The sequence below is a fragment of the Nerophis ophidion genome, linkage group LG26, assembly GCF_033978795.1.
Source record: "Nerophis ophidion isolate RoL-2023_Sa linkage group LG26, RoL_Noph_v1.0, whole genome shotgun sequence".
Taxonomy (NCBI): Eukaryota; Metazoa; Chordata; class Actinopteri; order Syngnathiformes; family Syngnathidae; genus Nerophis; species Nerophis ophidion.
In genome coordinates this window covers 19227586-19299674 of record NC_084636.1, presented here as the reverse complement: position 1 = coordinate 19299674, position 72089 = coordinate 19227586, and the positions used below count along the sequence as shown (strand labels likewise).

Here is a 72089-nt window from a genome sequence, read left to right as displayed (position 1 = left end):
TGTGGAAAACTGTGTGTGTTTTCCATGTATGTGTGTGCGCACGGCCACACACGTGTGTCTGAGACTGACTGCTTGATATTATCTCTCAAATATATCAAATTGATAGATGCTGCATTTCATACAGTACAAGCCAAAAGTTTGGACGCACCTTCTCATTTCAATGTGTTTTCTTTATTTTCATGACTATTTACATTGTAGAGTGTCACTGAAGGCATCAAAACTATGACACCTGTGAAGTGAAAACCATTTCAACTAGCTCTTGAAGCTCATCGAGAGAATGCCAAGAGTGTGCAAAGCAGTAATCAGAGCAAAGGGTGACTATTTTCAAGAAACTAGAATATAAAACATGTCTTCAGTTAGTTCACCTTTCTTTATAAACGTACATAACTCCACATGTGTTTATTCATAGTTTTGAGCCTTCAAGGACAATCTACAAATAGTCATGAACATTTAAAAATGCATTTAATGCGAAGGTGTCTCTAAACTTTTGGCCTGTACTGTATGTATTTTCTATTCAATAGTCAAATACTGCAACTATCACAGTCCAGTATAAATCGTTGTAGTTCATCTCTCGTTTATCACTGTTCATTGGTTCCAGACATGGCCGCAAAAATTAATTTGTTATTAATTTTTAATTGTATATTTTCATAGCTCAAACATAAAACTGTTTGACAACCTACATACATTTTTCAACATTATGACAGCCCGCAAGACATGAAGTAACAGCCTTTAGTCATTTGTTATTCCAATATATGATACTGCCTGAGGCGGAGCCACATCAGTGGCTACAATACAGAACAGTACGCTCTGATTGGTTTGATATCCACTAATGGCAAATACTACTCTAGTATTGATATATTTTACCTTATTTAGTCATTTTTATACTTTAAAATGCTTAATTTTGGACCGGCAATATTTGACGCAAGATTGTATGCATTTAACGTCCAAACAGCCAATAAATGTAGTCTCCTTTTGTTAAACTATGATGTGCATGTTGACAAGTTAAACCATGGCATTATGTTCCTTTCATCCTCATTTTCAGGTGCCTCAATTGAAGAGTTCATAATAGATTCGATGGCTCTCTGGAAGGTTCTTATCATTTTACTACGTGTGATGTACACTAATCATTGGCTACCAAAATAATCGTGAGTTGCAGACGTAGACAAATGTCGTCTGTGGGGAAAGCTGACGATCCACGAGATTGTGGCACACCAGTTACAAAGATCAAAACTGCTGAATGCCTTTTAAATGTTTGTGTGTGGCGCCTGTAACAGATAAAATTTCTCCAGATTTGGACAATCTTTGTGTGTACGCCACACCACTAGTACGTCGTCTGCTGCATACATTTTGTGTGATCTCTTTGTAAAAATCCCTAAATGTTTGAGGAAGTTAGAAAACAGCTCTTACCTGCCACAAGTCCAGTCCGATCACACCAATGCTGTCATATTTGTAGATCTCAGAATCAGCGGTGTACTCCGGGTTGTCTATCTCAGGATGGACCCACTTTCCCTTGTAAGCAGGGTTGCTGATCTCTTTGGGCTTCCAATCACCCTATTTGAAAAGCACAGAAAGCCACAATGTCTATTTTGTATACAACAAAAAATGTCCCTCAATTATTGAGCCACATGTGGCAAAATAGCCATTAAACCCCAACATTTAAGTGTTTACCTTGTATTCTGGGTTAGTAATCATGGGAGGCTCCCACTCTCCATCCATTTCATCGTCCCAGTCATCTGGTTTCTTGGCATCGGGATCTGGAATGTTTTCAGGCTTGTCCCAGCCCTGTCATAACAATCACTGAGGTAATCATTTTCATTCCGATTCAATGAAGTGTGGTCCCTATTCACCTCTGGTTTGGTATCGTCAGGGTCGGGAATTTTCTCTCGGTCGTCCCAATCTTCTGGCTTCTTGGCTTCAGGGTCCTTAACCTTTTTGGGAGGCAGGAAGTCCCAATCCTCTTCCAGGCTGCCAGACTCAACCTTTTTGTTGTCTATCTTCACCTCGTACGTGTTGTCAGGGTTGACGATAAGCGTGTACAAGTGAGAGAATTCATCATCCTGCCAAGCAGAAATGACTCCACGTGTTACCACGTCTTATTGTTTTTAATGTTAGCCAGAACCTTTACATACAATTAAATATCTATAAAACACTGAAGCAAAAACTTTACAAACCTGCTGTGCCAGAATTCCCACATTCTAATCCCACTCATCAAGTTAGAGGCCTAATTTGTGGGGTGACTATGAGGAAAACATCCAAACTTGCACAAATTAATTCAACACTACAGTGTAAAATAGTGTTATGCCACCTTTAGATGTGTAGTTTTAGCAATGCTACAGTGACCATATATAACTTCATTGTCGCTCTATTCAGTCGTATTAATCAACAAACATTTTAAAGCACGTGCAGAGGAAGAAGTCGTTTTACCGCTCGTTTGTGCAGTTTAAAAGAAACAACAATTAGTTGCTTTTTGATAATACCAATGTTCTTGTTTTTCTACCCAGCAGTATTCTAAGGCCCTAATATAAGGTGCCAAAATATTTGTGCATGAAAAAACACTTTGCCAGTGTGTGCAATATGTCTTTCTCCACAGGGTGGCGTTCCACCCTTTTGGAACATATGGGGCTGCACCCTTTTGGAACATATGGGTGGGCATAAAGGCTGCATCCCAATGTTAACCCTCACTCACTACATCCTCCAAACAAAGTAAAAAAGTTTTGTAATCTTCCTTAAGAATTGGGACACCACTTGCTATGTCAATGCACAGTTTACGTTTGGAAGAGACAATGTCGTTACCGTTTGCACATAATATTTTGGTACCAGTACCAAAATGTATATTGATATGTATTTCAATATTTAAAAAAATAAAAGACCACAGAAAATCTTAAGGGACAGTAAACATAAGTTTCTTATTGCACTCAAAGGACAATTTTATAAGATAGGAATTAAACTCAAAAAAGGCATTCAACACGCTGTGCTTTTCTTACTGCACTCAAACAACTATTTACAATTTAAAAAATTACATATAGCCTGCCACAATCTCGAATTAGGTTACAAAAGGATGCTTTTCTGACATTGTATTAAATGTTTTATCATCATTTATGGTTGCCAATCAAATACAAGCATTAGTAAATACTAAAAAAATACTATTGCTAAATGTACATATAAGACATGTAGCAGGTAAAACACACACTGTAAAGATAAAACAAATGAAATAGTAGGAATTTGTTACGGAAATTCAAGTCAATTCACTTGCATTAGGTCACGCAATGTGGGCAGATTTGACTGCACTAATATATGGCAATAGGCCGACCGGCTGTGTGCGCATCTTTGTATCTACTGTATATGTGCTTGGAGAGAGCTACTTAACTACAATACCTGTCACTCTTCAAACTCCTTGTGCAGATCTGAATGCTTGTTATTTAAATATTTACCTAAGTTTGAAGCTAAGGTGGCAATACAGTAAAAGCGGTGTTTTGAAGCACCGCTTGCAGCGTGGCGCCTTTGTTTAAAGAGTCAACTTTATTGGTAGTTTTGAAGCTCTGACACCGATACTGCACTTCACGCATCCACTTTAATAACAAGTATAATTGCCGTTTTTTGCCATTTCTCCCTTCCACCCTGTTTCTGCTTGTATGCGCTCTGTGTGTGCACGTTGAAACACATGCGCCAGCAGCTCAGCAACGTCACCGCCGCACGGCGGCTTTTGTGGATGGAAAAAAAAAAAGTGCCAGTATTTTTCAAAGGCAGTAGTACTTTTTTTAATTCATTAGTACCCCAGTACTTAATTAGTAGCTGTGTACTGTACACCTCTAGTCCCACTATTACACAACAAACCAGGCAGCAATACAGCGAACGGTTGAGATCATTTTTTTACCATTCATCATGCTTTGTTTGATGAATAGACAAATACACGGAGAAAACGCTGCCATCAATGACTATTGTTTCTTGCAAAATTTTTTAACGTTAGGTAGAAAATGGATGGATGGATGGATTTTGGCTTGAAGAAAGAGGAAAGTGTGCACTTGTGTGACACAACCACTTAATGACTCACCTTGCATCGGATATCTTTGTTAACCAAATGGTTCTTTCCTTTGTAGTTGAAGATTACATGAACTTTCTTTGTGCCAGGGCCACAAATATCAGGACCTGTATATACAAAAGGTGAGAGGTTCAATGTGACATCACAGACTTAACATGTGCAAACATACCAAACATGACATTGTAGACTGAGTCCCCATGCATCTCCTCCTGTTTGAGGCCTGAGGGGAAGACTTTGACGTATCCACCACCGCAGTCGATGTTCTGCTCGTGCTTCACGGTGAACTGGATGACAAGAGGCTGACCTTGGTTGCTGAAGTCATCGAAGCGTGTAGACAGAGCATAGAACCGGGCGTCCTGGCTTGTCTGCAAACCTACCATAGTGACCAAGGGAAATTATCACACTGTTTTTCTCCTTATCCCAAAAAAACTCATGTTTGGCGAACTGGATACTTTGTCCATAGGTTTGAGCAAGTGTGACTTTACTGTATTATGTACCTGATTAGGATTGGTGACCAGTCCAAGTTTTACCCCATCTCTCATCTTAAGTTAGCTTCAACTGGTTAAACTGTGGAGTCCCAATATTGCTACATTGTGGTTAAGAAGAGCTGAATGAAAACTTAAAAGAAGTTGCTCAGTCTAAGAGTTAAACCAGATGGCCTTTTCTTTGCAACCTCTGTACCATTTCTAATATGTTAACTGATAGTTACTATTATATTCCTAATATAAGGAATATTTCATTTAAAAATGTAAATAATGTATAATTAAATTTAACCCCAAAAAAAATACTAAGGATTGTCATTCCCTTGATTCTTCAGCAAGAAATTAAGAGTTAACCGTTTAGATAGTTATTAGTAATGTGTAATATTTGTTAAATATATACAGTACAGGCCAAAAGTTTGGACACCTTTTCATTCACAACACAACTGATGGTCCCAACCCCATTGATAAAGCAAGAAATTCCACTAATCAACCCTGATAAGGCACACCTGTGAAGTGAAAACCATTTCTGTTGACTACCTCTTGAAGCTCATTGAGAGAATGCCAAGAGTGTGCAAAGCAGCAATCAGAGCAAAGAGTGACTATTTTGAAAAAACTAGAATATAAAACATGTTTTAAGGTATTACACCTTTTTTTTTTTTTTTTAGGTACATAACTCCACATGTTTTTTTTCATGCTTTTTAACCTTTCAGTGACAATCTACAATGTAAATACAAATCCCGTTTCCATATGAGTTGGAAAATTGTGTTAGATGTAAATGTAAACGGAATACAATGATTTGCAAATCCTTTTCAACCAATATTCAATTGAATGCACTACAAAGACAAGATATTTGATGTTCAAACTCAAACTTAATTTTTTTTTTGCAAATAATAAGAAACTTTGAATTTCATGGCTGCAACACATGCTAAAGTAGTTGGGAAAGGGCATGTTCACCACTGTGTTTCATCACCATTTCTTTTAACAACACTCTAACCTTTGGGAAGTAAGGAGACACATTTTTGAAGCTTTTCAGGTGGAATTCTTTCCCATTCTTGTTTTATGTACAGCTTAAGTTGTTCAACAGTCCGGGGTCTCGGTTGTGGTATTTTAGGCTTCATAATGCGCCACACATTTTCAATGGGAGACTGGTCTGGACTACAGGCAAGCCAGTCTAGTACCCGCACTCTTTTACTTTGAAGCCACGCTGTTGTAACGTGTGGCTTGGCATTGTCTTGCTGAAATAAGCAAGGGTATCCATGATAACGTTGCTTGGATGGCAACATATGTAGCTCCAAAACCTGTATGTACCTTTCAGCATTAATGGTGCCCTCACAGATGTGTAAGGTACCCATGCCTTGGGCACAAATACACTCCCATACCATCACAGATACTGGCTTTTCAAGTTTGCACCTAGAACAGTCCTGATGGTTCTTTTACTGTTTGGTCCGGAGGAGTTCAACGTTTCCAAAAAACAATTTGAAATGTGGAATCGTCAGACCACAGAACACTTTTCCATTTTGCATCAGTCGGTCTTAGCTGAGCTCGGACCCAGTGAAGCCGGCGGCATTTCGGGGTGTCTTGATAAATGGCTTTGGCTTTGCATAGTAGAGTTTTAACTTGCACTTACAGATGTAGCGATAAACTGTAGTTACTGACAGTGGTTTTCTGAAGTGTTCCTGAGCCCATGTGGTGATATCCTTTACACACTGATGTCACTTTTTGATGCAATACCGCCTGAGGGAACGAGGGTCCGTTATATCATCGCTTACGTGCAGTGATTTCTCCAGATTCTCTGAACCTTTTGATGGTATTACGGACCGTAGATGTTGAAATCCCTAAATTTCTTGCAATAGCCCGTTGAGAAATGTTGTTCATAAACTGACAATTTGCTCACTCATTTGTTTACAAAGTGGTGACCGTTTCCCAATCCTTGTTTGTGAATGACTGAGCATTTCGCGGAAGCTGCTTTTATACCCAATCATGGCACCGACCTGTTCCCAATTAGCCTGCACACCTGTAGGATGTTCCAAATAAGTGTTTGATGAGAATTCCTCAACTTTATCAGTATTTATTACCACCTTTCCCAACTTTTTTGTCACGTGTTGCTGGCATCAAATTATAAAGTTTAGGATTATTTGCAAAAAAAAAGTGTTTATCAGTTTGAACATCAAATATGTTGTCTTTGTAGCATATTCAACTGAATATGGGTTGAAAATGATTTGCAAATCATTGTATTCCGTTTATATTTACATCTAACACAATTTCCCAACTCATATGGAAACGGGGTTTGTAGTAGGGATGTAACGGTACGTGTATTTGTATTGAACCATTTCTGTACGGCGGTTCGGTTCGGAGGGGTACCAAACGAGTACACATGCTAGCAGCGACCGGGCTAGGACCACATGTAAAAGCCAGAGCTGGAAGACCCTTCTGCCTCGTTAAGATCTCCCGTTTGGGAACACTTTGGCTGCGCGATACAACAATGGAGGATGGAGGTTTGCCGACATTGTTCAGCAGCTGTTTCTGACAACACGTCAAACATGTGTTTCACCTTTCCTGCTTCCGGCTCCCAGAGTATCTCCTCGAGCGCAGTGGAGACACTCCTCCAGGGCTGATGTATTCTCAGGGGCAAAACCCTTCACTCTACCCGGCAGTGGGTCTCCACAGCTCTGGACTCCAGGGTAAATGAAGAGTCCGGCGATTAGTTGCAAATCGTGGCTTTATTGAAGACTTGCACACAGCCAATCCAACAAAACACAAGCCACTCCCCGCACTCACTTCGCTCGCCCACACACTCACTTCAATGCTGTCCCATATTAAAAGGGCCACACACACATACGCTTCTCTCATAACACTTGCTAACCCTTTTGAAGCCTCACCACCGCATTCAAGAAGCTACTCCTCGGCGAGTCATGCAGGGCTAAAGCAATAACAAATGTTTTTATAGCAGCCGAAAGTCCATATTGCATTAAAAACTAGATTTTGACCCACTTCTGTGGTGGAATAACAATATATACATGTATCCTCTTACTGCCTAGTTAGCCAGGCTGGGGGGGAAAGAAAAGTTAATCTGAGGCTGAGTTGATTTAAAAAACTGTTTAATGTTGCAATAATAATACAAACCCCGTTTCCATATGAGTTGGGAAATTGAGTTCGATGTAAATATAAATCGAATACAATGATTTGCAAATCCTTTTCAACCCATACTCAGTTGAATGCACTACAAAGACATGATATTTGATGTGCAAAACTCAAACTTTTTTTTTTTTCAAATAATAAATAATTTAGAATTTCATGGCTGCAACATGTGCCAAAGTAGTTGGGAAAGGGCATGTTCACCACTGTGTTACATCACCTTTTCTTTTAACAACACTCAATAAACGTTTGGGAACTGAGGAAACTTATTGTTGAAGCTTTGAAAGTGGAATTCTTTCTCATTCTTGTTTTATGTAGAGCTTTAGTCGTTCAACAGTCCGGGGTCTCCGCTGTTGTATCTTACGCTTCATAATGCTCCACACATTTTCAATGGGAGACAGGTCTGGACTGCAGACGGGCCAGGAAAGTACCCGGACTCTTTTACTACGAAACCACGAGGTTGTAACACGTGGCTTGGCATTGTCTTGCTGAAATAAGCAGGGGCATCCATTATAACGCTGCTTGGATGACAACATATGTTGCTCCAAAACCTGTATGGACCATTCAGCATTTTTTTATATGTGTAAGTTACGCATGCCTTGGGCACTAATACACCCCATACCATCACAGATGCTGGCTTTTGAACTTTGCGCCTATAACAATCCGGATGGTTATTTTCCTCTTTGTTCCAGAGGACACTACGTCCACAGTTTCCAAATATAATTTGAATTGTTATCTCGTCAGACCACACAACACTTTTCCACTTTGCATCAGTCCATTTTAGATGAGCTCGGGCCCAGCGAAGCCAGCGGCGTTCCTTGGTGTTGTAAATAAATGAGTTTTGCTTTGCATAGCAGAGTTTTAACTTGCACTTATAGATGTAGCAACCAACTGTAGTTACTGACAGTGGTTTTATGAAGTGTTCCTGAGCCCATGTGGTGATATTCTTTACACACTGATGTCGGTTTTTGATGCAGTACCGCCTGAAGGATCAAAGGTCCGTAATATCATCGCTTACGTGCAGTGATTTCTCCAGATTCTCTGAACCTTTTGATGATTTTACGGAACGTAGATGGTAAAATCCCTAAATTCCTTGCAAACAGCCTGTTGAGATATGTTGTTCTAAAACTGTTTGACGATTTGCCTGCACACCAATTAGCCTGCACACCTGTGGGATAATCCAAATAAATGTTTGATGAGCATTTCTCAACTTTATCAGTATTTATTGCCACCTTTCCCAACTTCTTTGTCACGTGTTGCTGGCATCAAATTCTAAAGTTAATGATTGTTTGCAAAAAAAAAAATGTTTATCAGTTTGAACATCAGATATGTTGTCTTTGTAGCATATTTAACTGAATATGGGTTGAAAATGATTTGCAAATCATAGTATTCCGTTTATATTTACATCTAACACAATTTCCCAACTCATATGGGAATGGGGTTTGTATGTAAAAGAAAGGTTTTGTCATTTTATTTAATCCGAGCAACAACTTGAGGCAGTTTAATGTTGATTAACATGGACCCTGACTTAAACAAGTTGAAAAACCTATTGGGGTGTTACCATTTAGTGGTCATTTGTACGGAATATGTACTGTACTGTGCAATCTACTAATAAAAGTCTCAATCAATCAAAAAAAGCACTTTATATAGAAAGGTTGTTAAGAAACCATTTTGAGCCTTATCTTATTTAGTTTTCATTTTATATATGTTGGCCACATTAACCCTGGCACTGGACCCGGTGTGTATATGTATGTTATGCCATTGTTTACAAATTTGGTAAATAATTAACCCAAAAATTTATATGTAGTTTTCATACTGTGCCGAAAATGAACCAAAACCGTGACCTCTAAACCGAGGTACGCACCGAACTGAAATGTTTGTGTACTGTTACACCACTTGTAAATAGTCATTTAAATAAAAAAAACATATTGAATGAGGTGTGTCCAAACGTTTGGCCTGTACTAGGGATACGCGGTTTGTGGTCTCATCCGCGGAGTCCGCAAATAAACCGCGGGTCGGGCGGGTGACATGAAGAAAAAATTGATTTTAATTAGATTCGGGCGGGTGGCGGTTGAACCATTCGGAAATATTTGATACACATGGTTCTGGGATCGGTATCCTTTATCTTTCAAAGAGCCATTTAGGACCCGTGTCACAAAGCGTAGAAGACAATAGGAGACGCAAACATTCTCTAGAACGACTGCCAGCAGTCACCCAATTATTAATAAGTATTACAGCGTGCTATGAAGCCAGTGGCTTTGTCGCCTTCTACAGCATGTACGATCTGCTTGTCAGTCCAGCAACATGTTTGTGGCTTCTGCAGATACACGCACACGACTGCAAGGCATACAGGGTGACAGAGTACACTAATGGTTGTGATATAAACAATTTTAACACTTTTAGTAATATGTGCCACGCTGTGAAGCCACACCAAACAAGAATGACAATAATTTCAGGAGAACATCCTCCCAGTAACAAAACATAAACGCAACACAACAAATACCCGGAATCCTTTGCATCCATGACTCTTCCTGACTATTTTATACACCCCGCTAGCATGTGCAGAACTTCACACATGAGTCAATCAGCACAGAGAGCATGTGCAGAACTTCACACATGATTCACTCAGCACAGAGCGCATGTGTAAAACATTGCACATGATTGGCGACTGCAAAAGTCTCACAGTCAACCACCACAAGGCGCATGCGAAGAGATTCGCACATATTTTAACAAATACCAGCATTTAATAACACCTGCAAAAGGTTAATGCTGCACACCTTTAGAGGGAACAATATTGATTTTAAAACTGTGGCAACAATTTAAGATAATTTTGCTACATCTTGATGAACTGTAGCCTTTATTCAGTTATTATATCCACAACAACAGTTACTGGCACTGTAGTTTTTACCAACCACTTCTCTCTCTCGGTCTGTGGGATCCTTATGCAACTACAAATAATACTAATGCAACATTTGCAAATTGAATGAGATTGCTACATTGCCATAGTGGTATACATTAAAGTGTATATTAAATCTGTATGTTGACAGCAGAAGTTGTGCAACAGCGCCTGTTGTTGGTGAAAAGGTGGCATATATAAAAGGAAATGCTCACAACTGAATTCTCCGAAGAAAACAAAAACTAAATGCAAAAAACTAACCAAAAAATAGTGCAACTTTATGAGATTTAACGGTCCAATATTAAATAAAATACCCATTGGTCAGTTCATAGTTGGTTCAGTCAGAATCTTTGATTCAGTGAGTCTTTGTCAAGCACCCACAGCAGCACACGCCGTACTGTGAGACAGCAGTGATTCAAAGTGGGCAGGAAGTGGAAAAGAGAACTGATTTGTAGCAAGGAACATACTTGTTGCTGTTTCTATGGGGCTTATACATTTATAAAAAGTAAAAGGAGCTAAAATAATTACATATTACAGGGTGTACCCCGCCTTCCGCCCGATTGTAGCTGAGATAGGCGCCAGCGCCCCCCGCCACCCCAAAAGGGAATAAGCGGTAGAAAATGGAAAAATGGATGGTTTATTCATTATTATTTGTTTAGCTTGGCAAGAACAAGTCACTGACCGGCTTAATGGCGACAACACGAGAGTGCTGATTCAGTAATGAACTCTGAACGATTCGTTCATGACTCGCACATCACGAGTTACTACAGTGATGCAGAAACTACGGAGATTTTCCCCAAGATATTCAGAGCGAAAATTCAAAATGACCGACTGAATTTGTGGCATTTTGTGATGTTTAGTCGGTATATTTACATACTTTGTGGGTTGTAAATACCAAATGGATATGGTTTAATGGATACGATTAAACAATTTGGCATATAAATTCAACTTGTTTTTCCACTCTACTGGTACTTTAAGGTGAAAAACAGTGAGCAGTGGTGGCTGCACCCGGGAATCATTTTTGGTGATTTAACCCCCAATTACAAAATCACTAATTATTTTATTAACTTAGTTGTACTGATCGTACCTGGCTACCAGACACCCTCTCCACTGATAAATAGCATTCTTGTTAAGTTGGTAATTAGTTTAATGTATTTATTGGCAGGCTTAAATAAATCATAATAAATTGATAGGTCCCGCTCGTCGGGACCCAGGATGGACCGCTCGCCTGTATCGGTTGGGGACATCTCTACGCTGCTGATCCGCTTCAGATGGTTTCCTGTGGACGGGACTCTCGCTGCTGTCTTGGAGCCACTATGGATTGAACTTTCACAGTATCATGTTGGACCCGCTCGACATCCATTGCTTTCGGTCCCCTAGAGGGGGGGGGTTGCCCACATCTGAGGTCCTCTCCAAGGTTTCTCATAGTCAGCATTGTCGCTGGCGTCCCACTGAATGTGAATTCTCCCTGCCCACTGGGTGTGAGTTTTCCTTGCCCTTTTGTGGGTTCTTCCGAGGATGTTGTAGTCGTAATGATTTGTGCAGTCCTTTGAGACATTTGTGATTTGGGGCTATATAAATAAACATTGATTGATTGATTGATTGATAAGTATTAATTATCGATAATGATTAGGGATACAACTGTTTAAAAATATCGCAGTATTTTGGTTTCAAAGTCTTCTCAATAACACTGTGACATGTGCTGGTATCAAACAAAAACCTGGGTGAGTGTAGTTTTTCTGCCGTTTTAGAATTGGTCGTGTCTGTAAATAAACTACATCTCCCCGAATCCTCTGCGCACTGCCAAGGTAAAGTAGTTATTTGTAATCGATGAGAGGAATTGTTTTTTGGACATTAAATCTGTCTATAACTGGGCGTATGTATAAAAAAAAAAATTTAAAAGTCTATATTCTGCAAAGCAAGCCACTTTTGCTTCGACTCGAGCGTTTCCAAAGCGACAGAGCCTGCAGGACTTGAAATACAGGTGAACTAAAAAGCTACTTGATACATCCTCAATTCATCCATTTTTCTACCATTTGCCTCTCTTGATGTTGCAGAGGGGCTGGAGCCTATTCCAGCTGCGCTCAGCAAAAAGTAGGAGACACCTTAGACAAGTCGCCATCTCATAAACCATCACACTGAGAAGATATTTAAAGCCAGCGTATCCGAACATCAGTTTGTGAAGTGTTTGCATTATTAAAAATTATATTGTTAGTTTACGTTTTAAAGAAACAACATTTTCCAGATTGATCTAAAAATTACCACGGTAGAGGACACTGCTTCCCATAATGTAAAAGTTGAAAGACACTGAAGTGTACATTGATGTTTTATAACTGTTTCACTAGATGTTTACATTGTTACTTTAAAGACGTCAAATGTAAGTTATTCTTAAAAAAAAATTCTTGAAAGTTGATGTTCCCACACAATTAGCACTTAGAAATACTTTTTTGTAGTGATAAATATGACTAGAACATTTTAACATTATTATTGTATTATATTATTGTGTTTATCCTAACATTCCTGCCACTTCATTTTACACACTAAGGCATTTTTATCAAGCTTTTTTTTTAGCCATATACCGCAATAATAATTGTACCGTGGCTTTATTAATATTGATAATATTGTACCATGGGATTTGATACCGTTATAACCCTAATATCCATCAATATAAAAATGTATATCATGATGTAGTTTTCAGCCATATCGCCCAGCCCTAGTTTCAACTGAATAAAATTGCCGTGAAACAATGTCTGCATAATATCGTTGTCATGTCAGTCAGGTTCTGCTCACAGGGATCAAACCCGCCCTGCCCTAAACTCAGAACACGGGCTGTGCTTAAAACTTTGTGATTCGTGAGGGGGCCTATTTAGCATGAGGAAGCCCAGGTCAAAAGTAAATTATTGAATGACAAGGCGCTTCATAAAAAGTTTTACCCCAAATGTATTCGCAGTCCCTTATAAGAACATAGAGACCATTTTCCTTGTTGGCCTTGCAGTGGCTCACAACATCAAAGCAGAATGTCTTGGGTTGAAATCTGTCGGCGTTAAAACTGTAGCAAAGTTTTTAAATTTATTTTTCAATAGTGTTAAAAGTGTTTAACACGTTACACTTCAGCATTTTAATAAAAAAAAGTGGACCGTTACAAAAAAAATTATGCTTATTGTGAAATATGTTATACAACACATGATAGTTCTACCTTAATTAAAGCTGTTATTTTGGAAATTATGTTGCTATAGGTAATATTTCTATGGTGCTGTGATACCAATGACTTCAACGTTTCAAAGTTCCTCTCGGGCAGGCCTGGGCAACTATTTTGCCTCAGGGGGCCCAATTTCAAGAAAAACATGTCTGGGGGCGGTATATCTATTTTTAGGAACACTAATACAAAACCTCACAATGTCTGAATGCTAAAAACGTTATGACAGACCGCCTTAAAAAACGGAATGGAATTTTAATTTTTTTACTGAATGAGACACCCAGGACATACATGAAAATAAAGAATGCAAGATTTACAATATTAACTATGAACGATAAAACACTGAATATTGACAACATATGAACGTCACACTTCGACATATTTTACAATGAAGCAAAATGCAACAAAAATGCAACAAACACAGCGAAATATGAATGTGAAGGGAAAAAAAAAAACACCTACAAAGTGATATATCACTAAGTTTTAGAACTTTGTTGTAAAAATCTCCTTCCGTGTCTGTCCCCGACACCCGTATTTCAGGCTGACACTCTGTGGAAACGCTCCCCACTCCCACTGCTTGGTGCCTCGTCTGAGCTGCTGGGACTTAGGCCATATCCACACGGACACAGTTACTTAACAAACGCATACTTATCTCTGCGTTTAGGCCTCTTGTCCACACGAAGACACATACTGTTGTCTTTAAAAACACAGACTTCTGCAAACGCTGGCCAAAGTGCTTAGCATATGATGCAAGATTTACAATATTAACTATGAACGATAAAACACTGAATATTGACAACATATGAACGTCACACTTCGACATATTTTACAATGAAGCAAAATGCAACAAAAATGCAACAAACACAGCGAAATATGAATGTGAAGGGAAAAAAAAAACACCTACAAAGTGATATATCACTAAGTTTTAGAACTTTGTTGTAAAAATCTCCTTCCGTGTCTGTCCCCGACACCCGTATTTCAGGCTGACACTCTGTGGAAACGCTCCCCACTCCCACTGCTTGGTGCCTCGTCTGAGCTGCTGGGACTTAGGCCATATCCACACGGACACAGTTACTTAACAAACGCATACTTATCTCTGCGTTTAGGCCTCTTGTCCACACGAAGACACATACTGTTGTCTTTAAAAACACAGACTTCTGCAAACGCTGGCCAAAGTGCTTAGCATATGCTGTACATCGCACAAACGGAGACTTGTGATGACGTTACGGTTGTGCGCTGTCATTTCAAAGCTCAACACTGCCTTGCTAGATTTAAACACATAAGATGGTATGTTTGAACATAAACATGCAGCTCTTTTCACTCATCAATAAAAAAGACATCAAAATGGGCTTTGCGACACTCCCGCCGGCACAAATGACAGTCAGCTGTTTTGGATTCAATTACTGTGGATCCTCCACCTGATGGGACAACTTTGATAAGCAATACTTTTTGCTCTGTGTCATAAGAAAGGTGCTACATTATCTTATGTTTTTAGTCCTTGTTTAACGAGAAATCATGAAGTTAGCTTACATGTCTTGCTTCTATTCTTGTAGATGGAGCTGGGCGCGACCGTTCTTGCGCATAAAAAGCAACAAAAAAAAAAGATATAAGTGTCCTCCTTGTAGTGTGTACTGTTGTTAAAGACAATATACAATTCATTACACATGTACCGTATCATTATATCGATGATTAAATGCTTTATAATTCCTTTAAACATGCTAAATGGTTTCCTTGGCTCGTTCGTGCATGCTAATTTTAGAAATAATGTACACTTCAAACGTTGCTGCACATGTTATAATTCTGTGAGTGTTGGGTTTCAGCAGCACAGGCGTGCATTCGCTCTTTAATAATGTTCCAAGGGCTCTGTGTACGTGCATGCAGGTTTTAAAGATTATGTACATGTACATTGTACATCTAGTATATGAAAAAAGACACAATAGGAGGTGTAATGCTGCACCAAATTTTACTGCTTTTTTCAGGCTTCTGATTGGACAAAATGAGCATGACAGCAGGTGAACGCGTTTGTGTGTAGACATAGATAGTTTTGACACTATACTTGGGGGATGGAGATTGTTTTAACCCAAAATATGTGCTTTTGAAACGCTTTGTGTTCGTGTTGACATGGCCTCAGATTACCATAGTAACGAGTATATCATGCAAAAGCGCTGATTCCAACCATTGAAATACTTTGTATTTTTCAAGACTTACAGTCATTTGAAGACATCACTGCACATCATAATGGCAGCTACAGATTTCATCTTAAAAATATAAAAACAATTATTTGTGGATGCCCGGTGGGCCAGATTGAAAAGCTTAACCCTGAATTGACCCAGGGCTGCTCTCGGGGCACCAATTTTTGACCTTGGTATTTGTCATATCCTAGTTACTGCCCTGGTGTTACCATGTACAAGTTAGGACTGTGAATGAATTATCAGTGACAGCCTTAAAGAAGATCTGCTCCTTCCTACTTTTTTCAGACACGTTGAATTTTGCCCATTTCTTTTAAATGTAACTTGTAAAGGAATGTTTAAAACAAACTACACCATGATTGTTTTTGGCCCTATTCAATCACTCTATTTACCTTTGTCCTTCTCCGCATCGCCGTAGAACTTCCCCGCAGTCAGGACAAATTGGCCATAATCCGTCTTGTGCTTGGATTCCACCCAGCGACTCTTCCAGGCATCTGAAAAATTGTTAAAAATTGTAATGATGCATGATTAGTAGTATGGCTTTGCTATGTTGTCGACCTGCTTGGACTTGGTGTATGACAGGGGTGTCAAACGTAAGGCCAGAGGGCCGGATCAGGCCCGCCATCAGGTTTTATCCGTCCCCGCGAGATGAGTTTGTCAATTCTTTTACGAATAAAACAGCTGTTCTAAATGTGTCCACTTGGTGTCACAATTTGGGCTGGGCGATATGGCCTTTTATTTAATATCTCGCTATTTTTAAGCCATGTCAGATACATGAAATATATCTTGATATTTTTGGCTTAGCCTTGAATTAACACCTGATGCATATAATCACAGCAGTATGATGATTAAGTGTCTAAATTAAAACATTCTTGTTCATACTGCATTAATATATGCTAATTTTAAACTTTCATGCAGAGAGGGAAACCTCAATTAAGTCAATTTACCAATACTGTATTTATTAAACAGTTATTAAGCAGTGGCACAAACATTCGTGTAATTTCAAAACAGAAAGTGCAAGATTGTCAGAGACATTTTAAAACAAGCTATTAGTGCACTTTTGTGCATGATCTCACTAAGATAACATAACAAAACACTAAATCAATGTGCACTTTTTGTACAGAACGCAACTACAATAGTTTAAAACAAATTAAGTGCACTTTTGTGCATGATGTCACACAAGATATTTCAATAACTGTCAAATAAAAATGAGCTGCATAATATGAAATCAAATGATTTATGACCTCCGCTATGTGGTAGGTTCCTGCGGAAGTTATCTCCTTCTGTTGTTGACTAATTTTTCCAAATGGTGTTGATCTGGAAATGGTTGCTTTGGCGTTTTGTGGGTATGGCACCCAACGGAGATGTTGACATGCGGAGTTTCAAGCACTCCTTATTCTCTAGTGGGTGACATTTCAAATGATGATACAAATTAGCAGTAGGTGCTACTTTTTTTGGCAACGCTTTTGCCGCATACTTGTTCGACATCTTCCCGCTTGAAACCGAACCACCGCCGGACGATGGACCCTGTGCGTTTTTTCTTAGGAATTCATTCTTAATTTTTTACCAGATTCGCATCTTCTTTATCTCGTATTACCACTCCGCTGCCATCACAGCTACCCATGCTGTTACCTCTCTGCTCGGCGAGGGCGTATGACGCGACATTATGTGACGTATGTAAGAAAGTGCGCTTGTTTTGTGTCTCTGTGAGGAGGGACAAGAAAGAGTGAGAAGAGCATGTAGTGTAATGCCCGCAGCTAAAAGCAACTGCGCAAGAACCTATACTCAAATATCACAATATAGTCATTTTCTATATCAAACAAAGACAAACCGCGATATTTTGAGTATATTGATATATATTGCCCAGCCCTAGTCGCAATAGTAATTCTTTATATCTTTGTAGACGATGCTACATATGTACAAAATAAACTACATGTTAGTGCATCAGTCGACCAAAATGATCAAACTACATAAACAACATCCTGTAATTTCATTTTGATATATATTTTTTTTAATACCAATGAATTGACTGATCTGATCATCATCTGCTTTTTGCAGTTGATGATCAGATCCTGATGGCTTCATCCGGCCAGGATCTTCAGCTCTCACTGGATCGGTTCGCAGTAGAGTGTGAAGCGACTGGGATGACAATCAGCACCTTCAAGTCCGAGTCCATGGTTCTCGCCCGGAAAAGGGTGGAGTGCCATCTACGGGATTAGGGAGATGACCCTGCCCCAAGTAGAGGAGTTCAAGTACCTAGGAGTCATGTTCACGAGTGAGGGAAGAGTGGATCATGAAATCGACAGGCGGATCGGTGCGGCGTCTTCAGTAATGCGGACGGTGTATCGATCCATTGTGGTGAAGAAGGAGCTGTGCCGGAAGGCAAAGCTCTCAATTTACCGGTCGATCTACATTACCATTCTCACCTATAGTCATGAGCTTTGGGTTATGACAAGCAGCCGAAATGAGTTTCCTCCGCCGGGAGGCGGGGCTCTCCCTCAGAGATAGGGTGAGAAGCTCTGCCATCCGGGGAGAGCTCAAAGTAAAGCCCCTGCTCCTCCACATCAAGGGGAGCCAGATGAGGTGGTTCAGGCATCTGGTCAGGATGCCACCCGAACGCCTCGCCCTTTGGGCACGTCCAACCGGTAAGAGGCCATGGGGAAGACCCAGGACACGTTGGGAAGACTGTCTCCCGGCTGGCCTGGGAACGCCTCAGGTTCCCCCGGGAAGAGCTGGACTAAGTGGCTGGAGAGAGGAAAGTCTGGGCTTCCCTGCTCAGGCTGCTGCCCCTGCGACCCGACCTCGGATAAGTGGAAGAAGATGGATGGATGGATGGATGAGTTGACTGATAAACATTATCAGATTATTTGTTCAGAAATTATAAATAACAAATACATTATTTGTTTTTAAACTTTTTCAAAAAAATTCGGAATGTGCTTGTATTATTTTTAAACAAAGAAAACAAGCTGAAATTGTCTTTGTTTTTAAGTTATCATGCCGTGATTTTACCAGTCCGGCCCACTTGGGAGTAGATTTTTCTCCATGTTGCTCCCTATCTAAAAATGAGTTTGACACCCCTGGCGTATGAGGAGGATGTGGGCAGTTCCAGTCAATGACCAGGGGGGGATGTACAGAAGGGGGAGGGGGGGACACGGGGGTTTGACAATAAATGGGGGAGGGACGGTTGTCAAATTAAATGGGGGCGGACGTACAGAAAATTATAGGCAGTGTAGAATTTAAGACAAACTGGACAAGCTAAAGTGCTAATATGTGTAGTAATGTGCTAGCTAGTTTCATAAATGCCCAAGCACTGACACAATCACTTCAAAACACGGCTTCCATTCATAGTGATATAATACACAGTAGCAGTATTAACGTAATTCATAATGGATATTAAATATAGTATAATTAATGGAAAAAGACCTCACCCCCGTCTTCAAATTGCTCTCGGAAATACACATTAGACTCAGCCAGGACAGCAGCAGCCGACACGGTCAAAAAGAGTAGAGACAAGGCGGTCATGGCGACAAGCACACCTTGTCAAAGGGTTGCTACAAAACCTAACAAAAATAAAGTACAATTAAGTATCCTATATGGCAATGCGCCTTGTAAAACTGCTGAGTCTCCTTTGGAACCGTTTCACTGAAATCATGCAACCTCTCTCGCCTCTCGCCTCCGCACAGATGTCCCAATTTGATTGGTTGTTAGCGCCGGAACTCAGCCAGGAAGTGAAACGATTTTAAGCCAATGGGGTGAAAGAGTTGAGTTGACGAATTGCGGCTGTGGCCAATCAGTGCAGACCACGCGTTTGCTTGATGCGAACACCCAAAACAAAGTGATGCATTAAAGATGTCAAAGTACGTTTGTATTAGTTTAAAGCAGGGGTCACCAACATTTTTGAAACCAAGAGCTACTTCTTGGGTACTGATTAATGCGAAGGGCTACCAGTTTGATACACACTTAAATTGTCAGAAATAGCCAATTTGCTCAATTTACCTTTAATAAATAAATCTATATATAGAAAAATGGGTATTTCTGTCTGTCATTCCGTCGTACATTTTTTTTCCTTTTATGGAAGGTTTTTTTGTAGAGAATAAACGATGAAAAAACACTTAATTGAACGGTTTAAAAGAGGAGAAAACAGGAAAAATATTAAAAATAAAAATTTGAAACATAGTTTATCTTCAATTTCGACTCTTTAAAATTCAACCGAAAAACAGAGAAAAACTAGCTAATTCGAATCTTTTTGAAAATATTTGAAAAATAATTTATGGAACATCATCAGTAACTTTTCCTAATAAAGATTAATTTTAGAATTTTGATTACGTGTTCTAAATAGATTAAAATCCAATCTGCGCTTTGTCAGAATATAAAACAATTTAGACCAAGCTATATTTCTAACAAAGACAAATTATTTCTTCTAGATTTTCCAGAACAACATTTTTTTTTTAAATTCAAAATACTTTGAAATAAGATTTAAATTTGATTTTACAGATTTTCTAGATTTTCCGGAACATATATTTTTTTAATTTTAATCATAAGTGTGAAGAAATATTTCACAAATATTCTTCGTCGAAAAACAGAAGCTAAAATGAAGAATTAAATTAAAATTTTTATTATTCTTTACAATAAAAAAAAAATTACTTGAACATTGATTTGAATTGTCAGGTAAGAAAAGGAAGGAATTTAAAAGGTAAAAAGTTATCTGTTTAAAAATAGTAAAATCATTTTTAAGGTTGTATTTTTTTCTCTAAAATTGTCTTTCTGAAAGTTGGAAGCAAAGTAAAAAATAAATGAATTTATTTAAACAAGTGAAGACCAAGTCTTTAAAATATTTTCTTGGATTTTCAAATCCTATTTGAGTTTTGTCTCTTAGAATTAAAAATGTCGAGCACAGCGAGACCAGCTTGCTACTGAATAAATACAATTTATAAAATAGAGGCAGCTCACTTGTAAGTGCTGCTATTTGAGCTATTTTTAAAACAGGCCACTGGGCTACTCATCTGGTCCTTACGGGCTACCTGGTGCCCGTGGGCACCACATTGGTGACCCCTGGTTTGAAGTATCTACTGTTCGTAATAATTTGTGACAAGGAAAATGCTATAATAAAATACCGAAAAGTGTCATCCAGCAGCTAAATGTCTCATAGTGAGTGTCGTTGTTACTGTAACTATCTTTCTATAGGACACAATTACTTAGATTTTGGTTCAATGATTTACAAAATGTTTGAAAAATGTAAAAATTAAAAAAATAAAATGTTTGAGATAAGCTAATTTTATGCATTCATTCATATTTTTTAAAATACATTTTTTATCATTCCATTGTATTTTTCTCGGGCTTCACGGTGGCAGAGGGGTTAGTGCGTCTGCCTCACAATACAAAAGTCCTGCAGTCCTGGGTTCAAATCCAGGCTCGGGATCTTTCTGTGTGGAGTTTGCATGTTCTCCCCGTGAATGCGTGGGTTCCCTCCGGGTTCTCCGGCTTCCTCCCACTTCCAAAGACATGCACCTGGGGATAGGTTGATTGGCAACACTAAATTGGCCCTAGTGTGTGACTGTGAGTGTGAGTGTTGTCTGTCTATCTGTGTTGGCCCTGCGATGAGGTGGCGACTTGTCCAGGGTGTACCCCGCCTTCCGCCCGATTGTAGCTGAGATAGGCGCCAGCGCCCCCCGTGACCCCGAAAGGGAATAAGCGGTAGAAAATGGATGGATGGATGTATTTTTCTCTTGCTTTACTTTAACATTTTTTGTTTATGGTTTAAAAAATCTTTGAAAATTGTTAAAATTACAAAAAAAACTCTTGTGTTTGACATAAGCCCATTTTATACATTCATATATATATTTTTTTTTTATTTTTTTATCATCCCATTGTATTGTCTCTTTACTTTAACATTTTTTTGTTCATGGTTTAAAATGATGGATATAGTATACATTAAAGAGCCTGAATTTACCTGTATATTTTCAATATTTACTGTTTTTGAGTGCAATTGTTACAGGATGCAATTATCCATTTGTATGTCTTTTGTAGTGCAACAAAGAAACAAAACAGTTTGCTTTTCCTTTGATGTTTAATGTTTTTAAGATCCAATATTGTAGAACAACGCAGAAACGAATGAGTATAACAATAGCAGGGGTTAAAATATGGAACTGTTTAAAGGATGAAATAAAACACAGCACCAACATAAACAAGTTTAAAAAGCTTTTTAAATCATTTATCATTAGTAAATATAAGAAAGAAGAGCAAACATTGTTTTAGAAAGACAATAATATATATGTATATAAATACAATTTATGATTTCATAATTATACATATAGGTTATATTAAAATGTGTATGTTACCACTTTATATGGAATTTAAATAAATTGTGTATATATAATAAGTGTACAATATAAGTGTACAAATGTATATGTTTGATTTAAATGTTAAACTGTGTATATGAGACGTGTGCTACATATATGTTGCTACTATATTGTTTAAAAAAAAAGTATTATAAGTGAAGCATGTTTTAGATTTTATATATTTTGAACCTTGTTCTTGTTGTGATGGGGTAGGTTTATATAAGCGTTGCTTCGACCTACACCCTTTCGGCTCAATCATTGCTCAAATGAGTGTTTTTTTTTATTTTCTTGTTGTTGTTCTTTGTTTTATGTGAAGATTGCCGAAATAAAATACATTGATTGATTGATTGAATGTCAATGTTCACATGCTTTAAACAGATCAATGTGGCACAAGGACAACGTGTGGCCTAAATGATGCATCTAACATTTAAAATAACAATTCAAACTATTTACAATGGTAAGGGAGGTAAAATCAATTTATTTGGACAACATTGAAAACAACGGATGATAGTGTAGTAGGGTTGAAAAATGTTTTTCTTAATTTTTCTCACACTTAAAAACACAGTGACCTCATAAATAAAGATTAAAAAAACATGTCCCTTTAGGTGCATTGCAACAACAATCCAGTGTTTTTTTTATAGTTTTAAAAAAAAGCAAAATATAATTTAACATTGAGTACAACTTCAAAAAGCACACGTGTACATTTCTAAATAGTAACTAGTAGGTAGTGACAAAGAAATGTCACTACCTACTATAAATACACACCTCACTAAATTTGGGTGAGGTGTGTATATGAGCAAACGTTTGATCCCACCATTAGGTTTATGTTCTACTTTGTCAAGATGACAACTTTGACTGGACTTTTGCACAGTGTATAGTGAATATATACAATATATATATTGTATATATTGAATATATATACAGCTGACTCTTCTCACCCTGGACACAAAATATTCTCCCCTCTTCCCTCAGGCAGGAGACTACGGTCCATCCAGACCCACACCTCCCGCCATCAAACAGTTTTTTCCCCCCGGCCGTCAGACACGTGAACAATAACAGGATCTGAGAGCTCAGTTACAGCTCATGTTATATGTCTTTTATGTTGCACGATTGTGCCAAGTAAAATTCTTAGTTTGTGAACCCGTTCTCAAACAATGGCAATAAAAACTTTTCTGATTCTGATTCGGAAACGTGTCAATGTTTTCTTCATCTTAAAAAGGGCAGGGTGTCCTGTTTTTGACACCCTGCAACAAATGGCGCTCTGCTCTCCCCACATAGAATGTCCTCTTGTCTGATCTCTTCTTTGTGACCTGGACAGACACGGACGGCACCTGTAAAGAGCGTAAACCGTCACACCTCCCCAGGTCTCTCTTCTAGGGCAGAAAGAAGTTGATTCGCTGAGGTATGGACTTGCATCCCTGGGCAGAGAACAGTCTCTCCTCTTTTGGAATATACAGCATGGCCTTGGCCACTTCGTCCAGGGTGGCGTCGTCCGTCTCAAGGCCTCGAGCCGTGAAAGCGTCCTTGGCGCACAGCTTGACGTGACGGTACTCCAGAGGTAGGAAGGGCACGAAGAAGTCAATGAGATGGCCCGACATTAGCTCACTCTGTGCAAACCCACCTGTAAGTAAACCAAAACAAATACTGTATTTTTCGGACAATGGAGCGCACCAGTATTTAGGCTGCACCCACCAAATTTTTAGAATAAATAAATATTTTTACATATATTAGTCACCCCAGACCTTATATATAAGCAACAGTACAAAATATTTTGTAAATGCTTATTTAGATACCTTATTTGTTTTCAAAAGGTGCCTGTCACACAGCAGTAAAACGACTGATCAAACAAAACAGACCCACTAACTGCGAGCTTTCCAAAATGTGAAAAAGACTCACAGATTTACAAAACTGAAACAATACAAACATAATGCCATTGTAAGTTAATAATACTAACATAGAGGCTCGTAAAAGTGTTGGCATATTCACTAATGCTAACAACGCTAGTTTGTTTTGATTACATTACGAAAGCACATACAAATATGTATGAAAACACTCCTAAAGACATCACACAGGGGACATTATAGTAAATTCTAATTGTTTTGGTTGAATTGTAAAACTTACAAACGTTTCTTGGAGTGAAGAATAAAGAATCATTTTGATCAGAAACGCTATGGACGTAGGGATGGGCGATATATCGATATACGAGATACATCGTGGGTTAGTCTCTGTGCGATATAGAAAATGACTATATCGCGCTATTAACGCAGTTGCTTTTAGCTGCGGGCGTTACACTACATGAGTTTCCCACTCTCTTGTCTCTCCTCACATAGACTTAAACAAGCACCTTCTTACATACGTCACGTGTGCAAAAACACGCTCCCGTGGAGTAGACAGGTAGCAACATAGTAACGTTAGCTGTGATGCTAACGGTGCGGGTAGTAATACGAGAGAGAGAAAGTGCGAATCTGGTAACAAATGAACGAATAATACCCAAGAAAAAACAGCACGGGGTCCATCGTCTGGCTGTGGTTTGGCTTCAAGCGGGAAGATGTTGAACAATTATGCGGCAAAATAGCATAATTTGAAGTCACCCGCTAGAGAATAAGGAGTGCTTGAAACTCCGCATGTCAACATCTCCGTTCGGTGCCACACCCACAAAATGCCGAAGCAACTATTTCCAGATCAACACCGTATGAAAAAAAATAGTCAACAGAAGGAGATAACGTTCACAGGACCCTACCACATAGCGATGGACATATACTATTTGATTTCCTATTATGCAGCTAATTTTATTTGGCAGTTATTGAAATATCTTGTGTGACATCATGCACAAAAGTGCATTTTATTTGTTTTAAACTATTGTAGTGGCGTTCTGTACAAAAAGTGCACTTTGATTTAGTGTTCTTTTGATATGACATCATAGTGACATCATGCACAAACGTGCACTAATAGCTTGTTTTAAAATATCTCTGACAATCTTGCACTTTCTCTTTTGGAATTTACATGAATGTTTGTGCCACTGATAATAACTGTTTAATAAATACAGTTTGGGTAAATTGACTTAGTTGTGATTTCCCTCTCTGCATGAATGTTTAAAATGAGCATATATTAATGAAGTATGAACAAGAATCTTTTAATGTAGACACATAAAATCATCAAACTGCTGTGATTATATGCATCAAATGTTCAAGGCTAAGGCAAAATATCGAGATATATATCGTGTATCGTGAAATGGCCTAAAAATATTAAGATATTAATAAAAAGGCCATATCGCCCAGCCCCATATGGATGCCACAAAACACAAGGCACATTGTCAACCCGCAACACCAACAGCAGGGGTCGGTAACCCGCGGCATGCGGCTCTTTAGCGCCGCCCAAGTGGCTCTATGGAGCTTTTTCAAAAATGTATTAAAAAATGGAAAAAAAATGAAGGAAAAAAATAATTTGTTTGTTTTAATATGGTTTCTGCAGGAGGACAAACATAGCACAAACCTCCCTAATTGTTATAAAGCACACTGTTTACATTAAACATGATTCACTGATTTGAGTATTTGGCGAGCGCCGTTTTGGTGGTCCTTGAACGCACCGTGGTTTGTTTACATGTACAACTTTCTCCGACTTTCGAGGACGTGTTTTATGCCACTTCTTTTTCTGTCTCATTTTGTTCACCAAACTTTAACGTTGTGCGTGAATGCACAAAGGTGAGTTTTGTTGATGTTACTGTCTTGTGTGGAGTGCTAATAAGACATTTGGTCTCAGCGTGACTGAAAGCTAATCGATGCTAGCATGCCATTTAGGCTAGCTATATGTACACACTACGCCTCATTTGTAGCTATATTTGAGCTCATTTAGTTTCCTTTAAGTCCTCTTAATTAAATTTATATCTCATGACATACTATCTGTATGTAATATGGCTTTTAATTTTTTGCGGCTCCAGACAGATTTGTTTTTGTATTTTTGGTCCAATATGGCTCTTTCAACATTTTGGGTTTCCGACCCCTGACCTACAGTGAACAGCCTAAAAGATGGCGCCATAGCACAATCAACAACACAATTTTTTTATTGTCTATGGTGTAATATGAAAACAATTTGTTGATTAGAAAACATGGCTGTTGGCGAAGAAAAATCTATGAATAAGCCGAACCTTTTAATAATAAGCTGCAGGGTTTAAAGCGCTGGAAAAAAGTAGCGGCTTATAGTCCGTAAAATACGGTAACTAAAACTTCTGATGACTTAAAAAAATAAAAAAATACCTTGGGACTCCATGGTTTCAGCACGGAGACGATGTTCCAGATCTTCCATCCCGATGTCCTCTCGGTTCTGACCTGAGTGCCAAAAGTCCAAGGCAACATCGTTGATCGTCGCGCCTCCAATATTACTGCAGAGGCAACCGGCACGGACAAAATATGTATAAATGAAAATGTACTTTACAAAACACGCCTCTAAAGCTGCAAGAAAATACAAACAATTTGAAACAAATAAACAAACGTCCTTTTATCTGTATATTTTTGTGATGTCGCAACACTGATGGCAAAGACAAGTGTGATAACCATAAAACAAGAAATGGATCCCATGGTGAGTTAGGGAAAAAAATTGCTGCACACGCCACTGCATTGGCTGCTCAGTACAATAATTTTGCTCAGTTGACAAAATAAAGTATGTCGGAATAACAGGATATATATTTGCAAATTTAACATGTTAAGTTTTCCTGAGCAGACTTACCTTCAATGATCCTCGTTTTTGACATATTACAGCTCTGCAAATATTATAAATTAAAGGGGAACTTCACATTTTTGGGGAATTTTTGCCTATTGTTCCCAATCATTATGAAAAACATAACAGATGTATATTTTTAAAAAGGATTCCAAATAGTAAATGTGATCAAAAGTCCGCTTACAATGTAGCCGCACTATTCTGCCCTAAAAAACACCTCCATTAAGATTTTGTATACAAAACCCAAAACTAGTGAAGTTGGCACGTTGTATAAATTGTTAACAAAAACAGAATACAATATATATTCCATTGAATAGACTGCAAAGACAATATATTCGACGTTCAAACTGGAAAACCTTGTTATTTTTTGCAAATATTAGCTCATTTGGAATTTAATGCCTGCAACATGTTCCAAAAGAGCTGGCACAAGTGGCAAAAAAGACCGAGAAAGTTGAGGAATGCTCATCAAAATGTATTTAGGAAATCCCACAGGCGAACGGACCAGGAACAGGTGGGTGCCATTTGGGTATAAAAGCAGCTTCAATGAAATGCTCAATCATTTCCAAACAAGAATGGGGCATGGGTCACCCTTTTGTGAACAAATGCCTGAGCAAACTGTTTAAGAACCACATTTCTCAACCAGCTATTGCAAGAAATGTAGGGATTTCACCATCTATGGTCCGTAATATCATCAAAGGTTCAGAGAATCTAAAGAAATCAATGTACGTAAGCAGCAAGGCTGAAAAACAACATTGAATGCCCGTGATCGTTGATCCCTCAGGCGGCACTGCATCAAAAACCGACATCAGTGTGTAAAGGATATCACTACATGGGCTCAGGAACACTTCAGAAAACCACTGTCAGTAACTATAGTCAGTCGCTACATCTGTAAGTGCAAGTTAAAACTCTACTATGCAAAGCGACAACCATTTATCAACAACACCCAGAAACGCCGCCACACATCGCTGGGCACAAGCTCATCTAAGATGGACTGATGCAAAGTGGAAAATTGTTTTGTGTTCTGATGACTCCACATTTCAAATTGTTTTTAGAAACTGTGGATGTCGTGTCCTCCGGACCAAAGAGGAAAATAACCATCCTGATTGTTATAGGCGCAAAGTTTAAAAGCCAGCATCTGTGATGGTACGGGGGTGTATTAGTGCCCAAGGCATGGGTAACTTACACATCTGTGAAGGCACCATTAACGCTAAAAAGTACTTACAGGTTTTGGAGCAACATATGTTGCCATCCAAGCAATGTCTTTCATGAACGCCCCTGCTTTTTCCAGCAAGACAATGCCAAGCCACGTGTTACAACAGTGTGGGTTCATCGTAAAAGAGTGCGGGTACTAGACTGGTTTGTGTCAGGCTTGCCACTGACAGTTTGTGTTTTAGTTTTTCCTCTGTCTGTGTTTAGTATTTCCTGTTTTTAGTTCCTGTCAGCGTTGTTATTTTGTCTGTTTCCTGTTTTTTTTCCCTGTGCGCTGTTTCTCCTCAGCTGCCGCTGATTGGCACCTGGCCACACCTGGTGTCAATCAGCCCGCTCCTACTTGTACCTGCTTTGTCTTCCAGTCAGGGCTGGATTATTTTCACGTACTGCATGTTGCTTCTGTATTGTATTGTCGCTCCCATTCGTTGCAGCGTAGCGGTAAGCTATAATTCGTTAGATGTATGTAGCTTACTGTTTTTTGTTCCCTGCTTCCTATTTTGTCTTTGTACAACACGTAACGACTTTTGTTCCCTGTTCTGTTTATGCTAGCCTCAATGCTAAGCCTTTTGTTTTTGCTAGCTTCCATGCTAAGCTCCTTTTGTTTGTTACCCGCCTCGTGCGTGCTTTTTGTTGTACCCCTTTTGTTTCTTCTTGTTTAGTTTTGATTAAATCATGTTTTCTTATTCAATGCCTGCCTCCATCTCTGCATCTTGGGGTTCGTCACAAACTAACTCTGACAGCTTTCCTGTAGTCCAGACCTGTCCCGCATTAAAAATGTGTGGCACATTATGAAGCATAAAATACAACAATGGAGACCATGGACAGTTGAACAACTTAAGCTGTACATCAAACAAGAATGGGAAAGAATTCCACCTAAGAAAGCTTAAAAAAATGGTCTCCTCAGTTCCCAAATGTTTGCTGAGTGACATTATAAGGAAAGGCCATGTAACAATGGTAAAACCGCTCATGTGCCAACTTTTTTGCAATGTGTCGCTGCCATTAAATTCTAAGTTAATGATTTGCGAAAAAAAAAAGATTGAATATAAGTTGAAAAAGATTCACAAATCATTGTAATCTGTTTTTATTTACGAATTACACAGCGTGCCAACTTCACAGGTTTTGGGTTTTGTACAATATAAGGCCCATTGCAGGTGGAACCAACCTGAGGTAGAGGAATATGCCCTTCCGGTAGTTGACGCCGTCTACATTGTCATAGTGGTCCATGTAAGGCTTGATTGCGTCGATGAGGCCTGGGTGAAGCTTCTCAGCCTCATCAAAGATAAACAGTGTCTGGGAACATCGGAGAACCATGTCCCGAATTGCTTCTCTCAGCTGACTCTAGATTACAGAAAGAAAAAACTAATTAGAGCATCGACTCAGTCCACACGCATTTTGCTAAACCAGAACACACAAAAAAGAAAAGTGATGATGACATCTCTCTGACATATACAGTACAGGCCAAAAGTTTGGACACCTTCTCCTCATTCAATGAGATTTCTTTCTTGCCATGAATGGACACGTGGAGTTGTGTACTTAACACAAAAAGGTGAAATAACTGAAAACATGTTTTGTATTGTAGTTTCTTCAAAATAGCCACCCTTTGCTCAGATTATCGGTTTGCACACTCTTGGCATTCTTTTTTGTTAAGTACATAACTCCACATGTTCATTCATAGTTTTGAGGCCTACAATGTAAATAGTCATGAAAAAGTTTGGACACACTTTCTCATTAAATGCATTTTTTAATTTTCATGACTACATTGTAGATCGTCACTGAAGGCATCAGCACTATGAAAGAACACATGTGGAGTTATGTACCTTATAAAGAAAAGTGAACTAATTGAAGACATGTTTTGTATTCTAGTTTCTTCAAAATAGCCACCCTTTGCTCTGATTACTGCTTTGCACACTCTTGGCATTCTCTCGATGAGCTTCAAGAGGTAGTTACCTGAAATGGTTTTCACTTCACAGGTGTCATAGTTTTGATGCCTTCAGTGACAATGTACAGTCATGAAAATAAATAGTCATGAAAATAAAGAAAACACATTGAATGGGAAGGTGCGTCCAAACTTTTGGCCTCTACAGTATGCTAGTCCCATATATTGTATACATAAGTTCAAAAGCCAGCATCTGTGATGGTATGGGGGTGCATTAGTGCCCAAGGCATGGGTAACTTACACATCTGTGGAGGCACCATTAATGCTGAAAGGTGCATACAGGTTTTAAAACAACATCCAAGCGCCAGCTTTTTTATGGACGCCCCTGCTTATTTCAGCAAGACAATGCCAAGCCACATTCAGCATGTGTTACAACAGCGTGGCTTCGTAAAAAAAAGAGTGCTGGTACTTTCCTGGCCCGCCTGCATTTCAGACCCGTCACCCATCCAAAATGTGTGGCGCATTATGAAGCGTAAAATAAGACAGCGGAGACCCCAGACTGTTGAACGACTAAAGCTCTACATAAAACAAGAATGGGAAAGAATTCCACTTTCAAAGCTTCAACAATTAGTTTCTTAAGTTCCCAAACGTTTATTGAGTGTTGAATGGGTAAATGTGGAAGTAGTGTCAAAGCGCTTTGAGTACCTTGAAGGTAGAAAAGCGCTATACATGTACAACCCATTTATTTATTTATTATTTAAAAGAAAGGGTGATGTAACACAGTGGTGATCATGCCCTTTCCCAACTACTTTGGCATGTGTTGCAGCCATGAAATTCTAAGTTAATTATTATTTGCAAAAAAAATAAAGTTTATGAGTTTGAACACCAAATATTTTGTCTTTTAGTGCATTCAATTGAATATGGGTTGAAAGGGATTTGCAAATCATTGTATTGCGTTTATATTTACATGTAACACAATGTCCCAACTCATATGGAAATGGGGTTTGTATATATATACATATATATATATATATATATATATATATATATATATATATATATATATATATACACACACACACCAATTATTATATACTGTATTGCAAAACTATCTTTGTGAGATAAAAACAAATAGTTAAATATCTGCTTGTCACCTTTATTTAGGATTTTAAAGCAAGTTATACATAAAACAAATCTAATAATCAAATGCATATGCATTTTGAATATCATGATTGATCACAGGTTATTACCAGCATGGATAATGTAAATTAATTTTAAAAATCAGCCCTCTGAAAGCAGCCACTACTGCGATGTGGCCCTCAGTAAAAATTAGTTTGACACCCCTGTTGTAGATGCAGGACTGCTTCCAAAAGCCCAATAAAAGTGCTACATGGCTTCAGCTTCTTTGAAAACACCACAGGTAGGAGCACGATAACTTGAATGTGCAGTAAATGAGTGTCTCCCTGCTGATGCCCCATGTAGTACACACAAAATCCTTAATAAAAGGCAACCTGCACCACATTTTAATTGGACACGCGGTGTTAGTAAACCACACACAACACGCCCACTAATTGTAGATGCTAATTTAAAGATTGCACATGCTGTTAAGCGTATGGTGTTTGGAGCTTAGTAAATCAGGCCCTAATTGGGTACACACCAGAATGTTCCTGGCACTGAGGCCTCACATTAGAGCCAATATGCTTGTGTATACCTTGTACATGTCCACCAGTCTCGCGTGTGGGAAGTGGAACGGGGCGATGAAAAGACGCACACACTCGCTCTTCACCCCGTCACGATAAAGGTTATCCGCAATAATTCTGGCAACAAAATTCTTTCCGGTACCGGACCAGCCATGGAAGGAGAGTGTCAGGGGCTTGTTGGACTCCGGGTTGTTGATGAAACCCTGGATGGCTTTCAAAACCACAGACTGGGCCAGGTGCTGACCGTGCAGTTTGGTCTGAAGGTCTCGAGCCAGGCCTGCAAAAAGTAATTTCCAAAGAACATGTTCATGCAAACAGATCTAAAATAGATTACTGAAGATGATGATGCGGAATATTTTAGGTATATTATTCCATCCATCCATCCATCTTCTTCCGCTTATCCGAGGTCGGGTCGCGGGGGCAACAGTCTAAGCAGGGAAACCCAGACTTCCCTTTCCCCAGCCACTTCGTCTAGCTCTTCCCGGGGGATCCCGAGGCGTTCCCAGGCCAGCCGGGAGACATAGTGTTCCCAACGTGTCCTGGGTCTTCCCCGTGGCCTCCTACCGGTTGGACGTGCCCTAAACACCTCCCTAGGGAGGCGTTCGGGTGGCATCCTGACCAGATGCCCGAACCACCTCATCTGGCTCCTCTCGATGTGGAGGAGCAGCGGCTTTACTTTGAGCTCCTCCCGGATGGCAGAGCGTCTCACCCTATCTCTAAGGGAGAGCCCCGCCACACGGCGGAGGAAACTCATTTCGGCCGCTTGTACCCGTGATCTTATCCTTTCGGTCATGACCCAAAGCTCATGACCGTAAGTGAGGATGGGAACGTAGATCGACCGGTAAATTGAGAGCTTTGCCTTCCGGCTCAGCACCGATCCGCCTGTCAATCTCACGATCCACTCTTCCCCCACTCGTGAACAAGACTCCTAGGTACTTGAACTCCTCCACTTGGGGCAGGGGCTCCTCCCCAACCCGGAGATGGCACTCCACCCTTTTCCGGGCGAGAACCATGGACTCGGACTTGGAGGTGCTGATTCTCATTCCGGTCGCTTAACACTCGGCTGCAAACCGATCCAGTGAGAGTTGAAGATCCCGGTCAGATGAAGCCATCAGGACCACATCATCTGCAAAAAGCAGAGACCTAATCCTGCGGTCACCAAACCGGAACCCCTCAACGCCTTGACTGCGCCTAGAAATTCTGTCCATAAAAGTTATGAACAGAATCGGTGACAAAGGACAGCCTTTGCGGAGTCCAACCCTCACTGGAAATGTGTTCGACTTACTGCCGGAAATGCGAACCAAGCTCTGGCACTGATCGTACAGGGAGCGGACCGCCACAATAACACAGTCCGATACCCCATACTCTCTGAGCACTCCCCACAGGACTTCCCGAGGGACACGGTCGAATGCCTTCTCCAAGTCCACAAAGCACATGTAGACTGGTTGGGCAAACTCCCATGCACCCTCAAGAACCCTGCCGAGAGTATAGAGCTGGTCCACAGTTCCACGACCAGGACGAAAACCACACTGTTCCTCCTGAATCCGAGGTTCGACTATCCGGCGTAGCCTCCTCTCCAGTACACCTGAATAAACTTTACCGGGTAGGCTGAGGAGTGTGATCCCACGATAGTTGGAACACACCCTCCGGTCCCCCTTCTTAAAGAGAGGAACCACCACCCCGGTCTGCCTATCCAGAGGTACCGCTAACGATGTCCACGCGATGCTGCAAAGTCTTGTCAACAAAGACAGCCCCACAGCATCCAGAGCCTTAAGGAACTCCGGGCGGATCTCGTCCACCCCCGGGGCCTTGCCACAGGGGAGCTTTTTAACTACCTCAGCGACCTCAGCCCCAGAAATAGGAGAGTCCATCACAGATTCCCCAGGCACTGATTCCTCATAGGAAGACGTGTTGGTGGGATTGAGGAGGTCTTCGAAGTATTCCTTCCACCTATCCACAACATCCGCAGTTGAGGTCAGCAGAACACCATCCGCACCATACACGGTGTTGATAGTGCACTGCTTCCCCTTCCTGAGGCGGCGGACGGTGGTCCAGAATCGCTTCGAAGCCGTCCGGAAGTCGTTTTCCATGGCTTCCCCGAACTCCTCCCATGTCCGAGTTTTTGCCTCAGCGACCGCTGAAGCCGCACACCGCTTGGCCTGTCGGTACCTGTCCACTGCCTCCGGAGTCCTATGAGCCAAAAGGACCCGATAGGACTCCTTCTTCAGCTTGACGGCATCCCTCACCGCTGGTGTCCACCAAGGGGTTTTAGGATTTCCGCCCCGACAGGCACCAACTACCTTGCGGCCACAGCTCCGATCAGCCGCTTCGACAATAGAGGTGCGGAACATGGTCCACTCGGACTCAATGTCCAGCACCTCCCTCGTGACATGTTCGAAGTTCTTCCGGAGGTGGGAATTGAAACTTTCTCTGACAGGAGACTCTGCCAGACGTTCCCAGCAGACCCTCACAATGCGTTTGGGCCTGCCAGGTCGGTCCAGCATCCTCCCCCACCATCGCAGCCAACTCACCACCAGGTGGTGATCGGTAGAAAGCTCCGCCCCTCTCTTCACTCGAGTGTCCAAAACATAAGGCCGCAAATCCGATGACACAACTACAAAGTCGATCATGGAACTGCGGCCTAGGTATATTATTAATTTATAAATTCCGCTAATTTTGCACGATTTAAAAAGGCTTATTTTCTGCTAAATGCAGAGGAAGTGTGACATGTCAGACAGTGCTTTTGAAACTGATATTTTCAAGGAAGTGTGCTCATACAAACCTTTTTAAATATAATTGACACATTTTAGAAACATAAAGGGGTATTTTCCTGAAAATGTATTCGAAATGCGGTTCATTTATTCTAATCTCTTGGAGCTTTTCCAGCATTTTACTGCCGCAGTACAATTACATATTTGCCTAAAACTACTTTCATTTTCTTTACGGCGTATCTTGTTGCGGCCTCCACACAACTATAGTGGCCTAAAAGTGCAAAACATTTCATGAAACAATTGACAATTACAGAAAACTAAATAGCAAATGACAAATGTTCTTACCATAGTGGAGTTTGGAGTCTGACTGTTTGAGGTTGTGGACAGGTGTCTTTTATACAGATAACGAGTTCAAACAGGTTCCATTAATACAGGTAACGAGTGGAGGACAGAAGAGCTTCTTAAAGAAGTTACAGGTATGTGAGAGCCAGAGATCTTCCTTGTTTGAAGTGACCAAATACTTATTTTCCACCATAATATACAAATAATTTCTTTAAAATTCCTACAATGTGAATTCCTGGATTTTTTTTCACATTCTGTCTCTAACAGTTGAAGTGTACCTATGATGAGAATTACAGACCTCTGTCATCATTTTAAGTGGGAGAACTTGCACAATCGGTGGCTGAATAAATACTTTTTTACCCCACTGTACATACATTTTGTATTTAAAGCTTTAATCTCTAGAGTCTACATCAACTTCACATCTATTCCTCATTTCAAAATGTTTTAGTTATTTTTAATGTTTTTTTGTTGACAAACAATCCACTACCTCGCTCTATCTCTCTCTCTATCCCCGCCCCTCCCTCACGAATGTTGCTGCGTGCTCACACCTTTGCAATTTGTTTTGTTTTCAACCCTTCTTAACGCCGAACGTACATTGAAAATACACGCAACCCTGACTCAAAATCCCGGACATTTGAGGAATTTAAGAAACCCCGCCCGGACAGCCCCGCAAAAGAGGACATGTCTGGGGAAAAGAGGACGTATGGTAAGTCTAGTTCAAGTATCACTGACAGAGTTTCACCTAGTCCCAGCCTTGTCACGCATATACCGTATTTTTCAGAGTATAAGTCGCTCGGGAGTATAAGTCGCACCTGCCGAAAATGCATAATAAAGAAGGACCGAGAAAACGACAATTTCCCTATTAATTTGAGCGAGGATGAAAGATTTGTGGCTGAGGATATTGAGAAAAAAGGACTAGAAAAAAATAAAGTAAAAAAAAAAAAAAAGGCAATTGCAATTTGAGCTATTCAGATGTTTTTAGACACATTTACTAGGATAATTCTGGGAAATCCCTTATATTTCTATTGTGTTGCTAGTGTTTTAGTGAGATTATATAGTACCTGACAGTCGGAGGGGTGTGTCCACGAGGGAATTAGTCACGGCAGCAGCAGCACGACAGAAGTTCCGCTGATCTCCGGTAAGAGGCAACTTTTTACCACAATTTTCTCACCGAAACCTGCCGGTTGACAAGTGGTGGGGAACCATGTTCGCTTGACCGCTCTGATCCATAGTAAAGCTTCACATCCGGGAATTTTAAACAAGGAAACACCGTGTGTTTGTGTAGCTAAAGGCTAAAAGCTTCCCACCTCCATCTTTCTACTTTGACCTCTCCAATATTAATTGAACAAATTGCAAAAGTTTCAGCAACACAGATGTCCAGAATACTGTGTAATTGCGCGATGAAAAGAGACGACTTTTAGCCGCTAGTGGTGCTGCGCTAATATGTCCCCTCCAACTCGAGACGTCACGCGCACGCATCATCATTCCGCGACGTTTTCAACAAGAAACTCCGCGGGAAATTTAAAATTGTAATTTAGTTAACTAAACCGGCCGTATTGGCATGTGTTGCAATGTTAATATTTCATCATTGATATATAAACTATCAGACTGCGTGGTCGGTAGTAGTGGGTTTCAGTAGGCCTTTCAAGTACCCCCAGGGGTACGCGTACATCCATTTGAGAACCACTGACTTAGGACATATACTATTTGATATGCAGCTCATTTTTATGTGACACTCATTGAAATATCTTGTGTAACATCATGCACAAAAGTGCACTTTATTTTTTTTAAACTATTGTAGTGGCGTTCTGTACAAAAATTCACTTTAATTTAGTGTTGTTTTAATACGTCATCTTAGTGACAGCACTAATAGCTTGTTTAAAATGTCTCTGACAATCTTGCACTTTCTGTTTTGAAATTACATGAATGTTTGTGCCACTGCTTAATAACTGTTTAATAAATACAGTTGTAGTCAATTGACTTAGTTGTGATTTCCCTCTCTGCATCAAAGTTTAAAAGTAGCATATATTAATGCAGTATGAACAAGAATGTTTTAATGTAGACCAGGGGTCACCAACGCAGTGCCCGCGGGCACCAGGTAGCCCGTAAGGACCAGATGAGTAGCCCGCTGGCCTGTTCTAAAAAGAGCTCAAATAGCAGCACTTACCAGTGAGCTGCCTCTATTTTTTAAATTTTATTTATTTACTAGCAAGCTGGTCTCGCTTTGCTTGAAATGTTTAATTCTAAGAGAGACAAAACTCAAATAGAATTTGAAAATCCAAGAAAATATTTTAAAGACTTGGTCTTCACTTGTTTAAATTAAAATATTTTTTTTTTTACTTTGCTTCTTATAACTTTCAGAAAGACAATTTAGAGGAAAAATACAACCTTAAAAATGATTTTAGGATTTTTAAACACATATACCTTTTTACCTTTTAAATTCCTTCCTCTTCTTTCCTGACAATTGAAATCAATGTTCAAGTATTTTTTTATTTATTGTAAAGAATAATAAATACATTTTAATTTAATTCTTAATTTTAGCTTCTGATTTTTGACGAAGAATATTTGTGAAATATTTCTTCAAACTTATTAGGATTAAAATTTTAAAAAATTATTCTGGCAAATCTACAAAATCTGTAGAATCAAATTTAAATCTTATTTAAAAGTCTTTTGAATTTCTTTTAAAATTTTTGTTCTGTAAAATCTAGAAGAAATAATGATTTGCCATTGTTAGAAATATAGCTTGGTCCAATTTGTTACATATTATACCAAAGTGCAGATTGGATTTTAACCTATTTAAAGCATTTCATCAAAATTCTAAAATTAATCTTAATCAGGAAAAATTACTAATGATGTTCCATAAATTCTTTTTTAAAATTTTTTCAAAAAGATTCGAATTAGCTAGTTTTTCTCTTCATTTTTTTCGGTTGAATTTTGAATTTTAAAGTGTCGAAATTGAAGATAAACTATTTTTCAAAATTTAATTTTCATTTTTTTTGTGTTTTCTCCTCTTTCCAACCGTTCAATTAAGAGTTTTTCTTCATCATTTAATCTCTACAAAAAACCTTCCGTAAAAGGAAAAAAAATGTACGACGGAAAAAAAATGTACGACGGAATGACAGACAGAAATACCCGTTTTTTTATATGTGTAGATTTATTTATTGAAGGTAAATTGGGCAAATTGGCTATTTCTGGCAATTTATTTAAGTGTGTATAAAACTGGTAGCCCTTCACATTAACCAGTACCCGAGAAGTAGTTCTTGGTTTCAAAAAGGTTGGTGACCCCTGATGTAGACACATATAATCATCATACTGCTGTGATTACTGAAATTAGATTTTCTTACTTAAACAGGGATAACAGGTCCATTCTATGTGTCATACTTGATCATTTCGCGATATTGCCATATTTTTGCTGAAAGGATTTAGTAGAGAACATCCACGATAAAGTTCGCAACTTTCCGTGCTAAGAGAAAAGCCCTGCGTCTACCGGAAGTCGCAGACGATGACGTAACATGTTGATGGCTCCTCACATCTTCACATTGTTTTTAATGGGAGCCTCCAACAAAAACAGCTATTCGAACCGAGAAAACGACAATTTCCCCATTAATTTGAGCGAGGATGAAAGATTCGTGTTTGAGGATATTGATAGCGACGGACTAGAAAAAAAAAAAAGTAAAAAAAAAAAAAATGCGATTTATCCTAGTAAATATGAAAACATTTACTAGGATAATTCTGGGAAATCCCTTATCGTTCTATTGTTTTGCTAGTGTTTCAGTGAGTTTAACAGTACCTGATAGTCGGAGGGGTGTGTCCACGGGTGTGTTGATGCGCAGTGTTTCAGGGAAATCGACGGCAGCTTTATGGGCGGCACAAGCTCAGCTGATCTCCGGTAAGAAGCAACTTTTTACCACAATTTTCTCACCGAAACCTGCTGGTTGACATTCGGTTGGGATCCATGTTCGCTGTGATCCATAGTAAAGTTTCACCTCCATGAATTTTAGACAAGGAATCACCGTGTGTTTGTGTGGCTAAAGGTTAAAGCTACCCAACTCCATCTTTCTACTTTGACTTCTCCAATATTAATTGAACAAATTGCAAAGGATTCAGCAACACAGATCTCCAAAATACTGTGTAATTATGCCGTTAAAGCAGACGACTTTTAGCTGTGTGTGTGCGCAGCGGTCATATTTCCTAACAGCCCGTGACGTCATCATTACGCAACGTTTTCAAGAAAAAACTCCCGGGAAATTTAAAATTGCAATTTAGTAAGCTAAAAAGGCCGTATTGGCATGTGTTGCAATGTTAATATTTCATAATTGATGTCTGAGAGTCTGATAGTTTGTATATCATTGATAAATAAACTATCAGACTGCGTGGTGGGTAGTAGTGGGTTTCAGTAGGCCTTTAATTCAAGGCTAAGGCAAAATATCGAGATATATATTGTGTATCGCGATATGGCCTAAAAATATTGAGATATTAAAAGAAGGCCATATCGCCCAGCCCTACTTTAAAAGCTACTCGAGAAAAACGTAGCTATGCTACTGGAAAATGTAGCTACATGTACCTTGTTACTGCACATCGCTGTCTAATGACCAGTGCAGTTTTCGAATCAACTATGCACAAAAGTACAGTTATAGCCGTGTTTTTTTTTTTTTTTTATCAGAGTAGTGTTAAAAGTCAAACCGCTACGAGCTGTTATTACTATTTAATTGTTACCTGTGATATTGTTGGTCACCCTGCAGTCCCCAGACTCACAGCACTGGCCCAGGCTGCAGTACCAGTGGTACGCCAGGCTGATGTAGTCCTGGGGGAACGCCGCCCAAATGTCCCTGGTGGGAACTGTCCACGAAGCACAACCAACCGTAGGTACTGTGTTCCTATATCATGCGTGAATAGACCAAATACGATATCATACCTTGCTGGGTCGCATCGTCCTGGTGGGGCTGACACTCCCCCTCCCATATGTTGCAGTAAATGTAATTAAAATAGTACGTGGACGCATTGGAGAGGGTGTCCAGTCGGAAGAAATGGCCGTGCGTGAATCCAGCCAGCAGCAAAAGCAGTGGCGATATGAAGCGGATAACCATTGGAGGAAGATGTCGACAGCGGTCCGGAGCAGGACGCCGAGTCTAGTGCGCCATTAAGCAGTCACTTCTGTCAATGTTGATGGAAGGAGGTGCCAGACTTCGAAACCCGAAATAAACTGATACATTTACATTTGATACTTGGCATATTTAGTAGCTAAATACATCGACGCAGCAGATTTACACTGGAACGCCCATCGAGATTGGATTTCCGACTCGGGGGGGGGGGGAGCTGTATTGACATTACTTCCGGTGTCAAGCGAAATAAGTGCTCGCTGCGAAATAAGTGCCCAGGCGTGTCGGGGCAAATATTTAGCGCCTTAGATGCGAAATGTATGCCCACTCTATTGTAAAAAGCAGTGGTCCCCAACCGATTGGTACCGGGCCGCAGAATAATTTTTAATTCATTTTTATTTTAAAAAATCAAATTTTTTTTTTTTTATTAAATCAACATAAAAAACACAATATACACTTACAATTAGTGCACCAACCACAAAAACGTCCCTTTTTCATGACAAACGGAAAAAGAACCCCCCCAGTCCGCGGATACAACAAGGTTGGGGACCACTGGTATACAGTGTGTATGAGACGGCTTGCCAAATAATTGCCTCTGTGAGAATGCAAAAGAGGTATACTCATTAAAATTGGATTTGCTGATATAGGATTCACTCCAAAGACATGCAGCTGGGGATAGGTTGATTGGCAACACTAAATTGGCCCTAGTGTGTGGATGAGTGTGAATGTTGTCTATCTGTGTTGGCCGGGCGACTTGTCCAGGGTGTACCCCGCCTTCTGCCCGATTGTAGCTGAGATAGGCGCCAGCGCCCCCAAAAGGGAATGAGCGGTAAAAATGGATGGATGGATTCACTCCCACTGACACAGTTGTCCTCTTCCATGACAGTTGTCAGTCCACACAAACAAATCTTCAGTCTCGCTAAATCACTACTAGGATGGTCTCTCTTTCGCTACACACACGTTGGTTTGTCAATGACGCCACCCTGCCAAAAAACTGCCCGGCTGGTCACACTAAGTCAATAGCCTGACAGCCAATGCAATACAATACATCGTACTACACATGTATGACGTAATATTGTATTACGTGTAAAGTCTCCAGCTAGTTTAATACTTGTTTTGACTTTGTCCATCCCTGTGCAGCGATTGGACTGGAATTTGTAATACTTTAGTCTTTGGTAACTGACAAAAAGATCCGAATCCTCCAATTCAGTGGTTCTTAACCTTATTTCAGTGATGTACCACTGTGAACATTGTTAATTCAGGTATCCCCTAATCAGAGCAAAGCATTTTTGGTTGAAAAAGAGATCAAGTAAAATACAGCACTATGTCATCAGTTACTGATTTATTAAATCATAACAGTGCAAAATATTGCTCATTTGTAGTGGATTTGAGCTATTTCATATATATATATTTCATATTTTATATCAGCGAAACCTGGCTTAAACCAAACGACTTTTTTGCGCTAAATGAGGCATGTCCTAACTTTACACATGCGCATATTGCCCGTCCGCTTAAAAGGGGTGGGGGGGTCGCACTAATATACAACGAAAACTTTAACCTTAGTCCTAACATAAATAATAAATATAAATCGTTTGAGGTGCTTACTATGAAGTCTGTCACAACGCTGCCTCTACACCTGGCTGTTATCTACCGCCCCCCAGGGCCCTATTCGGACTTTATCAATGAATTCTCAGAGTTCGTTGCTGATCTAGTGACACACGCCGATAATATAATCATAATGGGGGACTTTAATATCCATATGAATACCCCATCGGACCCACCGTGCGTAGCGCTCCAGACTGTAATTGATAGCTGTGGTCTCACACAAATAATAAATGAACCCACGCATCGCAACGGTAATACGATAGACCTAGTGCTTGTCAGGGGTATCACCGTCTCCAAAGTTACGATACTCCCGTATACTAAAGTATTGTCCGATCATTACCTTATAAAATTCGAGGTTCAGACGCATGTTCGTCAAACTAATAATAATAATAACTGCTATAGCAGCCGCAACATTAATACGGCCACAACGACAACTCTTGCTGACCTACTGCCCTCAGTTATGGCACCATTCCCAAAGTATGTGGGCTCTATTGATAACCTCACTAACAACTTTAACGACACCCTGCGCGAAACCATTGATAACATAGCACAGCTAAAGTTAAAAAAGGCTCCAAAAAAGCGCACCCCGTGGTTTACAGAAGAAACTAGAGCTCAGAAATTATTATGTAGAAAGCTGGAACGCAAATGGCGCACGACTAAACTTGAGGTGCACCATCAAGCATGGAGTGATGGTTTAATAACTTATAAACGCATGCTTACCTTAGCTAAAGCTAAATATTACTCAAATCTCATCCACCGTAATAAAAACGATCCTAAATTTTTGTTTAGTACGGTAGCATCGCTAACCCAACAAGGGACCCTTTCCAGTAGCTCAACCCACTCAGCTGATGACTTTATGCAATTCTTTAGTAAGAAAATTGAAGTCATTAGAAAGGAGATTAAAGACAATGCGTCCCAGCTACAACGGGGTTCTATTAACACTGACACGATTGGATATACGGCGGATACTGCCCTCCAAAATAGTTTCTCTCGTTTTGAGGAAATAACATTAGAGGAATTGTTACAACGTGTAAATGGAATAAAACAGACAACATGCTTACTTGACCCTCTTCCTGGGAGACTGATCAAGGAGCTCTTTGTATTATTAGGTCCATCAGTGCTAAATATTATAAACTTATCACTCTCCTCGGGCACTGTTCCCCTAGCATTCAAAAAAGCGGTTATTCATCCTCTTCTTAAAAGACCTAACCTCGATCCTGACCTCATGGTAAACTACCGACCGGTGTCTCACCTTCCCTTTATTTCAAAAATCCTTGAAAAAATTGTTGCGGAGCAGTTAAATGAACACTTAGCGTCTAACAATCTATGTGAAACCTTTCAATCCGGTTTCAGAGCAAATCACTCCACGGAGACAGCCCTCGCAAAAATGACTGATGATCTATTGCTAACGATGGATTCTGATGCGTCATCTATGTTGCTGCTCCTCGATCTTAGCGCTGCTTTCGATACCGTCGATCATAATATTTTATTAGAACGTATCAAAACACGAATTGGTATGTCAGACTAGCCCTGTCTTGGTTTAACTCTTATCTTACTGATAGGATGCAGTGTGTCTCCCATAACAATGTGACCTCGGACTACGTTAAGGTAACGTGTGGAGTTCCCCAGGGTTCGGTCCTTGGCCCTGCACTCTTCAGCATCTACACGCTGCCGCTAGGTGACATCATACGCAAATACGGTGTTAGCTTTCACTGTTATGCTGATGACACCCAACCCTACATGCCCCTAAAGCTGACCAACACGCCGGATTGTAGTCAGCTGGAGGCGTGTCTTAATGAAATTAAACAATGGATGTCCGCTAACTTTTTGCAACTCAACGCCAAAAAAACGGAAATGCTGATTATCGGTCCTGCTAGACACCGAACTCTATTTAATAATACAACTCTAACATTTGACAACCAAACAATTAAACAAGGCGACACGGTAAAGAATCTGGGTATTATCTTCGACCCAACTCTCTCCTTTGAGGCACACATTAAAAGCGTTACTAAAACGGCCTTCTTTCATCTCCGTAATATCGCTAAAATTCGCTCCATTCTGTCCACTAAAGACGCTGAGATCATTATCCATGCGTTTGTTACGTCTCGCCTCGACTACTGTAACGTATTATTTTCGGGTCTCCCCATGTCTAGCATTAAAAGATTACAGTTGGTACAAAATGCGGCTGCTAGACTTTTGACAAGAACAAGAAAGTTTGATCACATTACGCCAGTACTGGCTCACCTGCACTGGCTTCCTGTGCACTTAAGAAGTGACTTTAAGGTTTTATGTATAAAATACTACACGGTCTAGCTCCATCCTATCTTGCCGATTGTATTGTACCATATGTCCCGGCAAGAAATCTGCGTTCAAAGGACTCCGGCTTGTTAGTGATTCCCAAAGCCCAAAAAAAGTCTGCGGGCTATAGAGCGTTTTCCGTTCGGGCTCCAGTACTCTGGAATGCCCTCCCGGTAACAGTTCGAGATGCCACCTCAGTAGAAGCATTTAAGTCTCACCTTAAAACTCATTTGTATACTCTAGCCTTTAAATAGACTCCCTTTTTAGACCAGTTGATCTGCCGTTTCTTTTCTTTTTCTTCTATGTCCCACTCTCCCCTGTGGAGGGGGTCCGGTCCGATCCGGTGGCCATGTACTGCTTGCCTATGTATCGGCTGGGGACATCTCTGCGCTGCTGATCCGCCTCTGCTTGGGATGGTTTCCTGCTGGCTCCGCTGTAAACGGGACTCTCGCTGCTGTGTTGGATCCGCTTTGGACTGGACTCTCGCGACTGTGTTGGATCCATTGTGGATTGAACTTTCACGGTATCATGTTAGACCCGCTGGACATCCATTGCTTTCCTCCTAAGGTTCTCATAGTCATCATTGTCACCGACGTCCCACTGGGTCATTATTGTCACCGATGTCCCACTGGGTGTGTTTTCCTTGCCCTTATGTGGGCCTACCGAGGATGTCGTGGTGGTTTGTGCAGCCCTTTGAGACACTAGTGATTTAGGGCTATATAAGTAAACATTGATTGATTTTTGGGAAAAAAAAACAAAATTTACCGAAAACTTGTTGAAAAATAAAGTAATTCAATTAAAAAGATTTCTACATAGAAATAATCCTCGATTGTAATTGAAATCCATCTGGATTCATGAACTTAATTCTAAAAATTTAGCAAAAAAATAAATTTCATCAATATTTATGAAACATGTTCACAAAAAATCTAGCTGTCAACACTGAATATTGTAGTTGTACGTTTTTTCCCCCAGTTTACGAACTAACATTTATATTTTGATTATTCAATCAAGTATTTTTGAACTGCTATTTTTGGATTTGTATAAATCTCACATACCCCCAAGAGGTACATGTACCCCCATTTGAGAACTGCTCTAAGTCAGCGTTCCCCAAACTAAGTCTCAATTTAATTTTTTTAAATCTGTCCAAATACATTTTATTCCGCTTGTTACTGGTCTCCTAGCCACAGAGAGATCAGTGTAAACATGCTTTATCCCCATTGAGAATGATACATCCCAAAATGTGAGTGATTATCTCTAGTCAAAATGTTTGGGAATCCCTGCTCTAAGCGAACTATAACTAGCCTTATTTTGACAAATCTCATGTAGCGTTCATTTTATTGGCTATGAGACAAGTTAAAATTGATAGAACATGTACTGCCTTGTCACACCCTGTATAGATATTTTTCTCAAAATGGAAACTATGAGCCTGAAATTGAATGAGCGAATGATGAACTTTATTTGCTTTTATGTATTGCTGCACTATTTGAGAAAGCAGTTGTCTAGCTTTAGAAAATATTACATTTCATTCTATTTGGGTGGTGGTGAACATAATGCATTTAAGGGAAAAAGTTAGTGCAAACCAGTGATTTTGCCCAAAACACAACTAACAAGGTCATAAAACGGCAAAACAAATGTTAAGGTGCATGTGTATGCACACAAAATATACTTTACAAATGTATAGTAAATAATGGGCCATATAACATTACATAGACTCAGTGCTTTATGGTAATAAAACAAGTCAAAATATGCAATTGTTTATTTGAAAATACAGGTTAGTGTACAAGATGATTGTTTAAACAGATGCACATAGGGGCCAGCCAGACATCCAATTCAGGTCATTAAAGACAGTTCTTCATTTTCCTGGAGGAATGAGATGCTTATTTCCATGTTTTTGTACATAAAAAAAACAAAAACATTTTGCAGCTCACTGTCTCAGACATTAGGAACGGATATGCTTATAATCAGAGATCATTTGGCAGAATCTTGTCATCACAAACAGTGGTATTTCCATCTAAAAATTAGAAAATAACTTACCAAATTAATCCAGCAATGTTCCCTATAAACACAAACAATAGTTTACCTAATATACAAAGACAAATAATGATTATTTTATGAACGGGTCACTCAGTTGGCACAAATCATCCACATTTTATTTCAGCTCGGACATTAGAGACATCACCGTACCAATTATGGCATAATCTTTCTTATGCTTAACTCACCTCCAAATCTACCATGCTTGACTGGTAAAACTGTAGTCCTATGTGGAAGGCAGGTCAACATCTGAAGTGATAGACCAGCATTCAGTTAAGATACACACCAGCTTTTAAAATAAAAAAATAAAACAGCCATTAAAGGCACCATCTGCAATAAGACAAAAATTTGTGAAGCATTCTATGGATTCAAATGGTTTCTCAAAAAAAAGTCAGGATCAGTAAAAAGCAAGTCTCCTCAACTGGATCAGTGACCTGATTCTATTCATCACTCCTGATATTCAAGCCCTACTCATAACCTAGCACTGTTCATGGGTGACTGAAACCCTCATGTACACAGGTTTATACAATCCTAAGTGGATAAGTTTATATTTAATATAAAGTGCTAATCGGGCTTCACGGTGGCAGAGGGGTTAGTGCGTCTGCCTCACAATACAAAGGTCCTGCAGTCCTGGGTTCAAATCCAGGCTCAGGATCTTTGTGTGGAGTTTGAATGTTCTCCCCGTGAATGCGTGGGTTCCCTCCGGGTACTCCGGGTTCCTCCCACTTCCAAAGACATGCACCTGGGGATAGGTTGATTGGCAACACTAAATTGGCCCTAGTGTGTGAATGTGAGTGTGAATGTTGTCTGTCTGTGTTGGCCCTGCGATGAGGTGGCGACTTGTCCAGGGTGTACACCGCCTTCCGCCCGATTGTAGCTGAGATAGGCGCCAGCGCCCCCCGTGACCCCGAAAGAGAATAAGCGGTAGAAAATGGATGGATGGATAAAGTGCTAATCATATACCATTTACATCTCAAAACCACGCAGCCAAATTCCAATTGTTAGTACATTCTGATCGGGGATCTGACGATGCAATGAATTGCACCTAGGGCTAAAATGATTTTAATTATTCAGGGGTTATCCGCTTAACTATGCAGTCATCATATCATAGTGTCAAGTTAATTAGCAAAACACAAAACTTACCAAATGTTCTGTTGCTCATGTATCTAAAAAGACCAAAACAAAACCATGGGTGAATAAACACTCACTTAAAGAGCCTGAACAGAAAGCAAGGCTGACACATCAGATAGGGGTGAAAGACAAATTATTTTTTTCTTCACAGACCATCCGCTGAACTATGCAGTCATCATTGTGGCAAGTTATTTATTTGGCAATACACAACATTTACTCACCATCTTTTGTGGTATGCAGCCTTTACCTAGAAGGGAGGACAAACATTTTAAAGCCATTTGGGTTTGATGCTTATGAAACTTCCCAGACAAACACATCAAAATGACAAGTCATTCTTTACTGCAGAATTTTGTTCTATGCACATGTTACAGGAAATATTTCCCTTGGACAAAACTAATTTAAGGACAAAGTGTATGCCTTCCATTAAATTTGCTCACCTCACTTTGAAAATATTTGACTTGAACAGCTGCACATACTTCCAAGACACCTATAAGTAGACATAATTAAGTAAACGTAACACATTTAAATAGGTACAACTCACTAAGTATTTTATCAGATAGAAACCATCTTTCACTCTTAAATCAGAGAGATTCCCATTGTTTCACAACTCATCATTGACTTGTTACTTGTAAAATTAATCAAATGGCTAAAAAGTCAATACCTCTCTCCTTGCAGTCAAGGATATTTGCACCAACTAGACCTGCACAAAAAAAGTTAAGTCAAAGAATTAGATACTCAAAATTTTAAGTACTTTAGTAATCACTGCCACAGATATCAACTTGGTTCACATCACCATCCATTTGTCAAGAGTAGCACATTAAGTATTACAGTAGCAAAAGTGCATCATATGTTAATAGTAAGGGCGCAACAATTGTTTATATTCCATGTATGTTTATTTGCCATACGCAAGATCAGTATTGATCCAAGTAATTTTCAAAAAAGGCTATTGATATAAAAAGAAAAAACAGGGGACTTTATGGAGTTTAGCACTGAGCTAAAATTATATGAGTCTAAAAAAACATTGCAAATCCAAATTTTGCTAGGAGTAAGATGGTGTAATTTCAAACAGATTTTAAACCAATAAAAGAAAAACTGAATACAAATGAGATACTCAAACGTCAAAAAAAAAACTAAATCTGATTTAGGCCACATCACCCAGGCCTAACATATATCTGCTTTGTTTTGATGACTCCACAGATGGGCTAACTACATTTACATTCAGAGTTCTTATAATCCATATTTAATTTCCAATCAGACATTAAAGACATCACTGTACCGAACATTTAGTCATCCTGCTTATGCTTTATGGTAAATGAGTTGTACTTTTACAGCGCTTTTCTACCCCTTTTTAAAAAGGAGCCCAAAGCGCTTTGACGGTATTTCCACATTCTCCCATTCATACACTGACTTACTCACCTCTAAGTCTGCCATGCTTGACCAGTAAACTGGAGTCGTCCGTGGAAGGCACGACGACATCCTGAGTGATAGATCAGCATTCAGTTAAGATGCACACCAGCTTTTTTATTTTAAAGAAAGGTACATTAACTAGCTGATCAACTCAGCTAGAGCCAATACTACCAACTCCACAATACAACCATTCAGTGTAGTAGTTTGTCATCACAGGTCAGACAAGCATACATTTGTGACAAAACAATTCAGTGCATACCTGCAATAAGACAAATTAGCGAGGCATTCTATAGATTAAAATGTTTCTTTAAATTTTTTTTAAAAGAAGTCAGGATAAGTAAAACTCAAATCTCCTCAACTGGATCAGTGACCTGATTCTATTAATCACTCTTGATGGATTCATGCCCTACTCAATCTAGCACTGTTCATGGGTGACTGAAACCCTTGTTTACATGGGCTTATAAAATAGGAAAAGTTTATATTCTATAGAGCCAATATGCCGTTTCAGTTTTGAACATGCATACAATACAATTTAATGAATCACCCAATTCCCGTTGTTTCATTACAGCACGTCCGAAAAGGTGTACGGAAAAGCTAAATTTAATCCTACCCCTTTTCATACCAAAGCAATTTTATCCAATTTCCTTGTTCTCTGTAACAGAACAGTGAACCAATATAGACTTTAGTACGCAAACAATACATAATCTCTCAAAAACAGGAAACAAACTGTTCAGGATTTTTATCACAATTATTGTTCACAAAGTACACAACAGTTTGGATAGTCTCCTAAACGGAATCATTGGTGCCCATGATTTCTTTGGCTAATCCATTCCATTATTTATTTCCGCATACTGATACTAAAATGTTGTACGAGCATACAAATTAGACTTTCCTTTTAGGTTATATTTCTCTTGAGAATTGTGGTACATTCTTGGGTAGCAGGTTATAGTTTGCTTTATACATAGTTTAGCTGTTTGCAAAGTTAAATTGTTGAATTTCAATAATAAATTTACTTCTAACAATAAAAAAAAAATCACAGCCAACTAGGACTTGGTGATATGGCCTTTTAATATTGATATTTTTAGGCCATAACACGATACATATTTGGATATTTTGCCTTAGTCTAGAATGAACACACAATCACAGTAGTATGATTCTAGGAGTCTACATTAAAACACTGTTCATACTGCATTAATATATAATGACGCCAGACGATGCTGTTTTTCTTGGGAATTCATCATTCCCACCTTTTTTCTCTTGTTTTACCACTCACAGCTTCGCTAGCATTACAGCTACTGTTATGCCACTACCTCTATGCTCTGTAAGGGTGTATACAAATGTGACGTATGACGAGAGTAAGGTGCGCTTACACTCTGAGAAGGAGACGAGTGGGACAAGCCTGTGTAATGTCTGCAGCTAAAAACTGCGTGAGAAAGTGAACTAATATCAGGATAGTCATTTTCTGTATCGCACAAAGACAAACCTGCGATATTGTTGTATATCGCCCAGCCATACAGCCAACTCCTATTTTTAATGCGTGCTGATCAGGGAACTGACAATACTAATGCAGTGAATTGCACCACACCTCATCTTAAAATAACTTAAAGGCTTCTGTATTTTTAATAAATTCATCACCCATAATACAGGAAAGATTTGACAATGGCCTTTGTGGTAATATATTCCTGTAACATTCATCCTTAGGTTTAACTCACCTCAAAGTCTGCCATGGTTGACTGATAAACTGAAGTCTTCTGTGGAATGCAGGACGACATCTGGAGTAATAGACCAGCATTCAGTTAAGATACGTAGGCCAGTCTAGCATACATTAATTTGTGACAAGAATCCAAATCAGTCCATACCTGCTCAAACAGCCATCAGAGGCACCATCTGCAATAACACAAAAATTAGTGGGATATTCTATAAATTCAACTGTTTCTTTAAAAAAATAAAAAAAGTCAGGATCAGTTAAATGGAAATCTCCTCAACTGGATCAGTGACCTGATTCCATTCATCACTCCTGATCATTGTCTCAAGTTTTTATTTGGCAATACACATTTACTCACCATCTTTTGTGGTATGCAGCCTTTACCTAGAGAAGAGGACAAACATTTTAAAGCCATTTGGGTTTGATGACACCTATACAACTTTCCAGGAAAACATCAAAATGACTGGTCACTTTACTTTGTTTTTAATTAAAATATTTTATTCTATTTGCATGTTACAGGAAATACGTTCCTGTAACATTCAGCCTTTTTACGCTTAGCTCACCTCCAGTTCCTGCCATGCTTGACTGGTGTCTTCTGCGGAATTCATGACGACATCTTGAGAAATAAAAATTCATTTTAGATACACTAGCTATTTATTTATTTTCCCCTTTTTTTTTTTTTAATATAAAAAAGGCACATTTACGGGCTGACCAACTCAGCTAGAGCTAAAACTACTAACTCCACAATGCAACAGTCAGTGTAGTAATTTGTCATCACGTAGGCCAGTCTAGCCTACATTAATTTGTGACAAGAATCCAAATCAGTCCATACCTGCTCAAACAGCCATCAGAGGCACCATCTGCAATAACACAAAAATTAGTGGGATATTCTATAAATTCAACTGTTTCTTTAAAAAAATTAAAAAAGTCAGGATCAGTTAAATTGAAATTTCCTCAACTGGATCAGTGACCTGATTCCATTCATCACTCCTGATCATTGTCTCAAGTTGTTTATTTGGCAATACACATTTACTCACCATCTTTTGTGATATGCAGCCTTTACCTAGAGAAGAGGACAAACATTTTAAAGCCATTTGGGTTTGATGACACCTATACAACTTTCCAGGAAAACATCAAAATGACTGGTCACTTTACTTTGTTTTTAATTAAAATATTTTATTCTATTTGCATGTTACAGGAAATACGTTCCTGTAACATTCAGCCTTTTTACGCTTAGCTCACCTCCAGTTCCTGCCATGCTTGACTGGTGTCTTCTGCGGAATTCATGACGACATCTTGAGAAATAAAAATTCATTTTAGATACACTAGCTATTTATTTATTTTCCCTTTTTTTTTTTAATATAAAAAAGGCACATTTACGGGCTGACCAACTCAGCTAGAGCTAAAACTACTAACTCCACAATGCAACAGTCAGTGTAGTAATTTGTCATCACGTAGGCCAGTCTAGCCTACATTAATTTGTGACAAGAATCCAAATCAGTCCATACCTGCTCAAACAGCCATCAGAGGCACCATCTGCAATAACACAAAAATTAGTGGGATATTCTATAAATTCAACTGTTTCTTTAAAAAAATAAAAAAAGTCAGGATCAGTTAAATGGAAATCTCCTCAACTGGATCAGTGACCTGATTCCATTCATCACTCCTGATCATTGTCTCAAGTTGTTTATTTGGCAATACACATTTACTCACCATCTTTTGTGGTATGCAGCCTTTACCTAGAGAAGAGGACAAACATTTTAAAGCCATTTGGGTTTGATGACACCTATACAACTTTCCAGGAAAACATCAAAATGACTGGTCACTTTACTTTGTTTTTAATTAAAATATTTTATTCTATTTGCATGTTACAGGAAATACGTTCCTGTAACATTCAGCCTTTTTACGCTTAGCTCACCTCCAGTTCCTGCCATGCTTGACTGGTGTCTTCTGCGGAATTCATGACGACATCTTGAGAAATAAAAATTCATTTTAGATACACTAGCTATTTATTTATTTTCCCTTTTTTTTTTTTAATATAAAAAAGGCACATTTACGGGCTGACCAACTCAGCTAGAGCTAAAACTACTAACTCCACAATGCAACAGTCAGTGTAGTAATTTGTCATCACGTAGGCCAGTCTAGCCTACATTAATTTGTGACAAGAATCCAAATCAGTCCATACCTGCTCAAACAGCCATCAGAGGCACCATCTGCAATAACACAAAAATTAGTGGGATATTCTATAAATTCAACTGTTTCTTTAAAAAAATAAAAAAAGTCAGGATCAGTTAAATGGAAATCTCCTCAACTGGATCAGTGACCTGATTCCATTCATCACTCCTGATCATTGTCTCAAGTTGTTTATTTGGCAATACACATTTACTCACCATCTTTTGTGGTATGCAGCCTTTACCTAGAGAAGAGGACAAACATTTTAAAGCCATTTGGGTTTGATGACACCTATACAACTTTCCAGGAAAACATCAAAATGACTGGTCACTTTACTTTGTTTTTAATTAAAATATTTTATTCTATTTGCATGTTACAGGAAATACGTTCCTGTAACATTCAGCCTTTTTACGCTTAGCTCACCTCCAGTTCCTGCCATGCTTGACTGGTGTCTTCTGCGGAATTCATGACGACATCTTGAGAAATAAAAATTCATTTTAGATACACTAGCTATTTATTTATTTTCCCTTTTTTTTTTTTAATATAAAAAAGGCACATTTACGGGCTGACCAACTCAGCTAGAGCTAAAACTACTAACTCCACAATGCAACAGTCAGTGTAGTAATTTGTCATCACGTAGGCCAGTCTAGCCTACATTAATTTGTGACAAGAATCCAAATCAGTCCATACCTGCTCAAACAGCCATCAGAGGCACCATCTGCAATAACACAAAAATTAGTGGGATATTCTATAAATTCAACTGTTTCTTTAAAAAAATAAAAAAAGTCAGGATCAGTTAAATGGAAATCTCCTCAACTGGATCAGTGACCTGATTCCATTCATCACTCCTGATCATTGTCTCAAGTTGTTTATTTGGCAATACACATTTACTCACCATCTTTTGTGATATGCAGCCTTTACCTAGAGAAGAGGACAAACATTTTAAAGCCATTTGGGTTTGATGACACCTATACAACTTTCCAGGAAAACATCAAAATGACTGGTCACTTTACTTTGTTTTTAATTAAAATATTTTATTCTATTTGCATGTTACAGGAAATACGTTCCTGTAACATTCAGCCTTTTTACGCTTAGCTCACCTCCAGTTCCTGCCATGCTTGACTGGTGTCTTCTGCGGAATTCATGACGACATCTTGAGAAATAAAAATTCATTTTAGATACACTAGCTATTTATTTATTTTCCCTTTTTTTTTTTAATATAAAAAAGGCACATTTACGGGCTGACCAACTCAGCTAGAGCTAAAACTACTAACTCCACAATGCAACAGTCAGTGTAGTAATTTGTCATCACGTAGGCCAGTCTAGCCTACATTAATTTGTGACAAGAATCCAAATCAGTCCATACCTGCTCAAACAGCCATCAGAGGCACCATCTGCAATAACACAAAAATTAGTGGGATATTCTATAAATTCAACTGTTTCTTTAAAAAAATAAAAAAAGTCAGGATCAGTTAAATGGAAATCTCCTCAACTGGATCAGTGACCTGATTCCATTCATCACTCCTGATCATTGTCTCAAGTTGTTTATTTGGCAATACACATTTACTCACCATCTTTTGTGGTATGCAGCCTTTACCTAGAGAAGAGGACAAACATTTTAAAGCCATTTGGGTTTGATGACACCTATACAACTTTCCAGGAAAACATCAAAATGACTGGTCACTTTACTTTGTTTTTAATTAAAATATTTTATTCTATTTGCATGTTACAGGAAATACGTTCCTGTAACATTCAGCCTTTTTACGCTTAGCTCACCTCCAGTTCCTGCCATGCTTGACTGGTGTCTTCTGCGGAATTCATGACGACATCTTGAGAAATAAAAATTCATTTTAGATACACTAGCTATTTATTTATTTTCCCTTTTTTTTTTTTAATATAAAAAAGGCACATTTACGGGCTGACCAACTCAGCTAGAGCTAAAACTACTAACTCCACAATGCAACAGTCAGTGTAGTAATTTGTCATCACGTAGGCCAGTCTAGCCTACATTAATTTGTGACAAGAATCCAAATCAGTCCATACCTGCTCAAACAGCCATCAGAGGCACCATCTGCAATAACACAAAAATTAGTGGGATATTCTATAAATTCAACTGTTTCTTTAAAAAAATAAAAAAAGTCAGGATCAGTTAAATGGAAATCTCCTCAACTGGATCAGTGACCTGATTCCATTCATCACTCCTGATCATTGTCTCAAGTTGTTTATTTGGCAATACACATTTACTCACCATCTTTTGTGGTATGCAGCCTTTACCTAGAGAAGAGGACAAACATTTTAAAGCCATTTGGGTTTGATGACACCTATACAACTTTCCAGGAAAACATCAAAATGACTGGTCACTTTACTTTGTTTTTAATTAAAATATTTTATTCTATTTGCATGTTACAGGAAATACGTTCCTGTAACATTCAGCCTTTTTACGCTTAGCTCACCTCCAGTTCCTGCCATGCTTGACTGGTGTCTTCTGCGGAATTCATGACGACATCTTGAGAAATAAAAATTCATTTTAGATACACTAGCTATTTATTTATTTTCCCTTTTTTTTTTTTAATATAAAAAAGGCACATTTACGGGCTGACCAACTCAGCTAGAGCTAAAACTACTAACTCCACAATGCAACAGTCAGTGTAGTAATTTGTCATCACGTAGGCCAGTCTAGCCTACATTAATTTGTGACAAGAATCCAAATCAGTCCATACCTGCTCAAACAGCCATCAGAGGCACCATCTGCAATAACACAAAAATTAGTGGGATATTCTATAAATTCAACTGTTTCTTTAAAAAAATTAAAAAAAGTCAGGATCAGTTAAATTGAAATTTCCTCAACTGGATCAGTGACCTGATTCCATTCATCACTCCTGATCATTGTCTCAAGTTTTTATTTGGCAATACACATTTACTCACCATCTTTTGTGGTATGCAGCCTTTACCTAGAGAAGAGGACAAACATTTTAAAGCCATTTGGGTTTGATGACACCTATACAACTTTCCAGGAAAACATCAAAATGACTGGTCACTTTACTTTGTTTTTAATTAAAATATTTTATTCTATTTGCATGTTACAGGAAATACGTTCCTGTAACATTCAGCCTTTTTACGCTTAGCTCACCTCCAGTTCCTGCCATGCTTGACTGGTGTCTTCTGCGGAATTCATGACGACATCTTGAGAAATAAAAATTCATTTTAGATACACTAGCTATTTATTTATTTTCCCTTTTTTTTTTTTTAATATAAAAAAGGCACATTTACGGGCTGACCAACTCAGCTAGAGCTAAAACTACTAACTCCACAATGCAACAGTCAGTGTAGTAATTTGTCATCACGTAGGCCAGTCTAGCCTACATTAATTTGTGACAAGAATCCAAATCAGTCCATACCTGCTCAAACAGCCATCAGAGGCACCATCTGCAATAACACAAAAATTAGTGGGATATTCTATAAATTCAACTGTTTCTTTAAAAAAATTAAAAAAGTCAGGATCAGTTAAATTGAAATCTCCTCAACTGGATCAGTGACCTGATTCCATTCATCACTCCTGATCATTGTCTCAAGTTGTTTATTTGGCAATACACATTTACTCACCATCTTTTGTGGTATGCAGCCTTTACCTAGAGAAGAGGACAAACATTTTAAAGCCATTTGGGTTTGATGACACCTATACAACTTTCCAGGAAAACATCAAAATGACTGGTCACTTTACTTTGTTTTTAATTAAAATAATATTTTGTTCTATTTGCATGTTACAGGAAACACGTTCCTGTAACATTCAGCCTTCTTACGCTTAGCTCACCTCCATGTCTGCCATGCTTGACTATTGTCTTCCGCGGAATTCATGACGACATTTTGAGAAATAAACATTTTAGATACACTAGCTATTTATTAAATATAAAAAGGCACATTTACGAGCTGACCAACTCAGCTAGAGCTAAAACTACTAACTCCACAATGCAACAGTCAGTGTAGGAATTTGTCATCACAGGTCAGACTAGCATACATTAATTTGTGACAAAACAATTCAGTGCCTAGCTGCTTAAACAGCCATCAGGGGCACCATCTGCAACAAGACAAGAATTACATTGGCAGTCATGGATTGAAATACATCCTAAAAATAAAAAGTCCGGTTGAGTAAAATTCAATCTCAACTGGATCAGTGACCTTATTCTGGTCATCACTCCTGATAGATTCAGGCTCTACTCAAACCAGCACTGTTCATGGGTGACTGAAACCCTTGTTTACCTGGGCTTATGAAATTCTAATTGGAAAAGTTTATATTCTATATAAAAAAAACTTTTCATATGTAGTTTGTTTTTCAATCATGCATACGATGATACTATGTCAGTGTTTCCCACAGGTCAGGCATCTTTTTGTGGTGGAGAGGCAGCGGCGGCTGTGATGACCAAGACGGAGCTAATGGATTTCTTGTAAAGTGTATTTAACGAGTATGGAAGCTGGACAAATAAGATGCCAAAACCAACCACTTTCATGTGGTATTGGACAGGACTTTTGTTTTCCATTTGAAAATGCCGACGTTATCCTCACTTGTCGGATTCCAATCAATGCAAGTCATCCAAATCAGTTAATACTCCAACTTATATTCACGAAAGAAATGACTGTGTTGAACATTGCATTATAATTAAAAACCTTTAATATATGTTAACAAAAATGCAAGTTTCATAAATAAAAACAAACGATATATATGAATGAGGTAGAGCCCCTCGACTTGGTCAATTGAAAAGTAGCTCGCCTGCAGAAAAAGTGTGGGCACCCCTGCAATAGACTATAGTTAGCAAAAATTACATTAACTCAAAAAGAAACCAAGTGTTCAAGATTTTTATCACATTTATTGTTCAAAGTACACTTAGTTTGGACAGTCTCTTAAACTTACTATTAGTGCCTGGTTTAATCCTTTCCATAATTTAAATTCCACATACTGATACACTAAAAAGGTTTAAAATGTTGTACGAGTATACAAATGTTCTAAATTAGATTTTCCTTTAGGTTATACTTCTCTCGGTGAGAATTGTTGTACATCTTTGGGTAGCAGGTTACAGTTCACTTTATACATAATCTAGCCGTTTGCAAATTGTTGAATTTCAATAATTGTGATTTAATAAATTTGCCAGTTAAAATCACAGCCAACTCCAATTTTTAATGCATACTGATCAGGGAACTGACAATGCAGTGAATTGCACCAAATCTCATCTTTAACTTTTAAAGGCTTCTGTATTTTGAATAAATTAATCACCCATAATACAGGCCAGATTTGACGAAGGCCTCTGGTTAACACCCTTTAACATATTCACAATGTCTACTTGACCCAAGATGGCATCTGTTCCTCTTTGCACATCTAAGAAGATAAACCCAACACAATATTTGACTTTAGAATGAGTGAAAAGTTCAGGTCATTCAAGGCTGCGCTTAACTTTACCTGAGGCCTTTCAGGCGGGTTGTTTCAATATTTGTAAAACAAAAAATTATATTTTGCTGCCCACTGTCTCAGAAATATGGAACAATAATGTTATAATCAGAGATAATTTGGCAGAATCTCGTCAGACAGTGGCGTTTCCATATACCAGTAATTAGAAAAATATCAACTTAAGTTTATCAAGGTTTCCGACAGACAAAAAGGAAAAGTTACCTCAATATACAAAGACAAATGAATATTTTATAAACAGGTCACTCAGTTGCCACAAGTCATCCACATTTACATGACAGTAAAGATATCACTGTACCAATCATGGTATCATCCTTATGCTTAACTCACCTTCAAGCCTGCCATGTTTGACTGGTAAACTGGAATATTCCATGGTGGGTAGGATGACATCTGGAACGATGGACCAGCATTCAGTTAAGATACACACTAGCTTTTTAAAAAGTTCATATTAAACGGGTTGACCTACTCAGCTAGAGCTAATACAACAAACTCCACAACAGAATATTCAGTGTAGTAGTTTGTCATCACATAGGTCAGACTAGCATACATTCATTTGGTGACAAGAATCCAATTCAGTCCATACCTGCTCAAACAGCCATCAGAGGCACCATCTGAAATGATACAACAATTAGTGGGGCATTCTATGGACTCAAATGGTTTCTCAAAAAACAAAAAAGTCAGGATCAGTAAAATGAAAGTCTCCTCAACTGGATCAGTGACCTGATTCTATTCATCACTCCTGATAATTGTCTCAAGTTATTTGGCAATACACAACATTTACTCACCATCTTTTTTGGTATGCAGCTTTTACCTAGAAAAGAGGACAGACATTTTAAAGCCATTTGGTTTTGATTATGCCTATGGAACTTTCCAGGCAAACATCAAGCTTTTTTTTTTTTTTTTTTTTAACAGCAGAATATTTTGTTCCATGTGCATGTCACAGGAAATATTTTCTATAACATTCATCCTTCTTATGCTTACTCACCCTTAAGTCTGCCATGCTTGACTGGTGAACTGGAGTATTCCGTGGAAGGCAGGATGACATCTGGAGTGATAAACCAATATTCAGTTAAGATATACTTTTTTTTTTTTTTTTAAAAAGGGCAAATTAAATGAGCTGACCAATCAGCTAGAGCTAATACTACTAACTCCACAACAGAACATTCAGTGTAGTAGTTTGTCATCACACAGGCCAGACTACCATACATTCATTTGTGACAAGAATCCAATTCAGTCCATACCTGTTCAAACAGCCATCAGAGGCACTATCTGCAATGATACAACAATTAGGGCATTATATGGATTCAAATGGTTTCTCAAAAAAAAAAAATAAAAAAAAAAAAAAGTCAGGATCAGTAAAATGCAAGTCTCCTCAACTGGATCAGTAACCTGATTCTATTCATCACTCCTGATGGATTCAGGCCCTACCTCATAGCCTAGCACTGTTCACAGGTGACTGTAACCTTTGTTAACATAGGCTTATAAAATTTTAATTAGAAAAGCTTAAACTTAATATAGAGCTAATCATATGCCATTTACTTCTCACAATTAAAACCACAATCATATTTCAATTGTGAGTACATGCTGATCGGGGAACTGACAATACTAATGCATTGAATTGCACCTAATCTATTTAAATAATTTTTAAAAACTTCTGTATTATGAATATATAATCACCCATAATACAGGTCACACTTGAGTATGGCCTTTGTGGTAAATTAACAAACTTTAACATACTCACCATGTCTACTCGACCCAAGATGGCATCGGTTCCTCTTTGCACATCTAAAAAGATAAACCCAACAATTCAAATCTTTGACAACTTTAGAATGAGTGGAAAGAACTTTAATTATTCAGGGGTTATCGGCTGAACATGCAGTCATCGTAGTGTCAAGTTGTTTAGTCAAACAAAAACGTACCATATGTGGTGTTGGGTTGCTCAGGAATCTAAAAAGACCAAACAAAACCATAAGTAACCACTCACTTGAAAAGGGCCTGAACAGACATTCAGGAGACACCTCAGATAGGGTCGAAAGACAAATTTTTTTTTTCTTCACGGACAATCCGCTGAACTATGCAGTCATCATTGCGTCAAGTTATTCATTTGGCAATACACAACATTTACTCACCATCTTTTGTGGTATGCGGCCTATGCCTAGAAAGAGGACAGACATGTTAAGTCACTTTGGTTTGATGCCTGAAACTTCACAGGCCAACACATCAAAATGACTGCATTTATTCTGCACTTAATTTTTCACTGCAGCAGAATATAGTTTGTTCTACGTGCATACGTTAGCGGATTTTCCTTTGACAAAACAAACTGTCCTTTTCTATAAAGTAGACGTTAAGGAAGTGCACCATTCAAATAGGTGCAACTCACTAAGCCTTTTGTCAAAATCAGTTTTCCCTCCTTGACTCCCATTGTTTCACAATTCATTGACAAATGAATAATTATTAAAGCTTAAATTTTGATTACCTCTCCTTGCAGTCAAGGATCTTTACACAGCAACTGGACCTGCACAAAAAATAAGTTTAAGTCAAACAATTATATACTCAATATTTTAAGTACATAAGCAGTCACTGCCTCAGATATCAACTTGGTGGTTGTTTGCATCGTCATCCATTTGGTCGAGAGTAGCAAATAAAATGTCATCAAAGGCAGCAAAAAAAAAATAGATAAAAAAAACTCTTGGGTGTTTTCTATGAAATTTACACCATATTTAAAAAAGGGGCTCAACAAATCGATATTTAGAGTCCTACATTTCATGTATGTCAATCTTTGCTCCGATACAGATATGGCCGAGTCGGGGAATTTTATTCGACAGGTAAAATCTGCTAAAATGTAAAAGTTACTGTAGTTTTTAAAAATAATCAGAAAAGCTACCCTCTGGTTAATTAAACATTATAAAGAAGCAGTTTGCAAAATTTGCATAGAGGACGCCAACTTTCCACATACGCAACACATTAGCTAATAGCAATTTGAATAGCTAGCGTTGGCAGTCATCCAACGTATTCAGTCATACAAACGTGACTGCAAATTGTTGCTTCTCGTGGACTGTTTTATATGCTTAAACCCCATAGACACCAAATCATTTATTCGGCTGGGATTTCTGTATGCATTACATAAGCTTAGTAATTGAGAAAAATACCGGTAGACAGTTCCAACAAATGTATTCTGTCAAACAGTAAGTTAGCCAAATTGTTGTATGCTTTGTTATAGGGCTGGGCGATATATATCTATATACTCTATCGCGGGCTTATCTGTGCAATCTAGAAAACAAGCACACCTTCTTACATACGTCACACACCCCCTTAAGCAGAGAGGTAGCTACATGGGTAACATCAGCTGTGTACGCCAACGGTGCGTTGAGTGGTAATACGAGTGAGCGGTGCCAACCTGGAAACAAATGAAGGAAGAATTCCCAAGAAAAAAAAGCACGGGGTGCATTGTCTGGCGGTGATTTAGCTTCAAGCGGGAATATGTTCAATTATGCGGCAAAAGCGTTGCTACAAAAAGTAGCAGCGCTGTTATTTGATTTCCAATTAACAGATCATTTTTGACACTAAAATATCTTGTGACATCGTGCACAAAAGTGCACTAATAGCTTGATTTAAAATGTCTGACAATCTTGCACTTTGGTTTGAAACGACACAAACGTTTGCGCCATTGCGTAACAAAAAAGTTTTGCCAAGTTGATTTCATTGTGATTTCCCTTTCTGCATTAAAGTTTTAAATGAGCATATATTAATGCAGTATGAACAAGAATGTTTTAATGTAGACACAGTCATACTTCTGTGATTATATACATCAGGTGTGCATTCAAGAACAAAGCAAAATATCACTATATATATATATATATATATATATATATATATATATATATATATATATATATATATATATATATATGAGAGAGAGAGAGAGATAAATGGCCATATCGCCCAGCCCTACTTTGTTATCGTAAGCATAATACCAATGGCGTGAAATTTGCAAAATTCGCAACCGCATTTTGCAAATTTAATATCAAATCAAATGTTAATGTGATTCATCACTATACAGTGTACATCCACGACAGAACTACTGACTTAACTACCACAACTTGGTTAACTATAAGATATAATGTAGGGTTACCTGGAACTTGAAATAGGCCACCTGGCCTGAATCCACACTTGGTAGTAGTTTAGTCAGTAGTTCAGTCGTGGATGTACACTGTATAGTGATAAATCCGATAGAAATTTGATTTGACGTTAAAATTGCAAAATGTGGTCGTGCATTTTGAAAATGCGCGCCATTGGTATTGTGCTTGTTTTATTTAGGGTTTACCTGTATCCTCAATTTATACTCAATTCCCTAACAAGGCACAACAGGACTATAGATAACGTTGCATGCAGTGTCCAGCATAGACTAAATGTATACTGAAATTGATTTGCTAAACAGAAAAAAAAATGCTGAATCAAATTGAACTCTTTGAATTGTATCATTTCAAAAATATATTGGCCCTGAATCACATCAGCAACCGGAGATTTAAAATCGAATCTTTAAACAAACTGTTACACCCCTAGTAAAAAGCATATTTTTCTAATCCAGAGCAGGGGTCTACAACTGGTAACTACCCAATTGATTATGAGCAGATCAAAAATAAGGTTCAAAATAATAAAATAAGGTTCAAAGAATTGCTCAAGCTATTCACCATTGAATTCAAGCATTTTAGTTACATTACCACAAACGAGCATAAAAGCAATGACCACGCAGTTTAAGTGGAGATCGGCTTTGAAAATAAAGTTAAATTTAATTGCCAATCGAATGAAGAAAAATTGTTGGAGACCCCTGATCCAGAGTTCTACTCAGAAAATCTCAGAGAAGGCTTAAATGAGTGAAAAACATTCAACTGACCATTTTGCATGTCTGCAGGTCTTCGTGGATTGACATCGTGAGAAGCATGTAACTAGAAAAAAACATAACAGAATTATAAGCGATCAGTTAGTTATACTATGGAAGGGATAACTAGCTTCAGCAAAATGCTAACGTCGAACTATGCTAAACACGTGTCAACGCCCCATGCGGTCAGGACAGTTGGCCTTTCCTCACATCGATTCAGATGTCCCTACCAACATTTTGTCATCATATAGCAATGGGACGAGGTCTTAACCCTGACATTTTAAGTTAGTCACATTACAAGTATGTTGGCAGTCGTCGAAATGGCGGCCGAGGCCTAAAACGGTAACTATCAAAACAAGTTTTTTAAGCATTTCACGTTATGATGTAATCCCGACAATAAACGTAGTTGACAGAGAAAAAAACGTAGCAAATCGACCAGTACTCTAAAAAAAAAGAAGAAGAAGAAAAAAAGGTTGCTAACTTACTGTTGGTAGACGTTGGAAAGGGGTGGTTCTTACGGGTGGGAGCTTTATATATGCTGTGCCGCACAGGCCGATGGGAAAATTGTACGACTCCTAGTGGTCGTAATAGAAAACTGCAAACAAGCAGAAAGCAGACAGAAAACCATCCATCCATCCATCCATCCATTTTTTTTTACCGCTTGTCCCTTTTGGGGTCGCGGGGAGTGCTTGGAGCCTATCTCAGCTGCATTCGGGTGGAAGGCGAGGTGCACCCTGAAAAAGTCGCTACCTCGTCACAGGGCCAACACAGATAGACAACATTCACACTCACATTCACACACTGGGGCTAAGAAAACCATAAAAAAACATTAACAGGGTTGTCAAACTCATTTTAGATGGAGGGCCACATGGAGAAATATCTACTCCCAAGTCGGCCGGACTGGTAAAATCACGACACGATAACTTAAAAATAAAGACAACCTAAGATCGTTTTCTTTGTTTAAAAATAGAACAAGCACATTCTGAAAATGTGCAAATCATAAGGTTTTTTTTTGTTTTTGTTTTTTTACAATTACCTGTTGCGGTTAATAGTATATACCTTATTTGTCCCTATTTATATTTTCTGAATAAATTATGTGATAATGTTGGAGTATAACTGTCATACTAACTATGACTGTTATTTAAACATAATTCCTAAACAAAAAATGTCTAATAATGCCTGAAATAATGTATCTTTGTAAGATTTACAAGAAACATATGCTTATGTAAGGTTTGCAAACACAAAAATTAGTTTTTTACTCAATATGACAGTAATGTTCTTAGAATCCTGAGATTAATTTTCAATCTATCAAGATAAAAAAAAGTTAGAGCAAATTCCAACTACACCCACACAGCAGGAGACTCCTATACGGATCCGCTCTCAAGTCGCCCAACCCGCGTTACTGTCACATTTGTTTTGGCTCCGCCTATAGCAGGGGTCGGCAACCTTTACCACTCAAAGAGCCATTTTGACCCGTTTCACAAATTCAGGGAGACAATGGGAGCCACAATCATTTTCGCGAATATCTGGTGGTGGTCACCCGTATAACAGTAATAAGGGCATGTCATGAAGCCATTGGCTTTGACGCCTTGTGCAACATATACAGACAGCTTGCCAATCCAGTCACATGTTGTATGTGGCTTCCGCAGATACACGTACACGACTGCAAGGCATACTGGGTAACACAGAGTACACTGAAGGTTGTGATATAAACAATTTTAAGACTCTTATTAATATGCACCACACTGTGAACCCACACAAAACAAGAATGACAAACACATTTCTGGAGAACATTCGCACTGTAACACATTATAAACCATACATAATAATTACCCAGAATGCTATGGATCAATGACTTTTTCAGGCTATATTATACACCCCGCTAGCACCAAAACCCACTTCCCCCCTCCCTTCCGTTCGTCGGTTGAGGTGGGCGGGGTTGGGGGCGTGGGGGTCTGAAAGAGTCATGGATGCATGGCATTCTGGGTAATTGTTATATTGCGTTTATAATGTGTTACTGTGAGGATGTTCTCCAGAAATGTGTTTGTCATTCTTGTTTGGTGTGGGTTCACAGTGTGGTGCATATTAGTAAGAGTGTTAAAGTTGTTTATATCACAGCCTTCAGTGTACTCTGATTTACCCAGTATGCCTTGCAGTCGTGTACGTGTATCTGCAGAAGCCACGTACAACATGTACCTGGACTGGCAAGCTGTCTGCATATGTTGTAGAAGGCGTCAAAGGCAATGGCTTCATGGCACGTCCTTATCATTGTTATATGGGTGACCACCAGCAGATATTCGTGAGAATGGTTGCGGTTCCCATTGTCTTTTTAATTTTTTTGTGGAACGCGTCAAAATGTAGAGGGCGCTAAAAGTAAAGCCATCACGGCACGGCCTCAATATTGTTGTCCGAGTGAAAATCGAAGAATGTTGACCCCGGGTGATGTCCGGAAGAGGCTCCGAGAACGGGAATCCCCCCCGTAACAATCGTGGGGGTTGGCGATTGTGCAGCTGAGCCACATCAGAGTGGACAAAGAGCCGAATGCGGCTCCGGAGCCGCGGGTTGCCGACCCCTGGCTTAGAAAATCCACTCCGCCTCTGAAAATTGTACAGTCGGACAGCGGATCCTGAGCGGACCCGTGTCTGATCCGCATACGCGGCAAACTAAACCGGTTTCAAAAATAACATACTGTAGTGATTTATTTTGTACATATCTAGCATCATCTACAAAGATACAAACAATTGGACACATAAGTTAGAAATATACACTAATTTGTCTATGAAATGACAACAGCAAAGGATGCATAAACATGTAAGAGTCAGTGGGCCTCACAGCAAGAGGATCGAAGAAAGATAATTGCGCATTCGTAGTGCTGTATAACTTTGGTTAAAGTAGATTAACGACATGTGAATATCACAATAAGATATGCCATGTTAGCCTTATTTAGTCAAAAGATTGTATTGATTGAAACTTTTATTAGTAGACTGCACAGTACAGTACATATTCCATACAGTTGAGCACTAAATGGTAACACCCATATAAGTTTTTCAACTTGTTTAAGTCGGGGTCCACGTTAAATAATTCATGGAAAAACAGTACTCACATTTCTGGTTAGAACATGTATTTTCTTTTTTTACAGTTAGCCAGTACATTATTTACTTAAATACATCAAGCCAGTATCAAGTAATTTCTTATTGTAAAAATGGAGTAATCGTCGTTATCCAATCCATAATTCGACTTGTTTATGCCGAGAACACACAAATCGTCCAAATTTCAGTCCAGTCCATTTGTTAGTGTAGAAAACACCAACATCACTGAAAATCCAGGACACGTTTTGCCTGCAACCCTGCTTGTGTTTATGCATGTGTGAGCACTCACTGGCTGTGGTTCACTTGGGATAAACCTGAATTCCAGTAATAAACAACAGGGCCGTTGCTAGGAATTCTGGGGCCTTTGAAAGAATATCGGTGTGGACTCCGTTCTGTCGAATGTGGCTTAAAAAAAAAGAACCTACAATGCAAAAAAGTCAGTGTTCAAAAACAAAACAAAAATACAAAAATGAGGAGTATTTTATTTGAACTAAGCAAAATCATCTCAAGATTCAAGATTGTTTATTGTAATATGCACAGTTAAACAGACAGTTTGCCGTACAATGAAAATCTTACTTTGCTAGTCCACCCTTCAACAAGTCACACGGTAAAAAAAAAAAAAAAAAAAAATGTATATACAAGGCACAGTAAGTAACATAACATTATTGCACATTCTGATTGACAGTCAACAGTATAAATATGGAGGTGACTTTGGGTCACAGCAGCAGTTAAAGTGTCTTTAGTGATCAAAGGTGAAAAGTGTCTACAGATGGTTCACAGTTCGGGGGTGGTCAAGGTAGCTGTCTTTTGTTCAAAAAGACAAAAGTAAAAATGGGGGCATTCACAAGCCTGATGGCCTGTGGATAGAAACTGTTTGTCAGTCTCGTAGTCCTGGATTTCAGGCTCCTGTATCGTCTGCCTGATGGTAGGAGGCTGAAGAGACTGTGCTGGGGGATGTGTACTGTCCTTTATGATGTTGTGTGCTCTCCTGGTGGCCCTGGTAGAGTACATGTCCTGTAGTGAGGAGAAGGCTACTCCTGATGTGTACAGTACTGAGCAGTTTTAATCACTCGCTGGAGTGCCTTCCTGTCCTTCGCAGTGCAGTTTCCATACCAGACCGTGATTGAACTGGTAAGGACACTCTCAACCGTACTTCTATAGAAGTTGCTGAAAAATTTGTGTGGCATGCCAAATTTTCTCAGCCTTCTTAGGAAGTACAGTCGCTGCGGGGCTTTCTTTATTGTTTGTTGGGTGTTGTGATACCAGGTGAGGTACTCGCTGATGTGGGTTCCGAGGAATTGAAAGGTTTTCACGCTGTCTACCTTTGTAACCCCTATGTACAGAGGTGTGTACTGTGCACTCCTTCTCTGTGCGTCAATAATAAATGGGTTGTACTTGTATAGCGCTTTTCTACCTTCAAGGTACTCAAAGCGCTTTGACACTACTTCCACATTCATCCATTCACACACACATTCACACACTGATGGAGGGAGCTGCCATGCAAGGCGCCAACCAGCACCCATCAGGAGCAAGGGTGAAGTGTCTTGCTCAGGACACAACGGACGTGACGAGGTTGGTACTAGGTGGGATTTGAACCAGGGACCCTCGGGTTGCGCACGGCCACTCTCCCACTGCGCCACGCAGTGGTCTTGTCTGTGTTCAAGGAGAGATTATTATCCTGACACCAGGCCACCAGTTCCGCTACCTCCCTTCTGTACACTGCCTCAGCTCCCCTGGTGATCAGTCCGACGACCGTAGTATCATCTGCAAACTTGATGATACCGGTGTTGTTCTGGGAGGCCACACAGTCTTGTGTGAAGAGGGTGTACAAATAGGGGGCTCAGCACGCAGCCTTGAGGGGTCCCTATGCTTAGAACCTTTGTGCCTGATGTCTGGTTGCCGATTCTGACAGACTGGGGCCGGTTTGTGAGAAAATTCAGGACCCAGTCACAGAGAGTTGGTGTCAGACTAACAGTGAGGAGTTTAGCAGTGAGTTTTTGTGGGATGACCGTGTTAAAAGCAGAGCTGTAGTTGATGAATAATAACCTGGCATAGGTGCCCTTGCCCTCTAAGTGGGTGAGGGTGGTGTGGATGACGGTGTTGACTGCATCCTCAGTGGATCGGTTCTGCTGGTAGGCAAACTGTAGAGCAGGGGTCTCAAACTCAATTGTAGCCCTACAAGGTGTTCTGGGTATTTGTTCTCTTGTGTTTAAGTTGTGTTACAGTGCGTAAATTCTCCCGAAATGTGTTTGTCATTCTTGTTTGGTGTGGCTTCACAGTCTGGCACATATTTGTAACAGTGTTAAAAGTTTTTTTACGGCCACCCTTAGTGTGACGTGTGTAGCTGTTGATCAAATATGTCTTGCAATAACACATGTGCGTGTCACATGTCCAGATGCAACATACAACTGAACTTGAACGCTGTCAGTTCAGGATGTAGGGGGCGCTAAAGGCAGTGCCAGTATGGCACACCCTGATTATTGTTGATCTGGTAAATATGGACAGAGGCTTCGAGAGAATTAGTGCCCTTTAATTCAGGGGTCTCCCGGGGAAAACTGGGGACATTGGCAAGCATGACCTATCAAGCGCCGTTCATATTAAACTTGCGGGCCGCACCAACATTAAATTGTCATATCAAAGCGCGGGTTGCATAATAACGCATGTTTGAGACCCCTGCTGTGGAGGGTCCAGTGTGTCTGGGATGGTCTTCTTGATGTGTGACATGACTATCCTCTCAAAGCAATTCATCACTATTGGGGTGAGTGCAACAGGGCGATAGTCATTCAGACAGGTCACAGTGTTTTTCTTTGGCAGGGGCACAATGGTGGTGGTCTTGAAACAGGTGGAGACAACAGTTTGTGTTAGTTACAAGTTGTATATGTCAGCAAGTACGTCAGCCAGCTCTGATGAACACACCCTGAGGGCCTGGCCAGGGATGTTGCCTTTCGTGGGTTTGTTCTCCTCAGAACTGTACTTACCTCTGCTGTTGTCACAGTGAGTGGTGGGTCCTGCATGGGCTCCGTGGTCAGAACCCCTCTCTCTGCCAATAGAACAAGAAAATCCTGCTTGCCAAGACTTTCCAAAAAAAGTAAAATTAGCTAACCTCAATGAACTCAAAAATACCTTAAAATAAGTATATTCTCACTAATAACAAGTGTACTTTTCTTTGTAGAAAAAAATGAGACCCTTTTGCTCAAAATGTAAAAAAATATTCTTAAATTAAGTAAATGCTAGTGCCATTATCCTGACATAATGATATGCGCTCGGCATCATGATTTTTTTTTCATTCTTGAAGTAATAAATTATTACTTTGAAAAAGCAGTTTTATACTTGTGAGTGTTGATGACACAGCTTTGCATCAGTTGATATTCTAGTTTCAAGAATGTTTTACACAATATAGGTCATAACATCTTAGCAACAAGCTGTAATATCTTACTGAGATAATTAAGGACCAAAACCCTTAAAAAAAAGTAAAACACTTTAACATAAAATCTGCTTAGTGAGAAAAAATATCTTAGACAGAAAATAAATACTTAATCTTACTAAGAAATCAGTTTTTGCAGTGTACCATTGCTTTCTCACGCTGTAATTGTTTGTATTGTTACTTGTTAAAAGATACATTTAAATAAAAGTAATTTAAAATCACTACTTGTACATGAGGCAGCTCCTGTTTGTTCAAGGTTTTGAGGCATATTAACATACAGTACAGGCCAAAGGTTTGGATGCACCTTTTCATACAATGCGTTTTCTTTATTTTCATGACTATTTACATTGTAGATTGTCACTGAAGGCATCAAAACTATGAATGAACACATGTGGAATTATGTTCTTAACAAAAAAAGGTGAAATAACTGAAAACATGTTTTATATTGTAGTTTCTTCTTCTTCAAAAAAATACTCCTCTCTGAGCTGCCACCTTACCGAGTTTGCGTGTCCCAATGATCCTAGGAGCAATGTTGTCCGGGGGCTTTATGCCCCCTGGTAGGGTCTCCCAAGGCAAACAGGTTCTAGGTGAGGGATCAGACAAAGAGCAGCTCGAAGACCTTTATGAAGAAGAAAAAACATAGACCCAGATTTCCCTCGCCCGGACGCGGGTCACCGGGGCCTCCCTCTGGAGCCAGGCCCGGAGGTGGGGCACGATGGTGAGCGCCTGGTGGCCGGGCCTGTTCCCATGGGGCCCGGCCGGGCACAGCCCGAAGAGGCAACGTGGGTCACCCCTCCAATGGGCTCACCACCCATAGCAGGGGCCATAGAGGTCGGGTGCATTGTGAGCTGGGCGGCAGCCGAAGGCAGGGCACTTGGCGGTCCGATCCTCGGCTACAGAAGCTAGCTCTTGGGACGTGGAACGTCACGTCACTGGGGGGGAAAGAGCCTGAGCTAGTGCGCGAAGTGGAGAAGTTCCGGCTGGATATAGTCGGACTCACTTCGACGCACAGCAAGGGCTCTGGAACCACTTCTCTCAAGAGGGACTGGACCCTCTTACACTCTGGCGTTGCCGGCAGCGAGAGGCGACGGGCTGGGGTGGCAATTCTTGTTTCCCCCCGGCTCAAAGCCTGCACGTTGGAGTTTAACCCGTTGGACGAAAGGGTAGCCTCCCTCCGCCTTCGGGTGGGGGGACGGGTCCTGACTGTTGTTTGTGCTTATGCACCAAACAGCAGTTCAGAGTACCCACCCTTTTTGGGAGCACTCGAGGGAGTACTGGAAAGTGCTTCCCCGGGTGATTCCCTTGTCCTACTGGGGGACTTCAACGCTCACGTTGGCAATGACAGTGAAACCTGGAGAGGCGTGATTGGCAAGAATGGCCGCCCGGATCTGAACCCGAGTGGGGTTTTGTTATTGGACTTTTGTGCTCGTCACGGTTTGTCCATAACAAACACCATGTTCAAACATAAGGGTGTCCATATGTGCACTTGGCACCAGGACACCCTAAGCCGCAGTTCCATGATCAACTTTGTAGTTGTGTCATCGGACTTGCGGCCTTATGTTTTGGACACTCGGGTGAAGAGAGGGGCGGAGCTTTCTACCGATCACCACCTGGTGGTGAGTTGGCTGCGATGGTGGGGGAGGATGCCGGACCAACCTGGCAGGCCCAAACGCATTGTGAGGGTCTGCTGGGAACGTCTGGCAGAGTCTCCTGTCAGAGAAAGTTTCAATTCCCACCTCCGGAAGAACTTTGAACATGTCACGAGGGAGGTGCTGGACATTGAGTCCGAGTGGACCATGTTCTGCACCTCTACTGTCGAGGCGGCCGATCAGAGCTGTGGCCGCAAAGTAGTTGGTGCTTGTCGGGGCGGAAATCCTAAAACCCCTTGGTGGACACCAGCGGTGAGGGATGCCGTCAAGCTGAAGAAGGAGTCCTATCGTGTCCTTTTGGCTCATAGGACTCCGGAGGCAGTGGACAGGTACCGACAGGCCAAGCGGTGTGCAGCTTCAGCGGTCGCTGAGGCAAAAACTCGGACATGGGAGGAGTTCGGGAAGCCATGGAAAACGACTTCCGGACGGCTTCGAAGCGATTCTGGACCACCGTCCGCCGCCTCAGGAAGGGGAAGCAGTGCACTATCAACACCTTGTATGGTGCGGATGGTGTTCTGCTGACCTCGACTGCAGATGTTGTGGATAGGTGGAAGGAATACTTCGAAGACCTCCTCAATCCTACCAACACGTCTTCCTATGAGGAAGCAGTGCCTGGGGAGTCTGTGGTGGACTCTCCTATTTCTGGGGCTGAAGTCGCTGAGGTAGTTAAAAAGCTCCTCGTGGCAAGGGCCCAGGGGTGGATGAGGTCCGCCCAGAGTTCCTTAAGGCTCTGGATGCTGTGGGGCTGTCTAGGTTGACAAGACTCTGCAGCATCGCGTGGACATCGGGGGCGGTACCTCTGGATTGGCAGACCGGGGTGGTGGGTCCTCTCTTTAAGAAGGGGGACCGGAGGGTGTGTTCCAACTATCGTGGGATCACACTCCTCAGCCTTCCCGGTAAGGTTTATTCAGGTGTACTGGAGAGGAGGCTACGCCGGATAGTCGAACCTCGGATTCAGGAGGAACAGTGTGGTTTTCGTCCTGGGCGTGGAACTGTGGACCAGCTCTATACTCTCCGCAGGGTTCTTGAGGGTGCATGGGAGTTTGCCCAACCAGTCTACATGTGCTTTGTGGACTTGGAGAAGGCATTCGACCGTGTCCCTCGGGAAGTCCTGTTGGGAGTGCTCAGAGAGTGTGGGGTATCGGACTGTGTTATTGTGGCGGTCCGCTCCCTGTACGATCAGTGCCAGAGCTTGGTCCGCATTGCCGGCAGTAAGTCGAACACATTTCCAGTGAGGGTTGGACTCCGCCAAGGCTGTCCTTTGTCACCGATTCTGTTCATAACTTTTATGGACAGAATTTCTAGGCGCAGTCAAGGCG

General features: G+C 39.7%; 2 protein-coding genes, 1 long non-coding RNA gene and 4 other non-coding genes across 31 annotated transcripts in view; all 7 read right to left on the bottom strand.

Moving 5' to 3' along the window:
* calr (calreticulin) overlaps positions 1-19632 on the bottom strand; it is a 31500-nt gene extending 11868 nt beyond the window's left edge. Inside the window, exons 1-7 of the mRNA XM_061888670.1 lie at positions 19366-19632; positions 16330-16431; positions 4209-4412; positions 4052-4146; positions 1848-2057; positions 1669-1782; positions 1408-1551 (exon numbers count right to left, since the gene is read on the bottom strand). Coding sequence (XP_061744654.1) covers positions 1408-1551; positions 1669-1782; positions 1848-2057; positions 4052-4146; positions 4209-4412; positions 16330-16431; positions 19366-19459 — 963 coding nt within the window. The 5' untranslated portion in view covers positions 19460-19632. The remainder of the gene's footprint in view (positions 1-1407; positions 1552-1668; positions 1783-1847; positions 2058-4051; positions 4147-4208; positions 4413-16329; positions 16432-19365) is intronic.
* Positions 19633-22733: 3101 nt separating this feature from the next.
* Positions 22734-40149, bottom strand: tor3a (torsin family 3, member A). The gene is made up of 6 exons (XM_061887857.1): positions 39742-40149; positions 39543-39665; positions 31785-32050; positions 29360-29535; positions 26529-26653; positions 22734-23896 (listed from the first exon to the last, which is right to left on the bottom strand). The coding sequence occupies exons 1-6, from the start codon at positions 39911-39913 to the stop codon at positions 23649-23651; spliced, it is 1110 nt and encodes a 369-aa protein (XP_061743841.1). The 5' UTR covers positions 39914-40149; the 3' UTR covers positions 22734-23648.
* Positions 40150-45569: 5420 nt separating this feature from the next.
* Positions 45570-63156, bottom strand: LOC133543693 (uncharacterized). 25 transcript variants are annotated; one of them, XR_009804484.1, is made up of 40 exons: positions 63094-63155; positions 62624-62675; positions 60206-60244; positions 59859-59884; positions 59649-59676; positions 59471-59514; positions 58971-58998; positions 58715-58774; positions 58515-58540; positions 58313-58340; positions 58060-58119; positions 55878-55903; positions 55673-55700; positions 55405-55457; positions 55200-55225; positions 54995-55022; positions 54318-54780; positions 53641-54103; positions 53375-53427; positions 53170-53195; positions 52965-52992; positions 52288-52750; positions 52021-52073; positions 51816-51841; positions 51611-51638; positions 51345-51397; positions 51140-51165; positions 50935-50962; positions 50666-50718; positions 50461-50486; positions 50257-50284; positions 50110-50169; positions 48407-48467; positions 47652-47690; positions 47428-47477; positions 47212-47237; positions 47003-47025; positions 46048-46108; positions 45863-45884; positions 45570-45688 (listed from the first exon to the last, which is right to left on the bottom strand). It is a non-coding gene; the product is annotated as an uncharacterized LOC133543693 (long non-coding RNA). The 25 variants fall into 25 exon arrangements; XR_009804491.1 differs by having other exon boundaries at positions 50935-51165; positions 51611-52073; positions 53641-53871; ... (2 more) ...; positions 54523-54548; positions 54728-54780; XR_009804481.1 differs by having other exon boundaries at positions 50935-51165.
* On the bottom strand, positions 47094-47177 carry LOC133543990 (small nucleolar RNA snR60/Z15/Z230/Z193/J17). Its single transcript, XR_009804567.1, has one exon. It is a non-coding gene; the product is annotated as a small nucleolar RNA snR60/Z15/Z230/Z193/J17 (small nucleolar RNA).
* On the bottom strand, positions 59741-59824 carry LOC133543991 (small nucleolar RNA snR60/Z15/Z230/Z193/J17). The gene has a single exon (XR_009804568.1). It is a non-coding gene; the product is annotated as a small nucleolar RNA snR60/Z15/Z230/Z193/J17 (small nucleolar RNA).
* Positions 60311-60390, bottom strand: LOC133543988 (small nucleolar RNA SNORD24). Its single transcript, XR_009804565.1, has one exon. It is a non-coding gene; the product is annotated as a small nucleolar RNA SNORD24 (small nucleolar RNA).
* LOC133543989 (small nucleolar RNA SNORD74) lies at positions 62786-62866 on the bottom strand. Its single transcript, XR_009804566.1, has one exon. It is a non-coding gene; the product is annotated as a small nucleolar RNA SNORD74 (small nucleolar RNA).
* Positions 63157-72089: the final 8933 nt, after the last annotated feature.

Excerpts from the sequence above, each read along its gene's own strand:
- tor3a (XM_061887857.1), bottom strand. The coding sequence starts at position 39,913 with ATGGTTATCCGCTTCATATCGCCACTGCTTTTGCTGCTGGCTGGATTC. Across the intron at positions 39,666-39,741 it reads GGACGATGCGACCCAGCAAG|TTCCCACCAGGGACATTTGG; the intron begins GTATGATATCGT and ends CTTCGTGGACAG. Across the intron at positions 29,536-31,784 it reads GACTGGTGGACATGTACAAG|AGTCAGCTGAGAGAAGCAAT; the intron begins GTATACACAAGC and ends TCTGTAATCTAG.